The following is a 69291-nucleotide window of genomic DNA, read 5'->3' as shown; positions in this document are numbered from 1 at the left end:
GTTGGATTGTTTACATGTGTTGAAGGATCTGGGAATGTTGCCATTGGTGTTAGAAATGATGGGTTGGAGTTGGTCTGTTCTATTTGTTTTAACATTCCTACTATGTCTAAAAAAGTTCTCGTTTCAGCTTTGAAAACATTTGCATTGTTAATTCTTGGTATGTGCTTTTTGTTTGTACATGATGGCATTTAAAAGGATGGAAGTGAAAGTTTAGAAGTATTAAATATTGGGTTTGCTGTTGTTGCTGCAACAGCAACTGGCAATGAGGTTTGTATAAATTTTACATAGAATTTTTTTTTTTGTTAATTTGGGTCAACTTATCTAACCCATAATCCAATCATTATATCAAATCGACAATCAAGTTAGGTTTAAAAACTACGGCATAAATATTAGAGAGCTCATAAGTCAAAGGATTCTACGTGATTGAATTTTGGGTTTGTTGGACCCACTAATAAGAAAATTATTTTATGATATTAGAAAGTAATGTTTTTTTATATAATATTAGAACTAAAATGAACAAAGGGATAATTTCATACAAGATCTTATATTAGATTAAAATAAAAGTATTCATGTCATCTTAAATATATTATTATAAGAATAGAAAAAAATAAAAATATTAATCAATTATAAAAAAAAAAAACCCCTTTTTTCTCACCAATCTTTCATAATATCTATTAAGAGTTTTTTTAATTAGTCCTCTTATTTTAAAAACAAATTATTTATTCATCTTTGTATATCTTATGATCTTTTCTATTCTATTTGACAATTTTGTGTAATTATTTTATTAACTTAAATTTCTTCTTTATCTTTGGAATATAGCTACCCCATTTTATTTTTTTAATTTGTTGGAGTTAAGAAAAGAAAAGAAAATAAAATCTGAAACTAACTAGAAAATTATTAAAATAATAAAAACAATATCTTCTGGGTCTCATTCGAGAATCTTTCATACCTCGGTTGGTTATAATCAGCTGACCTTTTTATTGAACTGATTTTATAGAATAATTTGTAAATATTTAAGCTCAATCCCAATAATATAATCTAAATTTAAGAGTATTTTTGTGAGAATGTATATTTGATGTGTCAGAGTTTTTTTTTATGGATCTTACTGATAAAGGAATTTTTAGCATGTATATTTTCCTCTATTCATGCTTGATTTTGAAATATTTTGGATGTGTTGCACAAGATAATTAGAATTTTGGATCTCTTTTTCAATTATTGACCTCGTGGGAAATTAATGTGTTTTTAGATACTAGGTTATTGAGCAAGCAGAACGCGGTAGTAAAACTGAACATTGATTTATTATGTGCTCCAAAAAAAGCTATACAACTTAGTTCCAGATATTCGTCACCATTTTCAAATAGCTGAGATGAAGGTCTACAAAACATATGAAGGACATATAACTCAATTTTGCTATTTCGAAGCCCAAAAAACGAGTTGAAAAACAAGGATTAAATCAGACCCGAACTTCCTGCACTCCAAATACTGTCTCGGTTTATGGCTCTTATCTCAAGTCTCAAAGGTCCAAAAATTGCAAGATCTTTGAATTCGCACGTTTCCTACCTCAATTCTGGCCCGCAATGTCTGGGTAGGAAGGAATTCAATTAAGAAAAGTAAATTATCTTCATTCCAGCGGGGGTAGAAAGACCACAATATAAAAGAAAAAAAGGGGGGTCCGCAAGAGAGAAGAGGCATACATAGAGAAACCCTAAAATAGACTAAAAAAAGGAGGAGAGGTGGCACAAAAGAGGGACAAAAAACAAAGGCAAAAACATAGAAGATTCGGAGGACACCTATCTATTCCACTGTAATGCTCTACTTTTGAGTGATGTTCATCGTATCAAGTTTGTTTCTTTTTAATTTAACTATGGAGTAGACTTTTATTCTGGGATTTTTTTATGTAACCTTACTATGAATATGTGAACAATTTTTTCAATTGAATTATTACATTAAGTTGTTGCGTATTTCATTTTAATTATTACATTAAGTTGTTGTGTATTTCATTTTATGTGTATGATTTAGAATTCAATTTGAAATTGAAAAATGCTAATTGTCTTTTGCTATTGTTTGAAATACCTTAAGAAATCTATAGGATAGAGATATCCTAGGAACTTTTGTAATCACCATCGGTTTTACGGTATTTAATAAATTTCAACAAGTTTAGAACTTTTGTAGAGTATATGAAATTTGTTTGTCGAAATAATTCATTGATACTCGAGAGAGATTAATGTTTAAATTAGAAAAACCTGATCATCAGCATTAGAAGTAATTAGTTCAATTGAGAAAGTTCACATATGAATAGTTACGGTAAGTCATAAATTCTAGGACCAGTACAATTGAATTCATTAATATTTAATCAATTGGTTATTTGTTTTTAATCATTAATTTTTGTTTCATAAACTATCTCATTCAATTCCTCGAATAGATCATAATTTAAAAGACTTTGGTAATTAGTAGTAATTTTTACAAATCTTCGTGGGACGATATTCTACTCATCACTTTATTACTTATAACGACTCATGCACTTGCAAAATTAAATAAATTAGTAGTGTTGTTTAAATAAATTTGGACATTTTATTATGTTAAGGTTTTTCAAAAATTCATACAAGTTGTGTTGTTTCTAACAACACAATCTGTATATATTTTTTTAAAAAAGATTATGCTACTAAGAACAAAATAATCTATCTAGCAGTGCTATTTTCTTTTTATTTTTTTTAGAACTGCGATACCTTTTTTTTTTTTTTTTATGCGTGCTATTTTGAAAAATTACTCTAAAAAGAGGTTCACAAGAATTTGGCCAGCTCTGCTAGTGACCTTCACTCAATTTGGATAGCATTTTATGAAATTGTTTGGTAAACTTACAGCTCATTTAATACTAATACGAGATAATACGCCACTAATTCCAGTTCTTTTATCATGCTGCTCTCTTTATTACCTTCCTCGTATGGAATGACAAACTAGACTCTGCATTTTATACGCCACTAATTCCAGTTCTTTTATCAGTTGATCAATTATCCAAAGGCGATATTGGTTAATTGAGCAGTTAGGTCTGCATTTACTAGTTGACATTTAGAGTTGCCTTACACTCTATAAATAACTGCTTTACTGTTAAAATAATGCATATATGTTAGGTTTAAAATTTGGATTATCAGGCTCCAAGAGCTGGTGACATGCACGCATAAATATTAGAGAGCTCAGAAGTCAAAGAATTCTCCGGGATTAAGCTCAGGTGGCAACCGCACCAAAAGATTATATTTGATATTATATTTTGAAAACATTTTTTATTATGATCACCCACCTCTAGAAGTTTTTTCTTTTAAAAACATGTTATACTAGCATAAGATAGTGTGCATTGTGTTTTGAAAACGTTTTTGATGATGATCACCCACCTCTGGAAGTTTTTTCCTTTGAATACATGGTATGCTAAAGCAACAGGTGAGCTTCTGTGCATTCATAGACAATGAAAGGATAGCATTTTGAGTAACACAACAATTAAAATTCAGGTCATAAGCTTTTATCAATCTACGTGACTGTAAAATATCCAAGGGAGTTGAAAGATGGCTTGAAGCTGTCTTTGCCAGACGCACGTATTGCAAAGCTAAACAGGAAGGGGGGAAAATTCGATGCCAGACCTTACATTCGGGGCGGGTTCCAGTCTTTCTTTCTGGAATAGTGCTTGCGACATCACTTGGTGTCTGAACATGACCTTTTGCCATGTTTTTAGAAGCGTCATCATGTTTTTTTTTTTTATACTTTGGCATGTGATAGTTGGATAGTCGCAGCTAATTGTTTTTTTCCTTCATTTCTCTCTCTTTGACAAATAAAATGTACAATTATTATTTTTATTTTTTGCTTTTTCAATTTTAGTTATCATTCTTTTGATTTATTATTTCATTATTATTTTTTTTATAAAAGTTTTGTTTGTTTTCAATTACAATTTCTTATATATTTTTTTTTATTTTGGTTTTTATTCTCTTGTTAAAATTTTATTGGTTATCAATTTCAACCTTCAATTAAAGTTATTTGTTTTTACTTTTTCAATTTTCAGTCCTTATTTTTTTTTCTTATTTCATTTTTATTATTTCTATAAAAGCTTTGTTTATTTTCAATTTAGTTCGTCAATTAAAATTTCTCATATATATATTTTCATTTTGGTCCTTTTCTTTTGATTATTTATTTATTTCCTTGGTCTTTTTGTTAAAGTTTTATTGGCTTTCAATTTCATCTTTCAATCAAAATTTATGTTGTTTTATTTTTTTAAAATTTGACCCTCATTCTTTTTATTTGTTTTTTCTTTTGTTAAAGATATTTTTCAATACAACTTAACCCTCCAATTAAAAATTTTTGTTTGCCCTCAAATTATTTTTTTTATTTTCACCCTCATTCTTTTAATTAAAAAATTTTTCTCGGATCCTTTTGTGTAATTGATTTTTTTTTCTAGTTTCCTCTTTAATTATTTGATTTGTTGGGAATTCAGCTTCAAAAAATTTTTTTATAGCACTTCCGATCTAATGACTCAAGTCATAAGTTTGAAAAAGTTAATATTGTTCGAGATCTTCTTCTTCTTTTTTGCTCATTTTCTTTTACGATTTTATCATTCTACATTAGATTTTTTTGTAATATTGGTTTTGTGATTATGTTCTATTTCTTTTTTATGAGTTTATCCTAATATCATGACATAAGTCATGGGTTATGCATCCCTTATTTGGATAGAATTTTTTTTAAATTGTTTTGTTTATGTTTGATATTTGAAGATATTATTCTAATTCATCTATATTTTTTTATTTTATACAAATAAACTGTATTTTTAAAAAATAGAAAATATTTATTTTTAAATAATATTTCTTATATGTTCGCCCCTAGTGTAATATTTTTTTAGGGTATAGGTTTATTTAATCAATTTGATTTGTATTTCTATTTTTATTATCTTTTATTGTTTTAAATAAACAAGTTCAATAAACATAATCGAGTAAATATCTCATTTTGTATAATTGAATATCTCGTTGACTATTTGAATTGCATTTTGCACCCTCTCGACCACAAAAGACAATAATGGGTTCTCGGTCCATTCTCCTGAAGTGCGAAGGCAATCGGTAGTGCAACATTGCAGGTTGTCTGGAGAGTAATGAATATTTTTTAAAGTATTTTTGTTTTAAAATATATTAAAATAATATTTTTTTTATTTTAAAAAATTATTTTTTTATGATAGTATATTATTATAATTAAAAAATTTTATTTTTTTTTAAATATTTTTGTAATTCTAAAAAGAGCCTAATTTGGCGTTTGGCAAATGTTTTCTTAGCTAAGTGGCTAGTACACGTTCCTAAGGTTTGCCACCAAGCTTCCAACCTGGATTTGTTCATTCTTTTGGAAAACTTTATTTTGATCTTTTATCACTACAAGATTTCACAGCTTTACCGATAAAAATATTCCGTCGGTATGTGATTATGAGTTCATCGGTAATTTATTTACCAACATCTTCACCGACAGAATACGTCTGTTGGCTTTCCTTTCGTCGGTAATGCCACATTTTGTCACTATATTGGTCAGCAACACAAAAAAAAATATTTGCCGATAGTTTTACAGACGGAATTTGCGTGTCAAAAAAAAGTTTCTCACTTGAAATATACCGACGGATTTATCTTGTCGTTGATAGTGTGACTACTGGCAGATATATACCGTCAGTAAATTTGTCGGTGAGTGTGTGAAATACCGACCGAAGATATCCGTCTATAAATTCATCGGTGAATGTGGTAGCTATTGTCAAATGCCACCAAATTCATTCCATCTGTAAAACCCTTTGTGATTATTTTTAAATTTTTTTAAAAAAAATTATTTAGAATACATAATATAAAATTATATAAATTAATGGTAATAAAAATCAATTATGCAAATAAAATTTCTATTAAACATCAAAAACAAAAAACAAAAAAATAAAGTTAAATAATATTCATTACAAACTGAATGTGTTTCAAAAAAATATTAAATAAACTATTAAAGGAAAATAATATTTATTACAAATTAATATAAAGGTGGAGCTGGAGGAGGAGGATGGTGGTTATATGGCCAAAAAAGATGAGGCACACATGTTCCACTTGTAGTTGTGCATACTCCACTGATAGGTGGTCGTTTTTTTTTCCGGTGAGCTGAGTCGTGTATTGCTGCAAGGCCACAAACTTCTTAGATTGGGTGCTCGATACTGATTGGGAGCTCCCAACGATTGAAACACTACGGGTCGCCTGCAAGTTCTCAGTTGTAGTGTTGGAGAGCCCGTAAACCCGATTTTTATCGGGTCCACCAGACAATCCAACCTCCATCCACAAATCTGGATCGAATTTCAAATGGGTCAAAGGATCGTCCCCATATCTCTCTCTCAACCGATTATATAGGTCTCCTGAAAAAAAAAATCATCATAATCAATTCAATAAACATAATAACTTACAAAATAAAATGGTTGAACAAACATACCATAAAATGTTGAGTGATTAGTACTTAAAAGTGTATTTTTATCAAGGTTTTATATAATCATTTTGCACTTGAAATATCAATAACTCCGTAACTAAAGCATGTTTTATAATAACATATCTAATAATATAAAATACCTTTAATTTATGGTAAATGTTCATCTTAAATGCAGGCCTATCATATAAATAAAAGGATTGATTAATGATTTTTAAGTATTGAAATTGAAAGGACAAATAGAGGGTCAAACTTATAAAAGAGATGTTGGTGCAGTCCAAATTAGAACACTGTTCGGTAATTGGGTCATATCTCGAGTTCTATATGTCCAAATGACCTCAATGTTTTGGATATATTCGGTAAGACATAGGACTACAACTTTCATGTGGAATTCAAGATTTAAAAAGGTCGTTTTCAAGTCCAAATTATAGCAACAATGAAGAAGTCTGAATCTGTCATGCAGCCCAGACACTGTTTAGTGTTCAGCCCATATCTTGAGTTGTAGAAGTCCAAATGGCCTTAACTTTTTCTTCTGGAAAGATAAGACAATTTCCTATAACTTTCATGGTACAAGTGGTTATAGTTCTGATGCTAGCAATGACGTTTTATTCAAACAAAAAGATAAGGATTTTTACCAAGTCAAGAGTTGGCCACCCACTCAATAATTAATCATTAAATCAACAATTCCAAATTTTGACCTATAAAAAGAGGCATTTGCCATGCATTTAGGCATCTTGGTTGTTCAAATCAAGATCATGCTCTTTATTTATCTCTTTATATTTTTTTTTAAATTCTTAAGTTTTGCTTCCATTAATACCTTGTTTATCCTTTTCATTTCCTTTCCTTTACTTAGTTAACTTGTATCTTATTTATGTTCTTATTTTGTTTATTCATGTTTCTCTTCTTCATTATGTTTAGCTAAGTTTATTATGTCAAGGTGAAAAAGTTACACTAATGGTGTAAGAATAAGTATGGTGTAAACTCAATATGGACCTTAATGTTTAATATTAACATGTCTTATCTTTTTATTTTACTAATTCTTAATACCTTGCTTGTTAAATGGTTAATCTAGATTTGTGTTGTATAACACTTGGTACAACAAATGCTTGGCACTCACATAGCCCAACCGTATGGTATTACCTACACCTATGCTATAAAAGGAACTTGATTTGTTGTTAACATAAGTTAGCATCATGAATTCCTGACAATATTTAAAAGTTTGGTGTTACTTAAATAAGATAATTAATATGATCATGTTAATAATTTATAATGAGCTATTAATGACATATCATCCGATTGGAACCTCCTTTGTGTGTGGTTTCCAGTTGAGTAATAAAAGTTTATACTATACTTGTTTGAAATACCATTAGTGGATCCTCTAACCTTGACACTTGTTTTTATCATTATTTAATTATCACATTGATCTTCCATCTCAAAATTCTCATCAACTTCTTCCTCTTCTTCTTTTTTATTATTAGTACTACTACTACTATTATTATTTTACCATTACTATTAGTATTATTATTACTATTACTATTATTGTTATTATTGTTGTTGTATTATTGTTATTTATAATTTATAAAATTAACCTCCTTGTGATTCAACTCCGATCTTGCTGGGTTATTTATTACTTCGACACTCTTGCACTTAGGAGAAGACATCAATCTTTTAGTCGTGTCAAGTTTTTGGAGCGGTTGCCGGGGGAGGTAAATTCTTAGACAAATTATAGTATTTATTTTATTCTCTTTTCACTTTTCTTGTATCTAACTTTGTTTCTTTTGATTTCTTCTACCTTTTATTCTCTTTCTACACGTGCATGAGTGTTTGGTCACATACATTAAGTGGTAGACTTTGTAGGGTATCCTTATCATTTTCAGAAAATATGGTCAAAGAAGATAACCAGTCACTTCATAATGAGAATAATGAGAATAACCGAGTTAGAACACTTAGAAACCACATGAATCATACAAGAACAAGTGCACCCTCATACATAGTTTTCTCTCCTGATGCTTTTCATTTTAATTTTAAGCCAGACATTATTCAACTTTTACCTTCTTTTTATGGATTAAATCTTGAAAATCCATACTTGCATTTGAGAGAATTTAAAGAAGTTTGTAACACCTATAATGACTCAAATTGTAGCATGAATACAATTAGATTAAAGCTTTTTTCTTTTTCAATAAAACATGGCTATAAAATCTTAGGTCAGGATCCATTCATGTTTAGGATGAAATGCAACAACAAATTTTAAAGAAATTTTTTCCATCTCACAGAACCAACTATTTCAAAAGACAAATCACCACTTTCACTCAAAAACCAGGTGAAACATTTTACCAATGTTGGGATAGGTATCGAGACTTGCTTAATACTTACCCTCATCATGGTTTTGAAACATGGAGATTGGTTTCATAATTTTATGAAGGGTTAACACCTAAAGATAGGCAAATTGTTGAATTGATGTGCAATGGAACTTTTGAAGATAAAGACCTTAATAAAGCAATGGAGTACCTAGACTTGCTAGCTGAAAATGTGCAAAATTAGAACACTACAAGCACTTATGAGGCACCAAGTAAAATCCAACCTCATACATCTAATGGAGGTATGTATAACCTTAGGGAAGATCATGACCTCCAAGCCAAGTTTGTATTATTAGCTAGAAAAGTCAAGGCACTAGAATTGAAAAAGAGTGATCAATTAAAATCTGTTCAAGACATTGTGTGTCAAATCTGTGAAACAAATGAACATGCAACCAATGACTATCCAACTTTACCTTCTTTCAAGGAATACCTCCATGAATAAGCCCATATTTTAAATAGTTTCCGAAAGCCTAATCATAACCCATACTCGCAAACATACAACTCTGGTTGGAGAAACCACCCAAATTTAAGTTAGAAGAGTGATAATAATAATGCACAAACTTCACATCCACCATTTCAAACACACCATAATTTTCAAAATTCTCATAGATATGCACCTCCTTATGCTCTACCTCCTAAAAGAAATCTTGAGGAAACATTGCATGCATTCATTGAAAAGCAAGGGCAATCAACACTCAACTTGCTCAAGGCATGACAAATTTTAAAAATACTCTTACAAAGTTAACATCTGCTCTTAGTTTCTAAGAGAAAGGTAAGTTTCGATCTCAACCACAGCAAAATCTAAAGGGACAATACAATGCAGATGCAAGTAGTTTTAGAAGCCAACACATGGATCAAGTCAAATCAGTCATCACTCTTTGTAATGGTAAGGTTATTGAAAACCCCACTCTTAAACCTTGTGAGAAAGATGATGAGTCAATCTCTGAAGGTAAGGAAGGGGTTGAATTTGAACATTGTAAAGAAAAGACTGATTCTCCGCCAACACTTTCATTTCCTTATGCCATGACCAAACAAAGAAAAGTTAATCACAATTCTGAAATCTTTGAAACTTTCAAACAGGTAAGGATCAATATACCTTTGTTGGATGATATTAAACAGGTACCTTTTTATGCTAAATTTTTTAAAGATCTATGCATTATGAAGAGAAAATTGAATGTGAAAAAGAAAGCATTTTTAGCCGGACAAGTAAGTGTTATTCTTCAGAACAATAATGCTTTGAAATATAAAGACCCTGGTTGTCCTACAATTTCTTGCTTTATTGAAGAACATAAAATTGAAAGAGCTTTACTTGATCTTGGAGCTAGTGTGAATTTACTTCCATATTAAGTTTTTAAAAGTCTCAATCTAGGTGAGTTAAAACCAACTTTTGTAACTCTTTTACTTGCTGGTAGATCTATAAAAGTGCCTAAAGGAATAGTTGAGGATATGTTAGTATAAGTTGATAAATTCATTTACCCTGTAAATTTTATTGTCTTGGATACACAGCCTGTTGAAGCATGTAATTCAATTCCTGTTATTTTGAACATCCATTTCTTGTAACATCTAATGCATTGATTAATTGTAGGAATGAACTGATGAAGCTGTCATTTGGAAACATGACATTGGAGATGAATATTTTCAATATTTGCAAGCAACCTGGAGATGATAATAATTTACAGGAAGTGGATTTTATTGAAAAATTAGTTCATGATCAATTTCAAACCACTTCCAGTGAAATTGAGATTGATGAACCTAACGAGTTGCAAATGGTCTATTTTCAAGAAAAAGCAAAGGCATGTAATTGGAGACCATATATTGAAGAATTATCACCATGATCAATTAAGTCCATACCTTCAAGTGTTCAACCACCAAAACCTGATTTGAAACCATTATCATTCAATCTTAAATACTCATTTTTTAGAGAAAATGAAACTTTTTCGGTAATAATCTCTTCCAAACTTAATGCACATCAATAAGGTAAGTTATTACAAACTCTAAAAATACACAAAAATGCATTAGGATGGACCATAGCTGACATAAAAGGAATTAGTCCTTTGATTTGCACATACAGGATTTATTTGGAGGAAAATGCTAACCCCTCTAGAGAAATGCAACGAAGACTTAATCCTAATATGAAAGAAATAGTGAAAATAAAGTCATTAAACTTCTAGATAATGGAATCATTTATCCTATTTCTGACAAAAAATGGGTAAGTCCTACCCAAGTTGTACCTAAAAAGTCTAAAGTCACTATGATAACAAATGGGAAAAATGAGTTAATTCCAACTCGGACTATTATTGGTTGGCGCATGTGCATTGATTATAGGAAACTTAATTCAATGACTAGAAAAGATTGTTTTCCTTTACCTTTCATGGATCAAATCCTAGAAAGAGTTGCAGGTCATTAATTTTATTGTTTTCTATATGGCTATTTAGGTTACAACCAAATTGAAATTGCATTGAAAGATGAAGAGAAGACTACATTCACATGTCTATTTAATACTTTTGGATTATGTAATGCATCAGCCACATTTCAAAGATGCATGCTTAGCATATTCAGTGATATGGTTTAACGTTTCCTTGAGATTTTTATGGATGATTTTTCTGTTTTTGGTGATTCATTTGATGATTGTTTAACTAACTTGGAAAAAGTTTTAAACAGGTGTGAAGAGAAGAATCTTGTACTGAATTGGGAAAAATGTCACTTTATAGTAACAAATGGCATTGTACTTGGTCACATTGTTTCATCGAAAGGAATTGATGTTGACAAATCTAAAATCGAGTTAATTGCCAACTTACCACCACCAAAATCTGTTAAAGATGTTAGATCATTCTTAGGACATGCTGGTTTTACAAAAGGTTCATCAAAGATTTTAGTGTAATATCTAAACCATTGTATAACCTTCTAACAAAGGAAAATATTTTTTAATGGACTGAACAATATGAAAAAACCTTTATTAAACTTTAAAGCTTGCTTACTTCTGCTCCTGTCATTCAACCTCCTAATTGGTCACTACCTTTTAAAATAATGTGTGACGCTAGTGATTATGTCGTGGGTACTGTCTTGGGACAAAAAAAAGATAAGAAACCTTATGTGATTTACTATGCAAGTAAAACTTTAAATAGTGCTCAAATGAATTACACTACCACTGAAAAGGAATTACTTGCAGTAGTATTTGCATGTGACAAGTTCAAATCTTATCTTGTTGGCTCACTTGTTGTTTTTAGTGATCATGCAGCTTTGAATTATCTTCTTTCAAAAAAGGATTCTAAGGCTAGATTGGTAAGATGAATTTTGTTACTTCAAGAATTTAATATCACAATCAAAGACAAAAAAGGCACCAAAAATATTTTCGCAAATCATTTGTCAAAATTGACAATCAATTCGAGATCTAACATCACACTAGTCAATGCCTACTTTCCTAATGAATCTTTATTTTTTGTCTCTACAATGCCTTGGTTTGCTAATATTGTTAATTTTCTTGTTTCAGGATAATTGCCAGCTTATTAGAGTACCTAAGACAAAAGAAAGTTCTTGAACGAAGTGAAGAACTTTTATTGGGATGACCCTTATTTATTCAAATATTGTCCTGATCAAATATTTTGAAGATACATTCCTGACAATGAGGTAAGTATTGTCATTCAATTTTGTCATTCTGAGGCAACTGCAAAAATATTACAAAGTGGATTTTACGGGCCTACCATGTTCAAGGACTGACATGCATTTTGCAAGACTTGTGAAAATTGTCAAAAGTTAGGATCTATTTCAAAACATCACATAATGCCTTTAAATCCTATTTTGTCATTGAGATCTTTAACTGTTGGGGTATAGATTTCATAAGTCCATTTCCTCTATCATTTGGTTTCTTGTACATATTAGTTGCGGTAGATTATGTTTCAAAATGGATAGAGGCAATTTTAAGTCGAAACAATAATCACAAAACAATGATAAAGTTTTTGAAAGAAAACATTTTAAGTCGATTTGGAATCCCTCGAGCCATGATAAGTGATGGTGGAACACATTTTTGTAACAAGCCATTTGAGTCTTTAATGAAGAAATATGGAATCACACACAAAATTACCACCCCTTATCACCCTCAGATGAATGGATAGGTAGAACTGGCTAATAGGGAGATTAAACAGATCTTGGAGAAAACAGTGAACTCTAATCGGAAAGACTGGTCTTTAAGACTTAATGATGCACTTTAAGCTTATCGAACTACTTATAAAACATCATTAGGTATGTCACCTTATAGACTAGTCTATGGAAAACCTTGTCACTTGCCTGTGGAACTTGAACATAAAGCTTATTAGGCTATTAAAGCTTTCAATTCAAACCTAGATGATGCTAGTCAGCTACGAAAATTACAAATAAATGAGCTCGAGGAAATAAGAAATTATGCATATGAAAATTCAAGAATTCATAAATCAAGAATCAAAGAGTTTCATTATAAGAAAATACTGAGAAAAACATTCAATGTTGGTCAAAAAGTCTTGCTTTATAATTCTTAACTCCATTTATTTCCTGGAAAACTAAGATCAAGATGGAGCGGTCCTTTTATTATGAAACATGTGTATCCATATGGAGCCTGTGATATCGAGAATCTAAAGAATGTCAATGTTTTCAAGGCAAATGGACATCGTTTGAAAGTTTACTTTGACAATTTTTCAGTTGAACATGACTTTATTGAATTGAGTGATCCTGTATATAAAGATTGATTCTTTTTCTCACATTGTTTTGTGTTTTGTTTTGGTGTAACTTTTGTTTTGCTAGTCTTCCTCTCACCCCAGTTAAATGGTGGATAACGGTACTCCGTGACTTAAGTCGGTTTTTTCAGTTTCCCATAATAACTGATATCTATATATATTTGTAAAATTCTTTGCTTTTTCTCCTTTCTTTGAATCTCTCTTCCAATTCTCATTTGAAAATGGACATCACTCTTGAAAAAATGAAAAAGTATTTTCCCGTTCTGCCTCAGAATGTGATTACAAAAATTTACCATGCTAGATGTGCAAGATTGAGGTTATTAATGAATCATGGAATTCCTGAAGATATGAGCTGGTTGGTTGAAGCAAAGGTCTGATTATCAGGTGAATCCTCTAATTCTTTCATTTCATACATGCTTGGAATAGGTAAAAGTAATTTTGCGAAGAAATGTCGTGCAAAACGACTGAAAATCTGTCACAGATGTGCCAGATGGACTTGTAACGAGGCATGTCGTTCTTTAGGAATGGTATCTATAAACCGTGAAGATAAAATAAAATTCATTAAGGATGGCCTGAGTAAGGGGTCTTTAGATAATCTTCTATTGACTCTTGAGACGCACCCTAGTGGAGATGTGCATCGTGCAATTCATGATTTATGGCCACAATTCCATAAAGAACATGCTCGACTTAGTCTTGAGAATTTGACTAAAAAAGGCCTTGTTTGCCAGTTTTTAAGAAAACTGGATAGGAAGCCTATCCCCGACCCATAAAGGGCATTTAAGCCGTTCTTGGACGTAAAACTAAGGAAAGATGTGAGTCATAATCACAACTACCTGTACATACAAATGCTTTTTTAAAATAAATAAATAAATAAATAGAGAGAGAGTGAGTGAGTGAGTGAGTGAGTGAGACTACAACTAGCCTACATATAAGTGTTATGATTGCATTTTTTAATTTCTCATCTATAAATTCTTCTCTTCCTTCCTTTCATTTCTACTCAACCCATACATTCATCAAATATAAAAGTGTGTAGAAATGGCAAGTTTCTCAAGTCATCACATAAAAAATATTTATGTTTTCGGTGGATCAAGTCCTAGGAAAGAAAAGGAGTTTTTAGAATCAGTAAATCATCTTAGTCAGGTAATAGCTGAGCGAAAGATTCTTTTAGTGTATGGAGGAGGTAGCCTTAGGTTAATAGGGGGAGTGTCAATAGCTATATTTTTATGAGGTAGTCAAGTTTTAGGGGTTGTCCCCAAAGCTTTAGCATAAGGAGACATCATTGGAAAAACAATTGGAGAGGAAGTACAAGTCTCCATAATGTCTGATCAAATGAATACAATGTTTAACCATGTTGACACATTCATTGTCTTACCAGGTGGTTTGGGCACATTGGAAGAGATCTTTCATATTTTCTCTTGAGCCCAACTGCACATTCACCCTAAACACATAGGTTTGTTAATTGTTAATGGTTTTTATGAAAAGTTGTTATCTTTTCTTGATCATGCTATGGAACAAGAATTTCTAACATCTTCGGCACGCCAAATCATAATCTCTGCTGCTACTGCTGAACAATTGATTGACCAACTACAATCTTTTATCCATGTAATTGATTCCTTCATGAATCACATAAATTGGTCAACTAAGGAAAGCCGTAAAAAGATTAGATTGGATTTGAGCTATTTCATAAACTATTTGCAAAATTGTTGTTACTAGGATGGCAGAGTAAAAGGAGTTCTTTAGTTAAAGTGACTCTTGAGACGCATCTTAGTAAACATTCTTAACAAGGTCTATTAGAATACTTATTGAAATATTCAGGTTTACAAGCTCTCGTATTGTTATCACTTGATTATGCTTATATGCTCATTTAACAAGTATTCTTAAATCTTTATTTTCACACACACACTTTAACATATGATTGTGGATTGCACATTGGATTATTACATTATTTAAGTTATTTTATTAAAGGTAACAACTAAAGGAAAGTGATAGTATATAATATTCTTTAAAAACAAAAAAATAATGATAATAAAAACATAAATAAGTTTGGTTTCGTAGCCTCCTTAACCTAAGCAATTAAGTTTGAAAGGGTGTTTTAACACTTAATACCCTAAAGTCAACTAACTTGGGAGCTATTGGCCCAACGCTTGTTACATGGGTTAAGGAGAAAAGCTTAAAGGAATCAAACATTACACTATCTACATATCAGTATCTATAACCCGAGTTATTAAGCTCGTAAGGGTGTATCAACACCTAATGCCCTAAGACCAACTGGTCTGGGAGTCATTAGCCGAAAGCTCGTTACATGGGTTAAAGATGCATTGTGTTTTAAGTTTTATGTATATTTAAAAAAAAAAAAAAAAGATAATGATCTCAACCCAAGGAAGTTAACCTTAAACATTAGAACAAAAATTTGTTTTTCTTTCAAGTAAAGCCCCATAACTATATGTTGATATTTTTAGCACAAAAGAAAGGTTTATTAATATCTTGTTTAAGAGGTATTGAGCAGATATATGAATTTAATGAGAGTTTGTTTATCTGGATAGATTAATGGAAGTTGAATGATGAATGCCTTGCTTTGTGGAAATTGCAAAAAAAAATTCTATTTTAACACTTTTATTACTAGGGACTAGTAATAAGCTGGTTAGGGGGGTGTGATTAGTACTTAAAAGTGCATTTTTATCAAGGTTTTATATCATCATTTTGCACTTGAAGTATCAATAACTCCTTAACTAAAGCATGTTTTATAATAACATATCTAATAATATAAGATACTTTTAATTTATGGTAAATGTTCATCTTAAATACAGGCCTATCACATAAATAAAAGGATTGATTGATGATTTTAAGTATTGAAATTTAAAGGACAAAGAGAGGACCAAACTTATAAAAGAGATGTTGGTGCAATCCAAATTGGAACACTATTCGGTAATTGGGTCATATCTCGAGTTCTAAATATCCAAATGACCTTAATGTTTTGGGTAGATTCGGTAAGATATAAGCCTACAACTTTCATGTGGAGTCCAAGATTTAAAAATGTCATTTTCAAGTCTAAATTATAGTAACAACAAAGAAGTCTGAATCTGTCCTGCAGCCCAGACACTGTCTAGTGTTCAGCCCATATCTCGAGTTCTAGAAGTTCAAATGACCTTAATTTTTTTTTCTAGAAAGATAAGACAATTTCCTATGAAACTTTCATGAGTACAAGTGGTTCCAGTTCTGATGCTAGTAATGACATTTTATTCAAACAAAAAGATAAGGATTTTTACCAAGTCAAGAGTTGGCCACTGATTAGTACTTAAAAGTGCATGTTTATCAAGGTTTTATATCATCATTTTGCACTTGAAGTATCAATAACTCCTTAACTAAAGCATGTTTTATAATAACAAGTTTGATACTATAAGGTACCTTAATTTATGGTAAATGCTCATCTTAAATGCAGGCCTATCACATAAATGAAAAGATTGATCGATGAGTTTAAGTATTGAAAGTGAAAAGACAAAGAGATGGCCAAACTTAGAAAAGAGATGCCGGTGCAGTCCAAACCGGAACACTGTTCGGTAATGGGGTCATATCTCGAGTTCTAGATGTCCAAATAACCTCCAATTTTTAATCCTTACATTAATCTTTCATCTCAAAGTTCTCATTAATTTCTTCATCTTCATCTTCATCTTCTTTTATTATTATTATTATTATTTACATTCTGTTTATATTATATAATATATCTCTTTAATCTTTTCATAAACTCAGTATATAGGCTGGAAACCTGTGACCCGATCTTTTAGATCATTCTCAAGTATAACAACGTCACGTACTGAGTATTATTATTATTATTATTATTGTTGTTGTTGTTGTTGTTGTTGTTGTTGTTGTTGTTATTGTTGTTGTGTTGTTATTTATAATTTATACAATTAACCTCTATGTGGTTCGACCCCGGTCTTGCCGGGTTATTTATTACTTCAACACTCCTGCACTTGGGAGAAGACATCAAGCTTTTGGTCGTGTCAGCCACTCACTCAATGACATGACCAAAAGATTGATGTCTTCTCTCAAGTGCAGGAGTGTCCAAGTAATAAATAACCTGACAAGACTGGGGTCGAACCACAAAGAGGTTAATTGTATAAATTATAAATAACAACAACAACAACAACAACAATAATAATAATAATAATACTTCACCAGAAAGACGCAGGGATGCAACATCTTTTTCAACTCTGCCAACAAAGAAATCTTTTCTATTCTTTCTGTACTTGTGGTTAAGTGGCAAGAAGCGACGGTGACAATAAAAAAAAAAAAAAAAGCTTTACCTCCATTTGCTAGCATAAATGCCTTGTTGTTTTCCATGCAGTATGAACATGATAGTTTCTCATACGTGCTCTAACCAGAAAGCATTCCATAAGCTGGAAAATCATTGATAGTTCACATCAAAGCCGCCCTCATAAGGAAATTTTATTTCCTCGATATATCATAAGTCAGAGCTCCGAAGGATCACAACTACGCCAACTCATCAATCAACGGTCGAAGACAAACATCTATATTCCAACCCGGGCTGCTTGAACAGGGTATGACGGTAGATAAAAACATGAACTCCGGCCTCATACACATTCTTGGTGGCAAGTTATAAACTGTGAGTATGACTAGCCAATAAGAATAAGTAGCAGCAAATTACCCAAATGGGTTGAATCCATCTATACACAACCTAAGATGCACATTCCTTGATTCAGCTAAAAAGTAAGGGTACACACTGTTAAAGAGTTTACACGCTTCTCCATCAAAAGGATGCACCATCACTCCATCAACCGCATCATGTGCTTGATGCCATGTCATGCGCTCAGCAATCCTTAGTGACATGAATAACCTCTGCAGTTTAGATGTGATTGGAAAGTATCTAAGTTTTTTATATGCCACTAGAGTCTTTCACCTGCCAGTTATGGGTTTGTAACAGAAATGCCTGCATGTCATGCACTCGATCATCTCAGCATTTTCAAGGTGGTATAACATGCAGAAGTTAGGGCACGTGTCAATTTTTTGGTATCCTAAACCGAGGGGTTTCATCATGAACTTTGCAGTATAAAAGTTCTCTTTCAATCTCTTCCCTTCAGGTAAAACGCTTCTTGCCCATTCAATAATTTTTTCGTACCCGGCCTCACTCAACCCATAATCTAACTTAATAGTGAACACCTATGCTACGGCCGATAATTTACTGTGGTTTATGCAACCATCCCATAATGGTTTATCAAAATCTTTTAACAAATCAAAAAAACTCGCTACATCTGCATTAGGTTCTTCTTCTATGATTGGACATTGACTGACATTACCTTGATTCATTCTTATTGCATCCATAACCATATTTCTGTAAGGATTAGTGTTGTCATTTGCTGCTTCATGCACGTTGCTAGCACTATAAGGTGACCCAACCACCATTTCTCCCATTCTTATGTTACTAACAAATCCTTCTCCATGTGCATACCAACACTCGTAATTCTCCATAAACCCTTTGTGTAGAAGATGCATCATTACAATAATTGGATGCAGATACTTTTTATTTTGACACTTCCTATATGGACACCTAATACCGCCTCTAGTAAAATTTCTGGGAATAGATGTTGCGAAATTAATAAAACCCTGAACGTCGTTACAATAATCCATCCTCTATGATCCTTCGGGTGAATCTCGATACATCCATGAATGATCATCCATAACTTATATTGAACCTCTATAAAATTATGATGATAACATGTATTAATTAATTTAAGTTAGGTAAATAAACTTGCAAAAATATTGGTTTACCTTGAGATTATCCAACAAACCAATCACAACTTCTCATAAATATTAAATATTCATTATCATTTATCAACGTCCATATAAATTAATATATATAAATTTACAAAAATTACAACTCCGCAATACCATTGATAAAACTTAAAACGAATCCATTAAATAAGCTATTAATTATTTCAAAACAACACATGTAATTCGCTAATTCCATAAAGTTTTAACAATATACAAACAAATGCAATCTTACAAAATCTAAAACAAATCATAACAAATATAAAATTATACATTCATATACTACAACTTCGTTTGAGAAATAACAATAAAACATGTACATCTACTAACAAAATACATATACTAAAAAATTAATAAAATTGACATTTAAATGTTAAAATTTAAAAAGATAGAAAAACTTACAAAAATTGATAAAATTTGTTGGTATATCATAACAAGGATGTTGTGACCACAAAACTTCAAGAAATATAATTTGTTGTGCTGAGATGAGGGAGATTTTTCTTTGGGGGGGAGGGGGGCTAGTTGTTTGCAGATGGGGATAGTTAGGATGAGGAAGAAAAATGAGAAATAAGGGAGGAGAGGGTCAGCAGAGTGGGCATTTATTAACTTTTTCCGACGATTTCACTGATGAAATAATCCTTCGGTGAGTCCGTTGGCTATTCTGATGAAAAATTTGACACGTCATCGTACGAGCTGCCATTTTGAATCCCTTGGTGATTTTATCGGTAAAAATCACCTGCAAAAACCTCCACATCAACGAACAGCCCTCTTTTTTTTTTAATTCTGAACTTTCCGTCTGTAATTCAATTGGTAACTACCAATGGACAAATTTTATTGGTAGTTGCTAACTGAATTACGGATGAAAAAAGTTACATCGGTAAGTTCGATCTCAAATTACCGACATAAATATTCTGTCGATAAATCTGTTGCTCATTTTGTTTTTATTTCTCAAACTAGAAACTTTTTTTTTCTTTCAAGTTCATCATTTTACGCTTTGATTATATGAAATTAAACTCCAAATTAAAACGAGAAAATACAGGGCTCACCCTAAATTCATGATAATTTTTATTTAGGCCCAAAAGTTTATTTTGTTCATTTTTCAATTCCTATGTTAGAGAAATGAGAGGAAAAGTTGTTGAAAAACTGTGAAAAAGAAGAGAAAATGATTGGTTGTCGCGATTCTATCAAAAAAAATTGAATTTGATGTCAACGATATCAATTCAATAAGGAGAGTGTAATGGTGGTGATAGACATAAAGAAAATGTTTTCTTGGTGGAGTGGCTAATACGTGTTCCTAAGATTTGCCACCAAGTCTCGAATCTTGCTTTGTTCATTCTTTTGGCAAACTTTATTTTTATTTTTATCTTTTTTGTTTGTTTCAAGTTTTTTGGGGGTAAACTTTGTTCTATTTTTTTTTCCTACCAATTACATCTTTTTAACTTCCTCTTTTCTTTTTCTTTCTGTTATCATATAATTTTTTAAAAATAAAGTTATTAAATTAGTTGATTTCATGGTATAAATCACGAGTTTTGCTATTTAAGTTGCATAACCAATGTTAATTCAATATTCTCATCTCAATATTTTTTTAAAAAATAGATGCCATCTTGAATTATCTATTTTTTAAAGCATTTGATTTATTTGGAGTTGATCTTCATAATATGTTTCTGTTTGGTTTTTGTAGGATTAATTTGTTCTATTTTGTTTTTTAAAGTGTTATCACAATCTCATTATTCAGATCGTGATGTTGCAAATTAACTCAAGTCAATCTAATATGTTACCGTCTCAATATTTATTTTAAAAAAATGGTACCTAGAATAAGGAAACTCCTCCCATTTTTTTTAAAATTCTCAATTATTATTTTTGTTGCTTTTAATTACATTATTTTACACTTTGATTATATGAAATTAAGTTCTGAATTAAAAGGAGGAGAAAATACATAGCTTACCCTAAATTCACAATAATTTTTATTGTGAACCAAAAATATATTTTGTTCATTTTTCAATTTCTATGTTAGAGACATGAGAGAAAGTTGTTGAAAATACATGAGAGAGAAAGAGAAAAAAGCACATAATATTATCTGGAGATTGATTCCATTATGAGCATTGCAATAATAGTAATATTTATTTCCGATAACAGGAAAGGATGAGGAAATTATATCGAGTGTCGAAGATGGATAATCAATCTATAATTAATTTTACATCAGATTACATTACAGAAGCATTAGCTCCTGGAAGATGCTCATGGCAGTAACTGGCAAATCCAAAATCAAATTAATGCCCTTTTTTTCTTTTCCATCTGGTAGGAAAACACCTGAATCTTTAGGCAAGTTTGCGCCACCAAACTGTGCAGGCTCTCCCCATCCAAAGTCTGCACACTCAATTGGAAGTCTAGTCCATGAAGTAACTATAAAATGGGAGGGTAAACGAAAGTCCTTTGCTCTCTTCACTTCAAAGTAATCAATCCATGACCTGACAAACTCCTCATTCACCATTTTTATCCCATTCTGCACTTCTTCCACAGCAAAAGATAGCGGGTTTTTAATCAATTCTCCTGCCCGGCCAAGGCAACTGCATATGGCAATTCCGTTGCCAAAGTATCCTTTGGGAAGTGGTGGATTAAGCTTGGATCGAACGTTGACTATTAACAGAAGTTGAGTTGTTTGATCAGGATTCATCTGCAGTGCCTTGCAGCGAGCACGCCACACAAAAGCTGTGAGCGCTGTGAAGTTTGAGCAGCTTTTTACGGTTCCGTCCTCCATTGCCATGTTCTTCAGTATTGCAAGCTTGTTGGAATCAAACAGGAAGCATTTAGTCAGAATCTGCTCTCCTTGAAATGGATCTGTTATGTTTGACAAGTTATTGGTTTCTGCAGGAGCGTACTGGCCGAAAGGAAAATCAATTTTAGGAGGTTGTCTAGACCTCAAAATTGATCTATCAAGAACTGGTTTGGTGGTTAACGGCATCCCTCTGGCTGTTTCAGCCCATGATTTGATAAATTCCATTGCTGATATCCCATCAACCATGCAGTGGCTAATTGACAATCCCAAAGCAAAACCTCCACACTTGAACCTTGTAACCTGTAAAGGAAAACTTGGCAAGTATTTAACTAGTACATTAATTTAGACAGACAAAACGTGAAAAAAAGAACAAAAAAATGCACCTGTGCAGTCATTAAAGGCATTTCCAGTATGTTCTCAGTGCCTGGGGATCTATAGAGAAGCTTCCCTATTGTTTCAGAATGATCTTCAGTAATTACTTGAACGTCAACTTGATCCATGTTACAATTTGCTCTTGCTTCCACAAACAACACCCCTTCATTGGTACACTCCACATTATACTTCCCATCAGATCCTAATCTTAATCTCCCTGCGAGAGGGTAATAATGCACCAGAATATTGGCCATAGATTGTTTAAATATGTCACTGAGGGTGTCACGACCGCCTCCCCCTTTCTTTGCCTTGTACAAGTACACTGTATGCACGAAATTAGTGATCACTTGATCAAGATTGGATAAGAAAAAAAACCCATTATGAGTCCTTGTTTCAGGTTCTATTAGAATGGGTTTTGACTTCTTAATTGAAAGCTGGTCACCTCCATGTTTTCCCGTTCCTTCCATGGAAACACAAGCACAACCTGCAAGACATTTTATATGAAATTTAACCATAAATAATTGAAGAGACAAGAAATAATGGAGATAGAATGTATCATAAAAATGCTAAATACCACCTTTACACACAACTATGGTTATGATTCTTCTTTTTCTATTTTCTGATAGTTGATGTGTCTTTATTACCTTGCATGTATGGAATGACAAACTACACTCTGCATTTTATACGCCACTAATTCCAGTTCTTTCATCAGTTGATCAATTACTCAAAGTCGATATTTATTAATTGAGTAGTTAGGTTTGCATTTACTAGTTGACATTTAGAGTTGCCTTACACTCTATAAATTATTGTTTTACTGTTAAAATAAATGTGTATAGGTTATGTTTAAAATTTGGATTATCAGACCCTCAAGGGTTGATGACATGCATGCATTAATATTAGAGAGCTTGGGAGTCAAAAGGATTACATACAGTGTTTCTTCTTTTGTTTTTGAAAGTATTTTTAAAAAAAAATAGATTTTTTTTTTTAAATTGATATATTTTTTATGTTTTTAGATAATTTTAATATGTTAATGTCAAAAATAATTTTTAAAAAAATAAAAAATATTATTTTTTATGTGTTTTGAAATAAAAAGTACTTATAAAAGCTCAGGTGGCAACTTATAAATATGACTGTTAAAATTTTAATTGATGCGGCAATTTATAATTGTGATATCTATTTAAATTCAGAATTAGTTGATCGAGCGGATTAGAAAATAAAATTACAAAATTATCAAAATTGCCAAAACTAGGCCTCGAAATGAGATTTTTAAAATCTAAAAATACAATAGTCAGGGTAGAGATTGTTATTATGAAAAAAAAACGACCTTAAAAAACTTTTGTAAAATTTTGAATGAAACACAACAGTCTAATAAAAAAAAAATCATGATCTTTTTAAGCTATCATTTATGGTCCGTCATGACTAAACCTATCTCACTAGTTTATAAATATATTTGTTATACCATTTATATAATCTGTATGGGGTATATACCCATTTAGTTATTACAGATTCACGCTTGATTGTTTATAATCACCTATGAAAGCTAATGTGTAAACAATAAGTTTTTAAAATTTTTATTTAGAGTAATTTTCAGTTTAAAAATTAAACAAAAATATATATTTTTAATTATAAAAACATATATAGAAAAAAAAATTCATAAAAATATTATTTTGTGTAAATTGATCGAGGAGATAAATAACTCTATCCAACCATTCCAGGTTGACAACCATCCCCCTTCAAAAGTATAACTTGTACTCCCAGGAATAATAATTATCCTATCACTTTTAAAAATAACATTTAATAAAAATCAAGAAACATAATAAGATAAAAATATATTATTTTTCTAATATAATTTTTAAATAATATTATTCTACCAACCACATCTTTTAATTTACCTATTAATTTTTTTAAAAATCCTATAGGGAGGGGGGCATTTCTTGTCGTTCCCTTCCCTTGTGAAAGGTCCGTGGGCAAATCTCAACCCTAGTTAGCAGGTCCCCTTTATGTCCTATAAATTCTGGCAGATTAGGAACCTAGACTAGCCTGGTGGCTGGTAGTACTACTCTCATAAAAGGTTACGTCCGCTGTACTTAGCCTGCAAAAAGAAAAGAAAAAAAAGTATTTTTCATAATTGATTTTAAATTAAATCCATGAGTTATAAATATTCCATCGAGATTGCTGATAAGACATGAGCATGCCATCCCCTTCAGTCCCTTCCCATTCCAGTCAAAAAGAGCGTTAACTCCACTCGCTTTTTAGAGAGCCTAGCTGCACGCTCTCCGTTAGTTTCTTGATTTTGTAAAAGGCAAAATTAAATAAATTAACTATATAACTCCACTTTGATTTTCTTTTCTTTTTTTCAAGTCTTTTTAATCTTGTTATTTTCACCTAAAAAAAAAAAGAGCCCTGTTGAGGAAAACAAGTCAATATCATTAAAGTGTTTTTTAACTCAGCTGTTACGGGCTGGGAAGAAAACATTTTACCATAAAACAAATGATTTTTACAAAAAATTTGGAACAAATATAATTATCATTGAGCACAACATGTTGGATAAAGTGATTAGCATCACATTAGCATATGCTCATGCGTTGCTGTGGTGTATTTTTTCAAAATATATTTTTATTTAATTATATAGAAGTTAAAACAAATACTCATAAGAAAGATTATAATTAGGATTTTAAACAAAAATTAGTTAAAACTTTGTTTTCTTGTTCATATAATTTTTCTGTTTTGATAATAACATGTTTTTTTTTATTATTTGTAGTGTGGTTTATTGCATAAAAACAAATAGTAATTAAAAAAAATCTCCATAGAAATACTAATGACTTGAATTGAAAAGAGAAAAAAATATTTTTTAACAAAAAACTTTTTTTTTTCTTATTGATATATATTTTTTTGTTTTGTTTTGACAAAAACATGTTCTTTATTAAAAAAAATTAAATAAAAACTTATTATGATAGTGAAAATGTCTCACTAAGAAAATAAAATAATAAATTAATTATTTTTTACACACTTATATAAATAAATATGAGAAAATTATACAAGAAAAACAACAAAATAGATACTTCATTATTATTGAATCCTAACGTGAAATTTTTGATAAACATTTGCATGCTAATTTATATATATATATTAAAGCAAAAGACTATTTGATAAATAAGTTAGGCACATTTGGGCCCATGAGGATTGGCCCACGTGTTTGGCTCAAAATAATAATAAAAAAAAAACCCTAGACTGCACGGGTTTAGAATGCTAAACTAACATTCATGGCTTTATTTTAAAAAAAAAATAGACAACAAGTCATTAACATCGAGAGAACACATTGTCCACTTGAACATATAATATATTATTTTTTGGTATAGAATACAGCTTTTTTTGGCGGCTAAAAAGTTAGAATCAAAGTTTCTTGACCCCAAATAACAAATCTCTAACTTTGTTTTCACCTATAAACACCCAAAACAAATCTTATGGCCTTATTAAGTTTATTTTAATCTTGTAAAGGTCCTCCAATTAGTCTAAAAAACCCAAAATTAAATTGAATAAAAAAAAATTCCTAACCGACATTTTTCTTTCCCCTTTTTGTTTTGCAATGACATCCTTTCTCCTATCTCAGAACTTAAAATTTGAAAAATGAAAAAACTTTTTATGACTAAAATTTGAAATCTCAAAACTATAAAGATCAAATAAGGTGTAAATTGAAACTTTATAAACTAAATTGAAATTTCTTATGCCTTTTGAGTAATAGGCTTTGTTTATTTATTTATTTTATTTATTTTGATCCTAGTTTTCTTAATTTGACAAGTCATTCATTATCAGAGAACACATTGACCACTTGAACAGACAATACATCATTGTTTTGTATATATTACAGCCTTTTTGGTGGCTGAATGATTGAGATCAAAGTTTCTTGACCCCAAATTACAAATCTTTAACTTTATTTTCATCAATAAACACCTAAAACAAATCATATGGACCTTATTAAGTTTATTTTAAACTTGTAAAGGTCCTCCAATTAGTCTAAAACACCCAAAATTAAATGAATAAAAAAAAATTCCTAACCGACCTTTTTCTCTACCCTCTTATTTTGTAATGACATCCTTTCTCCTGTCTCAAAAGTTGAGGATTGAAACATGAAAAAAAATATTATGACTAAAATGTAAAATCTCAAAATATAAGGATCAAATAAGACGTAAATTGAAACTTTATAAACTAAATTGAAATTTCTTATGCCTTTTGAGCAATGGGCTTTTTATTTAGTTGTTTGTTTACTTTGATCCTAGTTTTTTTACTTTGATTTTTAACTATAGCCTAAAATTTTATTTCATAACATCAAAATTTAATTTAACATCTAACTATTCATTAATACTTTGCTTATATAAGAACATGTAAACTGAAAGAATTTTAACATATAAGATCATGTTAATATGACTTGGAATGATGAAATTGCAAAGAAACAAATTTAAATGATTAAAATAAAAAACATACACTATAAAAATGAATAGTGCAATCCACAATGTTTTGAGTTTGAGTAAATAGTGGATTCCACTTTTAATAATGACCAATTCTTTTATTTTTGTTCGTATAAAGTTTTAAAATAGATATACCAATGAGCTTTCCTTTTAGAATTTTCTCATTTTAATATGAATAGCTAGAAAAAAAAATCAAAACTTATGTTGTTGTGTCGATCCATAAGTTAACCAACCAAATTTGTGATATAGGTTTAGACCATATCAATTTTTAGATAAGATCTTATTCCAATAAAATTTGAAAGGTATGAAAAAATTATTATAGCAATTCATATAAAAAAGACCATTTTTTATTTAAAAAAAAATCAAATAACTAATAAAAATACCCTTTTAAAAAGAAATGTAAGGTTTCATACTTTTATGAATGAAATATAAGTGTGTTAAGAGTATTCTCCTACTTTAGTTGTTCAACAAATTGAATCGACTTACCAAATAACAATAATTTTTGTGTCGTCATCCTACATTTCTTGTTCATGAATTGTTATTTGTTGGATGGGGGTTTTCAGGTTCCAATAGAGTTGATACTTTGGTTCAAGGTAGTTTATATGTCACACTTCAAAACATGATTTCTTTGCTTTTCAGGAGTTGTATCGTTTGCGTGTACACATGATCATAGGTTTTGCATCACTAATGGTCAAGGGTGTTTTAGTATTTTAACTATGACTTTTTTATACAACCATATTGATGGAGGAACAACTTAGTAATTTTAAAAATATACTATTATTTTTAAAAAAATTGATGACATGTGTACTACACATGTTAGCGCATGGGCTGCTCCCATGCCATTTGAGCGACGTGTGGGGAAGCTTTAAGTGGCCAAATAATGGCTTCTAATGTGGTGTTAGAATTGTCTCGAAGTTCCCTCCATCCTCAAGCATTGTATGTGTCAAATTGATCTTTGGTTTGGACTTGTTGGCCTTTTTTTCCTTTTTTTTTTCTATTTCCTCCTTAATTTTTTAAACTAACCTTGTAAAATTTCAAATTAGTCTTCCAATTTGTTTTTTCTTTAGATCTAGTCCTTTTCTTTTTGTGATTTTATCCTCCTTCAGTTTGTTTTTTCCGATTAGATTTTATTCTCATTCTTTTAATTGTTATTTTTTTTACTCTAGCAAATTTTTTAAATAATTTATTTTCCAGTTTCATCTTTCAACATTAAATTGGTTGAGAATTGAGCTTCTTGATTGAAGCCAAGTGTAACATCCCGACTTTTCAAGCCTAAAACAACAATAATTTTTTTTTTGTGCTTTACACACATTGTGTCGGTAATCGGTGAACATGTTCCCTTCACATCATCAATATACAATCCATAAATCAACAACAATCAACATTTCATTTAAAAGTGAATCTTACATAAACTCATAATATTATGTTTGCATGGTTAGAAGTTCGCATTTAAAATATACATGCATAGACATGAGTTTATATTATATCCTACGAATAGTCATCACGAATTTAATCTAAAAGGATCTAATAATAGTTATATATTTAGTACATTGATTCATATAAAATACATCATGATTTAGAATGCAACTACATGATTCCTTGCAAAAGTAGGTTCCATGTATTGGGTTTCCTAGGTACCTTGTTGGTGTAACAACCCTACTGCAATGCAAAACATTTACAAGAATGCAATTACTTAATAATAATAATAATAATAATAATAAGAAAATGGTCTGGCAGTTTAATAAAGTATTAACATTATCTCATGTTTGAAGCGTGACATTATAGTTCCTTCATGTTCTTGGTATATACAACTTGCAGTACATATAGAAGCACCAATTCTTACAATAATCCATAATCTTAAATCCGGCCATCCTCTTAAGGGATCATTTATCGAGGTTAACCATTCACTTACCCCCGCCATTCCCTTCGAATGCCATTAGCCAAAATTAATCAATCGTTTGTCCCGATAGTCCATTCAATTGTCATTAGCCAAAGCTAATTATTCATTTGTCTCGGTCATCCCTTCGGATGCCATTAGTCCAAGCTAATCATTTGTTTGTCCTAGTCATCCCTTTGGATGCCATTAGCCCAAGCTAATCAATTGTTTGTCCTGGTCATCCCTTCGGATGCAATTAGCCAAAGCTAATCATTTGTTTGTCCTGGTCATCCTTTCGGATGCCATTAGCCAAAACTATTCATTCGTTCATCCCAGTTAGCCTTTCGGATGCTATTAGCCGAAGCCAATCAATTGTTTGTCCCGATCATCCCTTCGGATGCATTTAGCCAAAACTAATCGTTCATTCGTCCCGATCATCCTTTCGGATGCTATTAGCCGAAGCTAATTAATTGTTTGTCCCAGTCATCCCTTTAGATGCAATTAGCCAAATATAATCATTCATTTATCTCGGTCATCCTTTCGGATGCCATTAGCCGAAGCTAATCAATTGTTAACATTTACACATTTGACAATCTGATATCTGAATTAACACAATATAGTAATATTCATGATAAAGTATTTTCATTATTCAAAATTATTTAAAAGGAAGGTGAAAGTCACCTACCTGCAGTAGAAGCTCTACTCGTGCTTCCCTGTTGTTGCTGTTGCACTACACCAATGGTCCCTCCTCAAACTTGTAGACCTATTGTGCGAGAAGCACAACTTCTATACCGAATGTTTGTTTTTTTATCTCCACCATTCAGAATCTAGACTGAATCAGGAAGAACAACATATCCAAATTATAGCCTAATCCAACGGTGGCCGAAGGAGAAAATAGACAGCGAAGAAGACTGTCCAGAAGTGTATTTTCCTAGATATTTTCCTCCCTCGATATCTCTCAAACAGGGACTGATATAGAAAATCCATCCGGCAAAAATGTACACGACATTAATGAGAACAACATATCCGAATATTGTTATGATCCAACGATGGAAGGTGGAGTTATAGCTGTAAGATGTTTTGCCATCAATATATCTTCTCTGCAACCTCTCTCTAAACTCTCTCTTACTCTTGTCAGTCCCTCCAAAAGAGAAGTAGAATGATATTTATGGTTCTAACATCTGGTTAATGGCACATTTATCCCCATCCATTTTTATCATTTGTACATAAACTCCCAACCTTCAGTTATTTGAATAGTAACCTCTCCTAATCTTACGTATTTATTTTGTCGTCACAAATATTTTTCTTTTCAATAATTTAGTTCTATTTCACCTTTCATTTCATTAATTTCACTATTTTTATCTTGATTTGGGTTTCTTTAATTTAATTTAACCCATTTTGCTATTGGTTAAATTTCTCATCTCTTAATAACCCAGAAACATTATAAATGGGGGTTTACACTAGGTTTAGAATTTTATACATTGCAAATTTAGAAGATTAACCTAGGTCTAGAAAATTTGCTTGGTTATTTATTTTTATTTTAAAAAAATACTCAAGTTTTTTCAGTTTTATCCTTCAATTTTTTATTTAATATAAAATTGAGTTCCGTTATTTTTTTATTTTCTTCTTATTGGATTTCTTACTGATTTTGAAAATGACTCGAGTTGTTTTGAGTGGGGTTGTCTTAGGTCTTTTTATCTGTTGTTTTTAGTTACATTTATGTTTTTTAAAATATAAATGTTTTAATTAAATTAAATAAATATAAGCATGAGATACTTATTTATAATATTTCTTATCTCATGTTTTTTTTTTTTATCATTTGACATTTATTTAATTGGACATTGGGGTTTGTTAATATTTTTTATTTGCTTCCCATGGTATTTTTTATTGATTTTGAAAATGATATGGGTTATCTTTGGTCTTTTTTATTTGTCATTCTTTGTTATATTGTTTTTTAAAATGATAATTTATTTTTAATTAAATTAAATTGGTTTATTAAATATAAGCATAAGATGTTTGTTCCATGATATTTTGTTTGGTTTAATTAAATATAAGCAAGGAAACAGAGCATAAGATTTCAGTATTAACCCATTAGCCACCTAAAGAGTTTGTCATGACTTGAACATTTTTTCTTAATGTAAAAAAAACACATTAAATGTAGTTCTCGGCATAGCACTAGCCCAATAGCTAGTTTATATTATAAGAAATATTAAATGGTGGAAAGGGTTTATTATGAAAAATGCATTATGTATCCTCTCATAAGATATTTTGGACTAATTATTCACACTACTTCTTTTTCATCCTTTTTTTTTTTTAATTTATCCCTCATCAGATCAAATTATAAGCCAATTTTAACTAATTTGTTAGGGGAATATGAAATTAAAAAATATAGAATTAAAGTGAAAAACAAATAGAGAAAATGGGTGGCTTTTACAAACTTTAAGGTGAAATACCTATTTTACCTTTTAAAAAACAAGAAAAATTTTAAAGGGGCAATTATATCTTTTTGTTTTTATAATGCATACTGAAAATGACATTTATCCACTTAAATTCAAAAACTTTTAAGTCTTACATTATAAGGTTTTGCCAACTTTTTTCATTTTTAATGAATAATACAATGACTTCAATGTCATTTAAAGTGGATTTTCTATAGCTTCCAATTAAGGGTATTTTTTTTTTATTTGCACTCAATTCGTGTGGGTGGTCCATGTGCTCTTGAAGCGGTATGTGTAAGGCCTTCCAATGACAAACACTATCTTTCACGACATTGCCTCCAAGAAGAAGCAACTTGTGTGGGCAAAAGATGTCTGGTTTGGCACTAACGACCTTTTTTTTTATCCTTCTCTCTCTCATCCTTGATTTCATGCATGCACCTTTAAAGTCTCAAAAAAGCCCTTCAATTTTTAACCCTTTTGGATTTGGCTAATGTTCTTTTGATTACTACTTGTTTTATTTGAAATAATTTATAAAATTAGAATTTCTTTTCAATTCAACCCCCTTTAATTTTTAATCTTTCAAATTTAGTCCCCATTTTTTTTTATTGATATTTGTTTTGTCAAGATAATTTTTAAAATTGATTTTTTTAACAATTTGATCCTTATTTTTTATTGCTATTTTTTCATCTTTCTTAGTTTTCTTTTCTTATCAAATTTGATCCTTATTTTTTTATTGCTATTTTCTTCACCTTGGAAGTTTTTTTTTTTCTTAGTTTCATTCAAATTAAATTGATTCTGAATTGAGCTTCTTGATTGAGCATAGGTCTAAAATTTTATGATTAGCGAGTTTTAGAGATTAACCCAGGTTTATGAGGTTCACCTAGGTTGTCTTGATTTTTTAAAATTGATTTTATTTTTTGATATTATCCTTCAACATTCAATTAGTTTAAAATTATTATGTTTTTTTCAATTTAGTCATTCAACATCGAGTTGTTTTGTAGTTGACCTTCATCGTCTTATTCAATTCACTTTCGTTAATGGCTTTTTCATTTACCTTTTACTAGCATAAATAATCATTTAATTAAATTAGTTTGGAATTGAGCTGTAGCATCTTCAACTTTTTAATTTCACTTTATCGGTTTATTTTATCCATTATGATTAGAATGTAAAATCAATGATTTCTTTATTTTATATATATCTTAACATGATATTTTAACCGTACAAAATTTGTGGCAAAGTTTCCTATAATATTTAGTGTTTCCAGGTGTCGACACCTTTATTTTTCATAATTTTTCACAACTCAAACATTCAATCCAATTATTCTGGACTACTTTCATATTCAACATTCATTATAGCACTTCTTTTCCTTCACAATATAAAATATTAAAAAAATTATAAGAGAAGTACTAAAAAGAAAACTAATGCTTTCCTTTTAAATAAAAATACTAATTATAAAATAATATTACTAATTGGTTATAAAAACTAAAATATTACATGCTTCCAAATTCAAAATTCAAATGCACATCAAAGAGCATTTTCAAAATTATAATATATGGAAAGTTTACAAAAGTCCATATTATAACCTTAGTAGCTACTAAACACAAAAGCAATCTACTACTCATCACAAACATGAGAAGATCCTAAAATCAAGATTTAATTATTTAATGAGAAAGCATTATTTAATGACCATTATAATAAGAAGAAATTATATCTCCTTAATTATTATTCTTATTATTTTTCATTTTCTTTCGAGTACTAACATATTATAAAGATAAATTCTTTATCTAATTAGATACTTTAATGTTATCCTGTTTACACAAAGTTTCTATTTGCCATTGTTTTCATTTAAACTTTAAATAACATTTCATCATGATAATCAAGACTTTTTAATGCCTCTAACACCATCCAGGTATTAGTCGATTTTATTTGATCCGATCATCGAATTCTTTGATACCTCTAGTACCATCCAAGATATTAGTTTCAGTCTTGGTCGTCAGATGCACGAACGCTTCTAATACCACTCAAGGTACTAATACATTTCAATCCCGGACATTAGATTCATTAACACCCCTCAATTTCAATCCATCATTCTTAACATAGACATATACAACACTTCTAGAATTTAACATTGACCAACATGTAAAATTGCAATATGAAAAAAAATATAAGTATGAGATTAACTCCTACCTAGCACATGTGCTCATGCTATCACTCCTAACTAGTTCTTTGCTAAACAACTTTTCTTGTACCATTATGGTTACAATTGTTATTAGAAATGTAATCATCAACTATACCCAAATTCTATTCTCATTCAAACACTAATAAGAAAAATGTTTTAGGATTCCACATTAGGATTATTATTTAACAATAATTTCAAACAACATTAGAAATTTATAGGATATTGGCCGGATTATTCTACTCGACCCCCAAGCATTGTTTGGTATTTTAATTATATCTAGAGTTATAAAACTTTGTTTTAGGCATGGTTGGTCTTTTTGAAAAGGTAAAATGTAAGGCTACAACTTCTATGAAGGAAGCAATATCCAGTTCTGCCATATACCCACCTGAAATCACCCTTAACAATAGCAATTTAACCTTCCTTCCAATAGTTGTTCATAATAAGAGTTTTATAACTTCAAATTTTGCAAGGTCAATTTCCTTTGAAAGTTAACACTCATCCAATAAAACAAAGTTTAACAAGTTATGGTCCTCCCTTTTAATTTCTACTCTTAATCAAAACCTTATGGTCAAGGAAAATGGCTCTAAATTTTTTTTTTAGGGATTTTACTAATTATTAAATTTTCTAATACAACACACATCATTCTAAATACAATTCCCTTAATAACTTCATCAAGCAAATTCATTTTCCAATTTCTTTCCCTCCGTCCAAAGCCTAGTAAGTGATGGGGACAAGTTTGTTTTCAATTTTTTTCCAAATTAGATCATAACCCATTCAATATTCACATATATAAGCATTAATAAAATACTACATTAAGCATTAATTCAATCATTCATTCAAATTCATATTTCATATTGTATTCTTTAATAAAACTTGTACTTTTCACATGACATACATGTAATTAAAGCTTGATTTAAAGCTTCTCACCTTTTAATCACAAGAATTTAAAAAAAAGAAAGTGTTAGAAACAAGTATTTCTTTCCCTTCTAATTTCTCCTCTCAAACCCGCCACGTTCCATGCCAAATTACCCTAAGTTTTTTTTTTATTTTTCTAAGCCTAATATCCTCTTAATCTCTTCCTACCCCTTAATTTCTAGTGTAAATGTATGAATTTAGATAGATTATTGAAGGAATTTAAAAAAAAAACATTTCCTCTCTCCTTTTCTATTAAGTTGGCCACTCTTGGCTTCATTTAGAAGCTAATAGTGCTCATATACTCATTCTTTAGCCCTTAAAGACAACATTACCTCTCCTTTTAATAGTTTAGTGTTTTTTGTTTAACCAGGTATTTTGTCTCGTCAACCTAACAATTTTAAATTCAATATAAGTTTTTTTATCCATATTACTGTTAACATGACAATCCCCCAGTTTAATTTTACCCATTTTATTTTTGAATCGAAATTTTTAGTATTTATGAATCTTGAAAAATCTTAATCAGGGTTTATATGAACTTTTTGATTAAGCCCACGTCTAAGATTTCACGAGTTGTGAGTTTTAGATATTAACCCATGTTTAGGAAGTTCACCAAGGTTGTCTTTTTTTTTAATTGATTTTTATTTTTATTTTATCCGTCAACATTAAATTGGTTTATTTTTTTTCAATTCTGTCATTCAACATTGAATTATTTTATAATTGAGTTTTAGAATTGTATTCAATTCGCTTTCGTTAACAACATTTCCTTTTACCTTGTAATAGCATGGATAATAATTTAATAAAATAAAATATTTATTCTAAAAAAACAGAGTTATTATTAAGTATATGATCTGTATTATAATGTCAAATATTTTAGGCTTATAAAATATCAATTTAATTAGTTAGATATGCAAACATTCCCTTTCATAATTGAGAATTTTTTATGTCAAAATGTGTGTTAAAAATCTTATAAATTAATCTTTTTGCTGAAAAAATATATATTAATCCAACATACAACAAAAGAATGGACTATATAAGGAGTTGAGGAAGCCATGACCATCACTTGCCATTCAAATCGCCCAATCCCTGCTTGAAATGACTTAGTATTCCCATTAGCCGAAACGAAATGTATAAGTTTTTTTTTTTTTATCCAAAATGAACAGTAAAAACCAAAACTACGTCGTTTTTAAAAATAAAATTTAGTGAATTTTTTCATGCTAAGGTTCACAGACTCTTCAATTTATTTACATTAGTTTTGCCTCTAAGAATAAATAAATACACAATTTGCAATAAGGCCCCTAACTCCTCGAGGGGGACTAGAAGAGGAAATTTGAAGAGAGAAGTGGAGGGAGAGAGAACAACAAAACCTTCCATTTTCGAAGGTAATTATGATCAAATGGGATACCATCTCGAAGAATAGGGTTAACCAATGGCTATACCAATGTCCTTGATTGTTGGCGAAGGGAGAGACTTGAATTGGATCTGAAAATGATGTTAGAAATTAAATTAATTTAATTTTTAAGAGATTTAAGGCATATTAATATGTCTTTTTAAGTTGAAAATTATGAAGGGTGTGTGGGGGTTATATTAAAGTATTTTTGAATAAAATTATTGTAAAATAGGGGCTCGCCTCCTATTAAATTTGAAGCATGTTTGGAAGTGAGGTTACAATTGCAGTTGTTTTTTAAAGTGTTTTTCGTGCTAAAATGCATCAAAATAATATTTTTTTTTATTTTTTAAAAAATTTATTTTTGGAGAATCAACGCAATCAAAATTATCCAAAACATAAAAAAAATTAATTTTTTACAAAAAAAATTAATTTTTTTTTTTGGGAATTCGCTTTTGCATCGCTTTCCTAAACATTTTTGTATTATAAATAGTTTTGTGATTGTTTTTAAATTTGTGATTGTGTTTTTTTTTTTATATAAAAAAAATTAATTAGAGATTTTTTACTTGTAAGAGAGCTTTTAGGAAGATTTTAATATGAAATTAATAGTGCATGTTAATTAACAAAAATACTTTTAAAATTATAACTAGAAAAAATAAAGTTTTAACATCACTCATCCATCGTATTATCAAATAGATTCCATCTTATTATCAAAAATAGACCTTAGGCCTATATTTGCTTTTATGATTGGAAGTATTTTTTGAAACATTTGATTTTTTTTTAAAATTAATTTTTTTATGTTTATAAATTGATTTTAATATGTTGATATTAAAAATAATATATATATATATTATATTATATATATTTTTAATATATTTTAAATAAAAAATACTATAAAATATCATAAAACTACGAGGTATTAAAGTAACTCTTGTGATTCTAGTGGGAGCATTTGGAAACGTAGGGCAACCTGTTTTGTTTTAAAAAAATCAATTTTTTTAAAAATATTTTTTTTATGTTTTGATGTGATGATCTTAAAAATAATTTTAAAAAATAATAAAAAAATATTATTTTAATATATTTAAAAATAAAAAATATTTTAAAAAGTTACTATAACACCAATTTCAAAACAAGTTTACAACTAGTAACCATCGCATCCACGGCCAAAAGGTGACACACAAATTGAGGTGGTGGTGAAAATTGTTACACAAAAAGGTCGCTATAATTAGGGGTGTTCACGGTTCGATTCGATTCGGTTTAATGACTCAAAAAACCAATCGAACTGATTACCAGTATTTTTGTATAAAATTAATCGAACCTGACCGGAAATCAGTTCAAACCGAACCAATCCGGTTCAGTTAAATCTGGTTTTTTAAGGAAAAAACCAGGAAAGCTAATCCCATGGGTTTTTTTTTTAATTTTTTTGAAAATTGGTTTCCTTACATTAAATTAAGCTTTAAATTTTTTAAAGTAAACTGATGTTAAGCTAAATTGTAAATTTAATATGAATATAAAACCAAAACCACAACATCTCCATCCTCCACATCACATATTGTCAATGAGATTGGGCCCCTGGAAGGCTGGTATGCTATTACTTTACGATTCATTCCCCTCTATCACCACCTTCTTGTATATTTATGGCGTCCGCTTGCAAGAAGCAATCATAACAAGGACCTAAGCAAACTGATGCAGCGACGACTCCCTAAAGAGAAACACAGAGAAGACCAAAGGATAGCACAGAGACGAAGAATAAGAGTGTAGACAAAAATTCAACATTTCAGTTATTTAGAATACATACTCAAAACCAACGCATAAAACTTACATCAATCAACAAAACAAACTAGAAAAAACAGATAAAAGTAAAAATCAAACCCGATCTAATCAATTATCTCTCAAGATCAAAGGAAATCATAAAAAGAGCAAAGGAACGAGAGAGAGAAAAGTAGAAACAATATATACGTGTCATCGATACCCTAGAGACTAATTACTTTGATCTAGCGAGGTTTGATTTTCTAAATTTTTTGTAAGGATATAAAGAGAGAGATCCAGTTCTGGTGTGAGCTGTGGGTATTTACTTATTGATCAGCTAGAGAAGAGAACAAATGCAATGGGCAATAGGCAAAGAGAATGGAAAAATTTGAAGGGGAAAGGGCTAAGAAGGCTGGTCTGGTGTGAGTGGCAGCTTCAGAAGAAAATTGTAATGTCATTTAGGTTTAGGTTTACTGTGCTATTTATACTAGGTGGTGGTTTACTCGTTTCTAACTTTATTTTTATGGGTGGCCGGTTCGGTTCACCGGTTTTGGTGGTAAAACCGAAACCGAACCGAACCGAACCAAAAAGATTTCTGGTTTTAGTAATCGGTTTAATCGGCTTTTCATCTCGGTTCGGTTTTTTTGGTTAATTTTTCATCGGTTTTCTTGGTTTTTCAGTTATCGGTTTTTTTTGAACACCCCTAGTATAATATATACAAGTTACAAACATCTTTTTTGAAAAAAAAAAGGAAAAAGGGAAAAAAAAAATCATTTCTATTCTATATATTTATTGCCATCTCTTTTTTAAAGGACTGATTTATATTTTATTTTTCATTCCTTTCAAATAAAGTTATTATCAATACTATTCTGAAAGTTATTTTTAATTTTCAATTGGTACAGAGAATTTCAATTCACACTTAAAATAACATATATATAACGAAATAGTGGTGTGTATATATATATATAACATCACAACCTTTTTCTATTTTAGCTGCAATTATAATATGCTTGGGGTTGTGTCTAATTAATGTGTTATAATTCACTATTCAAATAAATTTAAATACTTATATTATTATTATTGTTTTTAAAATTTAATTCAGTTCAAAACTCGATTTATTTAAAATAAAAATCGAGTCAGGTTTAAAATAAAATTAAATCTAATTACTTGAACGAATTTTGATAACTCGAGCAAAACTCCATAATCCAAATTTTAAAGAATGGTTTTAAAACTTCGCTTGTTAATTTTTAAACTATTATTACTGCTCTATATCCACGCCATTATTTTCCCAGCATTCTCCCAGGTGCGGTCGATGTTGCATTGTCTCATATTTGATAGATCATGCAAAATTTTTTAAAAAGATCTAAGTACTTTAATGACAGAAAAATAAGCTTCAATTTGAAGAGCGAGGGCAGGGTGGAGCTGCTCCTCGAGGTCAAGCCTTGTTCGAATTTGGGATAATCCTTTTAGCGGCAGTTTGGTTTCCTTTTAGAGAAGTAATGACTCCTGGCTCCTGTCTCTCTCTCTCTCCCTCTCCTGTTTCTCTCTCTGTCTCCGTCTCCCTCTCCTCTCTCCCTCTCCCTCCTCTCTCTCTCGCTGTCTCCCTCCCTCTCTCTCTTCTTCTCTCTCTCTGTGCACTGTGCTGTTTTAGTTGGATGAGCCCATGGTTGTGCTCGCAAGTACCTTGAAGTGACGAGGCTCGCGTTCGAAGGGCTCCATCGGCTAGCCTGGCCACCACACAGGCAAATCATTACTGCAATTCACTGCCCGAGTTGCCTTTTCATAGATTCTATAGAACAAATTGTACATAGCTAATAATCATCATAAATCATATGCTGTGGCCACTGGGGCACAGACATGAGGGACAGCAAGTTCACGCTTGATTTTCTAGTTTTTATCAACGGTTTTGGAGAAAAACTCGACCTTTTTTATCATCACAAATCATATGCTTTGGATTTGGTCATTTCTTCATGCTACCTCAAGTGCTTTTTGTTGTGTCCTGCACCCTCGAAGTACCCAGCTTGTGCCTCGTTTAACAGGCAGTGGAATTACATGTCCATCTATATATGAGCACTGCAATAAAGATGGTTTCTTTAAATATTATTTTGTAACAAGTGTTTTCCTCCTTTAAACTTGGGAAAAACCTTTCAATTTCTATTATATTAAAAAATAAAAAATATTATTTTCCAGACATTTCTCCCCGAAGATATTATTTTCAGTTCAGTTTTTATAAAAAAAATAATAACCAAACCAAAACTAATTCAAACCGACCGGTTTCGATTCGATTCGGTTTTTTAAAATAAAAACCGATTCAAACTGATCTGGCTCGATTTTTCAGTTTATTTGCTCACCTCTAATTTCTGCTTGCAAAACCAAATATCACAATCTAATTCCCAATTTATTTATTTTTCTTTGTATAATCAACGTAATTCATTTCTTAAAAATATTTTAATAAAAAGGCACTTTCCAAATACTCCCCAAATCCATGTGAATCTATCTCTTATCACTATCAATGCTCATATGATAAAGCATTATTAAATGTTTTTTACCTGTTTTTTCTACAATTTTAATAAGCTTTAATTAAAAAATAACAACACCAAGTAAATAAATAAAAAGGCTCATAGCATTCGATCCCAGTCAAGGGTCATGCAGGCTCGGTAGCTGGTAATTGGCCGGGAAAGACTGATGATGATTTTTTTGGCCTTTAGTGTCCGCATAACCACGGGCAGGAAAAACTTTAAGAATTTTCTAATTTGAATTCTATATATTTTTTAAAGATGGCCTCGTCATTGTTATCCGTTTCCCAGCTAAGAAAAAAACATTTTTTTATTCTCCATTCACCTTCTCTGCTTTGACTTACTGCCATCATTTTTATACATTTTTAACCAAAAGCATGGAATATGGATAAATATTTTATCATTGATTTACCGAAAGAAAATATGATGAAGGATTTCTACCAATAATTTCGGACGAAAGCATGATATGATAAAAAATTATATTAGCATTTCCATAAACATTGCTGACATATCAAATGGCAGAAAAGAAATTATTTTGTTTGAGAGTGTGATTGTAGTTGATTTTTAAAGTGTTTTTCACTCAGAAATTTATTTAAAATATATTAATTTAAAGTTAAAAAAAATAAAAAAAATTTAAATTTTTTTTAGAAATACTTTTAAAATGTAAAAACAAATAGGGTAGGCAGATAAAGCCTTCTTTCTTTCTCTTTTTCTAAAACTAGACTGGGAAAATCTCTATATATTACAAGTATGAAGTAAAGAAAAAATAAAAAAAAAAATCAAATTATTTTAAAAATATTTTTGAAATATAAATATAAACAGGTAGGCAGATCAAGCCTTTTTTCCTTTTTTTTTTTTTTTTTTTTTTTTCTAAAACTAGACTCTGAAAATCTCTATATGTTACAAGTATGATATACTCAAGCCATTCATTCATTATTATTATTAACTATTTTTAAAATTGTTGGATTTATCTCGTTAAATTTTTATCTTGTCAGGTTTTCTTTTAATAAAAAAAAATGGTTTTTTTTATGACTTTGGTCATTACTTTCTTTGTTTCCTTTTCACTCTTCTCTGTACTGTATATTTCATGTGTGTGTGTGTGTGTGTGTGTATATATATATATATATATTTTTTTTTTTTTTAAATGTTGATTTTCTAAAGAACATTAAGAATGGTAACGTGGTAAGATTTCTCGGCGAAACTGTAGATGCAGGGAGCTCCCAGTGAGCTTATAGTGAGGGCAGTTTCAGGTGAGTGAAGCAAGGATGATGGGAGGTGCCCCCGCAGAAACAAGATTTTACCAAGCTACCTCTGTATTTCCCGTTAGTGTTCATGTACTATATTTGAAAATTCTTGACTATAAAAAGAAGAAAAACTAAAGCAAGCTCATCGATAAAGTTATCACTTGGAAATGGACAAGAGAGTACAAAAGAAAGTTGGTCCGAAGAGTGGTACGTGTACAAAAGCACCTGAGCACACCTTGGCTAAATACAAAAACCAGCAGTTTCTCACATGAACCTGAAACTGAACCTAACTATATCTCCCCGCCGTCTTTGCAGGGCTGGGAAACCTCCAAGAACACCCCAGCCTCTCGAGAAAAGAAAGAAAGGCTACAGAATTCGTGTCAAATTGACCACAATATCAAAAGGAAAATCTATCCACAACATGTACTGTAAAGACGTGTATAAACTACACGTATAACGTATCAATATACGCGTATATACATGGAAAGACTCTAAATCGCAAATATATAGAGAGAGAGGGTGGTTGAGGAGTCTCCCTTGGGACCCTCACAGTGCGTCTTTATCTAGACCTTTTTGTCCTTGTTTCTTTGTAGCCCATATTTTCCTTTTTTTCATAGCTTCACTCCTTATATATTGTTTATTAATTAATGTCTTCGTCCTCCTCCTCATCATCATCTAGCAGTGGCAATGGCAATGGCAATGGCAGCGGCAGCGGTGGTGGTAATTACGGTGCAAGAAGAGCCGGTGAGTACGAAGGGCCATCAAGGTCTCGTCCAAGAGCCATTAACGAGGTTTGGCCTGAGCCTTTTCTGGAAGCTCTTGCTGCCCAAGTCGCCATTGATGCTTCTCGCCTCGTCGGCCGGCTGGTCGCGGCTCAGGCACTTGCCAATGTATTCCAGGTAAATGTATTCTCTTGAGACTCACGATGGTTTTAATCTTACTCTGTGTATGCATAAGAAGTGGAGGCCATCTTGTCTGTGGCATCAGTGGGTTTGTCTTGTTGAGATTTGGTGGCTGTTTTGAGAGGTAATTATGCTAATCAGTTAGCAGCCGCGTAGGCTGAGAGGTAGGCGCCATAGAGTAGAGTCACTTATCACCATCCGGTGGATATGGTACCAAAAATGGACAAAAACTTGGTCTAGTCAAAGCACTGTTTGGAATCTGTCAGGGAGCTAAAATGATGCTATGAACTCCGTTGGTTTTGTATACAAAAATAGATTCTGAGACTTCTGTTTTTATTTCAATGGAAACTGAAGAAATGCTGACACAGTGTAACAGCAGCTTGGGCTGGATGCATACAAGCATCCAAGGAGAAACCATACCTTTGGAAGGAACTGCTTTTTAATGGGTCCATTTCTAACTAAATTTATGCCCCTTTTTGATGTAGCAGTTTCATCTTGGCAATTTTTAGTTGCTTCATCTTTTGAATATTCCTAAAGAAAATATCCATTTTTGGACCCCGTTTCATATCTTTCGGAAAAGACTCTTTTGGTTTTGAATATCTCTTTCCCTTTCCTGGCATGATTTTATTTTAGCTCTATAATCCCTTGCCTTTTTGACCCAACTTTCTTACCTTGCTAAAAGATCCATTGAGATACTTTTCTAGTGCTAAAATGTGGATAGAGACGTTTGAAACCTACTTTTAACCCGGCTAATGCTTTTAGACTCGTGCCCAGATTGAATTTTTCAGGAGCAACATTTTCTTTTTGCTGTGGAAACAACCAATCCCCGCTTGGTTTTTAGGTAAAGCCAAATTTGGGGGATTGACTTGTTTATGACAGTGAATCGAACATTCTAGGGTTTTGTTCAAACTGAATTTCTCAATCAAACAAAACCAAAATCTGGGTGGTTTTATACGAGGAGCAGCAGTCTCCATTAATAGCAAAGAGCTTTGAGAAAGTTCTCATCATTACATGGTCCAATGTAGCTCGGGGGTGGGATGATTTAGATGGATAGGAGCTATGAAGTCATTGTTTTACTATTTTTGTATCAAACACTTTAGGCTTCTGTCTTGGCAATTAAGAAGGATATCTCACAAATTGACCGGTCTTGTGGGATCAGTCAATAGTCAGCATGTGCAATGCCAAAAGTACATGGAGCCCCATGCTGGTGCCTGGTTTCATAAATTGATGTCACTTCAGAGATAGGGTCTTCTCTTCGCTCAAGCCAGAGGCAGTCGGTGACTCAACTTTTATTCCTTGTTATATTCTGTGTTTTCACTACCTCCATTTTCATTTCTATCACTTCTTCTTCCCTATTTTTCATTCCTCTAGTTTCAGCACAGTAAATTTCGTATCTCTTAGTTGAATTCTGAACCTCTCATGAAAAACACTTGTTCAATGGCTTTAGCTTTGTGTAACTTTCAAGTCCTGGAGACCTTGAGGGATTGTTCCAGTGAGTTCATAAAACCAAATCTCTTGTATTTGATCCAAACTCAAACGGGCTTGTAAAGCTTGTACCTTGGAAAGATTCTAATGAATAGATCTACTATCATAACTGCCAATAACTTGGCAGTAAGAATGGTCAAAGAATTAATTAATTATTATCAAAACTGGTAGGAGTAAATTATTTAAATCTTAAAAAAATAAGGGAGGAAGTTAGAATTCATTGATCGAAAGGGGGGGACGAGCATCGATATGATGTAGGGAATGTGGGAAGTAGAAGTTAGGGAGACAATCGAAGAAAAAGGTAGTCGGAGAAGATATGGATTCGCTTCTTTTAACGAGACAGGCCTTTGGCCAACTCTTTCTTGGTAATGAAAGAGAGAGAGAGAGAGAGAGAGAGAGAGAGAGATGGGAGAGCACGCTTCGAGTTATAATCCTTTTTAACAGTAAATCTAACTTCACATGTGTGTGTGCGCGAGTGTCTTTTGGCATGCGGTGGCCTTTCTTCTTCTTATTTTGAATTAGGCCTCGAAACCTCCCATGCTTGATTCATTTCTGTGTAGCATTTGTGGTGGTGTAAGCTCTCTGCTGGCGCCTGTCCTTCAGTGTTCTCAGAAAAGTAATTTCCCTCCCTGCTCAACCAAAACTAATGGTTCTTTGACCCGAAGATTTTGTCTCTCCCTGCCCGATTTCATTTAGATTTCGCCATTGTACTTTGCTGTACCTTATCCTGTATGGCATGGAGGATGAATGAATAAGAGTAATTATAATAAAAAGTTAAAGTTTACAATAACAATAAAGAGAGAGAGAGGGGTCGCTTTCTCCTGATAGTAGTAGGATACTGTTGATGTGGTTTACCACAGCATGTCTAGGCTAGAAGACAAGTCTGTTCTGCTTTGAAAAGAAACACACTTTATATGAGAGCTCTGACTGGTTCTGACGCATGGAACCCATTAAAATAACGTGTCTTTCTCTTTTCTCTAACACCCTCTACTACTGCTCTCTAGTCCCTAGTCTCTCTTGCCTGCTCTTTCCTGTCTGGCATCGTCATGTATGAATTGGGCACCAGCTTCAAGCCTTCTCTCAATTAAAAGCTTCATGCGCATGCTTTCGAGTGCCTCGCCATACTGACGTTTTCCCACGCTCTATGTGATCAGCATTTGTAGATGACACTGACACGTTTTGCTGGATCGGGTCTTGGAGTTGTTTAATCATTTAAAATACCGGCCTCTTTAGCTTGGTAGGTGGTCTTTGTTTTTTCACAATATTATTATTGTTAAGATGACCCATGCATTGTTATATATATATATATATATATATATATTATGAAACCCATTTAAATTATGGTTTTTTAAGACATTAATTATTAATCAATTTTGTGAGGTCAAGTCTTTCATCATCACCTTGTTTTTGTTGCATCCATGGACCATGGTGATCTTCATATTCTTGCCTTCGCTGGTGCCTGGTCTATTATATAATGGCATCCCGTAGTTATGTAAATTTACTTTTAATGTGGAGTAGTTCAAAAATAAAAATCAATTGGCGTCTCATAGATCTCCATCTATGCACAGTAATTAGTTTTCTTCTACTGTGGTTCCGTATAAACCCTACCCACCAGCTAACGAAGCCTTAAACATGCAACTTGCTCTAGCTAGCTTCGCGTAAGTTCAAATGATGGGATAAAAAAATTATGGCTGAAAGTTTCATTTCATGTATCTTCTGCTAGCTGTTGTTGCATGATGCAATTGCTACGTGTGCATGCATAGCCGTCGTCTCTGTATATATCTTTTTATGCTTTACATGGTGTCCTCTTTGCTTTCAGGTGTGTTCAACGTGGCGAGCAGTCTCGCGTTCGGATCCTCTTTGGCACCGTCTCACTCGCGGTATCTGGGGCCGCACCAACCTCCTCCATGACACTTGGCGAGAGGAGTATATCTACCGCCACCAAACGGCCCAAAACTTCCGATCCGGAAGAGCTGTCCATTTCGCTCTCCACTTTGATACAGCTGATGATGTGGATGACCCCAACGACCCTGATGCTCTAATATGCCGCTGTCTCGCTCTCTCCGATCGCTACCTTGCATGCGGTTTTGCTGACGGCGCTGTCCGCCTCTTCGATCTCACCACGCGCCTCCATGCACGCACTTTCCGCCCTGAACACCGTGACCGCCTGGGCAGGTTCTCTCGTGCGGTCTCGGGCATCTTCATCACGGCCACACGCTTGGTGTTTGCCACGTTAGATGGTGATATCCACGTGGCGGCGCTAAATAGCAATGCCAATCCACGTAGGGCCCGCTTAGGTGAGTTGTTGAACGACGGGGCGTTAGTGGACTTCACGGGCCGTGGGCGATGGTGGGTGGGCCTATACGCTGGGCTTCCGGGCCGAGCCTTTCGTGTCTGGGATGGTAACACCGAAGAACCTCTCTTTGAAGGCGGGTCGTTGACTGACCCAGAAGCTGTGATGGGTTGGCACACGTTGACAGAGGTGACTGAGTTTGTGGGCCGAGTCAGGGTCACGAGTCAGGAATCGGTAGTGGCATGCACGAGTTCGAGACTCGTTATTTTTGATTTGGGGGACCTTGGGGCTGTACTAAGGGAGGAGGACTACACTAACAGGAGAGGCATCTTGGTGGGTTCCTTTGACGTATGCAATGAGGCGTATGTGATTGTAGATGGCAGGGGGAACGCTAGCGTGCGCAGGGCGGACACCTCGGAGGAGATGTGTGGCTTTACCGTGAGGCCTCCAAGGGGGGTGCTTGGGTGCATGAATGGTGGGTACGTGCTAACGTGCGCGGGTGGTGTCATAAGGGTATGGCAGATAGAGCAGCCTGGTCGCCAAGAGTATTTGTATAGCTTCGGGGAGAGGTTAGGAGAGGTAAACGCTCTCGTTGCAGATGAGAGGCACGTGGCAGCAGCATCAAGTGACACGAATATACACCTGTGGGATTTTGGGGCACAGTAGGAGGAGGGCGTGGGGGGGTTGGGGTTAGGGTTAGGGTTAGGGGACCTGACCTAGAAAGGGAAATAGACCTAAGCTGAGATGGAGGGATGGTGACAAGAGGGGGATGTAGGCTCGGTAGGGTTTAGATTTTAGTTTTAGCACGAGGAACCTGATATCTTTGACTTGTATGAAAGTAGCATGTGATTTTTGATATGGAGAGAGAGAGAGGGAGGGAGAGGTGGGGAGGGGCGTGTCAGCCGCTGTTTTGGGAAATCCTTTTGGGTATGAAAGATGATGTCGAGATCCGGGGGACGAGGAGCCTGTGCCTGCTGCTGCCTGCCTATTTATTGGATTGGCCAAAAGGAGGAGGAAGAGTAAGAGGCTTTCTGGTTTCTGTACATTTTCTCCTTCTCTCTTCTCCGTTGGTTTTTATTCGAGTTGTTCCTTTCCTCCTTGTACTTTCATCGCTTTTTAGCACTTTCATTGGCTTTTTAATTAATTGTGGGGCCGACTTCTAATTAATGGGAACCCCACAAAGCTTTTATGGCGCAGGGAAGACTTGTAGTTGACGTCCTACGTTGCTACCTGCCTGCTCTTTGTAGGTGTCATTATAGTGCTTGTTTTTTCAAGAAAACACATTTCAAAAAATTTGACTTCTTTCTTATGACTTTGATTAATATAAAAAATTAATATTTTAAAAATAAAAACATTATTATTTCATTGTATTTCAAAAACGTTTTCATTGCGATGAAGGCCCTTGCCCTGAACATCATGTGTCTGTCCTCTCTTCCCTGTTATTGCTCAGGGCTCTCCCTCCCTCATTTGTGTACCTTCCTAGGGTTGCTTAACAATGCCATACCATTCTAAATGGCTTGAAAGAATCTGACACTATCCAAGAAATAGCACTTGTGTTCTTTACATAAAACCCTAGATCGGTGGCGCCCTGTACTCCTACGAAATCAACTCCAATGTTCTTTTGTTTCTTTTATCTGAAAATGAGGAACCCGGATCCTCAAAGAGCGTGGTTAATTCACATCAAGGTGATACTAAAATATTATGCAGAGGCAGACATTTGGTTTCACCCTGCTGGCTGGTTTTTTCAGAGTAATCATGCAAGAACCTAAATAAACTGAAAATCACCAGGTATTCTACTGTTTTCAAGGGTACTGGGATTAATACTCAAGACCACCATTGTGTATCTTCTTCCATTGATCAGCCAATACTAATTACACTGCAAAAGATCACTACACTATTTAATGATAGAATGCCTTGTCAAAATGCGTTCTTACATGAGAGTAATACAATCTATTGGAATGACGCTGCTTCTCTTTCACAAACAATGTAAGTAGATCATCAAAAATGGAGATGTCATACCTAGAGTCATGCTTGAGCAATCCCCTTTTTCACCAACATATCATATACTCTATCCACTTTGCTTGATTCCACCTTGAACAGGCTATGAGCATCGGTTTTGTTGGTAACAGTACCCTTTGTTATCTCTGTTGACATTATGTGCAGCATGTTGAGATAATGTGCAGGTAGTATTCTCAACTCACAACAAAGACGCTTATCCTGCATGTAATAATAATACATCACAATTTACTCAAGCGAATCTGATGCTCGGTAAACAAATAAAAGCATGCATGAACACACAATCACATCAGGCAATGATGCACAGGTTGCATTATCTCCCAAAATCAATTTCAAACATAGCAAACATGAGATCCAATTGAAAGCATGAACAAATTCAATAACATAAATGTTAATAAGTTGAACAACATTCTTACAGATTCAGAGAGCAAATCAGCCCCTAGGAATCCAGCAATATCCCACTCATCGAGGGTGCTTGAAATTGCTTGTTTTGCAATCATTGAAGATGAGTCGTTGCCACCAGGATGAAAAACAGTGGAACACTTGACAGCTCCACGAGGGCTGCTGTCAAGATGATTTGGCTTTGGCAACAGTTTACCTGCTGGGCCTGCTTGCATACTTTCCTTCGCTCTTTGGGCACTTTCTTCAGCTTCCTTCTTTCTCTTCTGCTCAATAAATCCTTGGGCCTCACCAGCTGTTTGACAGCCAGCAGCTCGAGCTTCCTGCATAATTTGTTTTTGTCATATGCAGCAGAGATCACAGCTTGCATTTGGAATTGATACAAAGTGTGCCTAAGAATGCTTCCATACAAGTTTTACAAATATTAAGCAGCAGGAGCTGGAAGTTGACAAATCTTTCAGCTCATGGAACAGATAGCTGGAACAGAACTGCTTGCTCGCAAATTCTAAGCAGCACAATGTCAATTAAAAAATTTTGGCATTACATGTTTCATTACTTTGAGTTGATGAAAATCAGTTTTGTAATTGATCATATGAAGAAACAATTGTAGATTCTCCATTTGTCCCATGAGAAATTGTGATTGACAGTAAACTACCCCAGCAATATCATTTTATTACAGCATGGGTGGTCACTATTGTAGTGGTAGCACAACAACTGGAAACTTTAAGAGCCAATTAACAGAATAAAAGATGCAGAGGGCAAGTGTGCAGCATGTATCAAACCTGAAGATCTTGTATTCTTTTCATAATCTGATGATCTTCAATAACAGTCTTCATCAATTCTTCATGCTCTTCTTTTGTGTGGAACCTCATGAAGACCTTGTAACGCTGATATATTTCCTTCTCTTCAGGTGAAAGGTTCTTCTCAAATGCATCAGGGTAAAACAAATTTCTTTCCAAAATAAAATCTTTCCTCCGTTTCCTCTCATCAAGCCTGCCAACAAGTCCCCAATGAATTTGAAAACTAGCTAAAAATGAAAAAGATCCCCAAAATAAAGGGAAAAAATAAATTTTGGTTGGATATCAAACTCAATATGTCCTAACACCTACATTTTCTTAGGAGCTCCCAATTTAGAGAAGCGAGAACCCAAGGTTAGTGCAGAAAAAATCTCGAAAGCCTAAAGTTCGTGGCATCATAATGTCAGCTGGCTGATCTTCTCCCAAAGGATTAATCATGGAACAGAGCAAAACCATCATTAAGTTGTGGGATAGGCAGCCGAAATGGCAAACTTTTGTTTTACCAACTGTCCTTTAATTCTAAAAGGAATTGGCCTTTAGAAGCAGCCTTCATTACGTTGTCTCTCACATCAAAAGTGCATGTTACTACAACTTCAACTGTACCTTTTTGAGTAAATGCGCAGAACTTGCAGTTTCATGTCAAGCTCAGCATCAGTGTCAGTATCTTTGAATTCCATATCTGCCAGTAGTTGCTCTGCATCATTATCATATTCAATCTCAAATTCCTGCCTCTTGAAATTATAGCCACTTAACTCTGTCATTGAAGGTCCTTCCTCTCCGCAAATTCTAGGTTTTTTCTCTCGAATGCTCCTGTCAGACAGAGGTTCTGCCAAAAATAATCATTATGCACTCATGAAAGAGATAAGAAAAGAAGCCAGCTCATAAAGCTACACACATTAGCGTAATTGTCCTATAACAATACAAACAGTTTGATGCATATCAATCATAAAAACTATAGGGTTACAAATTCTGACTCATGTACACTAAACTAGTTCCAGAAATAACTTTTAAAGAGCATTGCATGAATGTTCGCCAGAACTTCACATTACATCCATTTGTGTGGGGTACTGTTATTATGTGTAAAATGTAATTACACCTATTTTGTTTCTGGAATTTGAGTGAAGACACCCATGGCCAAGATCAATTACAAACATCATGATTCTACATATACCAGTAAAATAAAAGGCACCAATGTCATGAAATTTTTTCTAGTGAAGTTTGCAGTAAACAAACAATGAGCACGGAAATCACACCTTCCACTTTAATCTTGTCCTTAACCTGGGCCTCGTTAGTTGCTTTCTTAACTGCATCTGAGAATGTGTTGCCACTGCTTGAACCCTTATGAGAGCTGACTTCTGATGTAAGCAATAAGGTAAGAATTTCAATCAGAAAATGTTCTCCATAAAGTAATCTTCAAGAGAGAAATAAACAAAAAATAAACATTTGCCAGTCGAATGCTGTACCTGCATTTACTATAGATGACGAATGGCTGGCTAAATCTTCTTTCTTTGATGCCTCACTTCTGATCAAGCAGTTCGAGGAATTAGCAATCAGGATTAGAGTTCAACTGAATTCATGTATAATGGTGAAGATAGCCATACTTAATTTTCGCAGAGAAGGGAGACTCTTGGTTCAGTGTAAGCTCCTCAAAAGCAGACAACTCTGGGAATAAACATAAGAATCTGTTTAGCTAGCTTATTTTACATAGAAATCAGTATATGAGCCCAGTAAATAGGGATGCCAACAGGTGGACATAAGGGAGCGTGCACATGAACATGACTAGCGATGCAGAAGAAGAATGAAATATATATTTTAGATTAATTTAATAAAATTATTCGAAAGACGTACTACAAAAGCAATTAACATGTTCTGGGTTTTGCTTCAACTGAATTCATCAAAAGATAAGTAACTGATGAATTGAACAAACTTAAATCAGCAACCTATGATTTTAATTGAGAATTGGTGTTAAACTATAAAAATACCAACCACCCAATCCACATGTGACACAATTGCAAAGTACTTAAATCAATTTCAAGCTAACCTTTCTTCATTTCAACATTTCCTCTGGCCATTGCAAGGAGCTCCTCTCTGGTTTTTCCCATAACATGAGACATGTCCTAGGTAAAATAAACCACAGGGTGTTGGTACCATTTTAGCTATTTGGGATGCATACATGTACATATATACAAGCAAATACAAGTCTTACTGGGAGAGGAAAGCATGGGGAGTCCATGTATACAGCATTATAGTGATCAATGCATTGAGATTTGCTCTTGGTTCCAACATGTTCTGAAACTTCAGTCCAGTTCCCAAATCCATACATTTCAATGCCCTAAAAGTAAGGACAAAATACACCATCTAACCATCATAATAATAACACTCAGAATTCCAGATTCACAAGAGAAACCAGCATTTTACAGAAATATTAAATGGGTTTTAAGTAATATCGAGGAACACATAGTTTGACTTATTAAAGCAAATACCTCTAGAAGTAATATCTCTTCATCTGTATTCCAGTCTGGATGAAAGAGCGGAAAAGACAGATTGTCCTGTTAGAGAGAAATAATGGAAATACAAATACTGATTTAGGTACAATCATCGTTTCATTAATAATTCTCAAAACCAACCATCTTGTAGTGGTCCAGCGAACACAGAAATAGTGAATGAAGCCCACCATGGATGAAAGAAAAAATAAAGATGCCAAACATATAATGATATTCAAACACAAGTTTAAACTACACACTAGAAGGCAAATATTCCAGCACACAATGCAGTGGTTAGGATTGTATTGTATGTGCATCAAAATATCAATTTCAATGAGAAAAATCCTTAAGAGCAATGCTTGACTAAAATACGACCACGGTTAAGAAAGAGCAAGGTAAGACATAAAAAGTGATTAACTAGTTAACCATCTGAATTCTAATATGTTGAAAAGCTGAGAAGAGAAACATATAACAACTGGACAAGAAAACTTTACCATAACCCTGTAGGGATGATTGCCTTTATGAGGAGTCACTTCGGCTCCAACAGAAAAACACTCAATGCATAGGTCGAAATCAGGACACATTGCACACTTAATGCGAACCATTCCAGAGATATCTTTATGACAGTAATTGCAGTGGTATAGAGCCAGTTTCCCTTGACTCGTTTCTTGATATACTGCATTGTAGGTAGTTACAAATTATGTACTGATTTGCATACAAATTTCAAAGGACGATTAAAATATTATACCTGCTGGAAATGCAGTCTCTATACTCCCTACATTGGAAGTCGTCTTTTTCCTTTTTGAAGATCTACTAAAAAAAATAAATTAAAAATAAGTGCAAACCTGCAAGAAGCTAAAATAATTGAAATTCCAAAAAAAAAAACCAATTCAATAAAAGAAACAATTCACTTGTTAGTTATATATATTTGAACCAGAAGCTTCACATGACTGTAGACTCAAGTTGAAATTAGAAATTTTAGGGTAAAGAAATTTCCTCAGCAACCAAGCAATACACGATAAATAAATATTAAAAATTTCTGCACAAGCTAAGTGTGAAAGTTATACCTATTGTTTGGATCATCAGAGGCGGCGGCGGCAGTGGAGGTTCCGGAAGAAGGAGGGCGACCGCGCGAACGACCCATGGTAACAGTTAGTTGCAGTCTGGGAAACCCAGGCGTTGGAGAGGGAGGGTTTTTTATTTTTTAATTTATTTTTTAGGAATTTTAAGTGAAGAAGATGATGGTGCCACGTCAGAAACATTTGATCCAACGGTTAAAAAGTTTTTTAAGGGTTAGAGCTAAAGGCCATCTCGCTGTGTCACTGACTCACCGCGGCACGCACTTCCCTTTATTATTTTGTTTAATTTTTGGGAATTCTTTTATTTAACCCCCAATGTATCATTTCATTATTAATTAAGTTTTAAATCTTTTAGTCTTATGCAATTTGCTCCAAAAGTAACCTTTTAGTCTTATAAATTTTATTTATCACTAACAATACATAGATGGAGGGATAACATTGCTTAACTTTTATTACATAGGGAATAAAACTGACAGCATCAAAAGCTTAGGACTAAATTAGTAAGGGTTTTTTCCTCTGAAAACAAAAGAGCCCCCCCCCCCCCCCCCCCGCAGAACAAAAAGCGCAGCAGCAGGGACTACGTAGCATTCATGTTCTAAAAGTTGGAGGCTAAAGACCTCCTCTCAGTCACTCTTTTCTTTCAGTTCTAAGCAAAAAGGTTGTTTGTTTTTGTTTCCCAGGTTTTTGTTTCTCACTCGCTGTTTTCCTTGGTTGTCACTGTTCATGTTAAATTCTTTCCATGTTTGCAACCTGTTTGTGAAATTGCCTGTGTCGGTGTTTCGCCCCCCCCAACTATTACTAAAGTTACTTCAGTCGTTCAGAGAATACCGAGACTCAAAATTTGAAAAAACTATCAATTTCGTTTTCTTTTGATTCTTATAGGGTGAATTATATGTGATTGTAACCACTGTTTTTCTGGGTTCTGTTTTTTATTTGAAGAAATGGTAGGCCTTTCTCTTGGTGAAAAGCATTTCATACAGGGTGGTATTGATCAAAACCTCCGCTCTGACGGCCGGAAAAGAGATGCTTACCGACCTATTTCTATTGAAACTGGGGTTATCCCTCAGGTATAACTCATTCTCCTATCAAACCTGATTTGTTTTTATTGTAAATCAAATCAAATTACGGTATTGTTTTTCTTTTTAATGTTTCATGAATTTTGCACAGGCAAATGGCTCCGCACGAATCAGGATAGGTGCAACAGAGGTTATTGCCAGTGTGAAGGTATTTTATAGCCTGCATGACCATACTTCTTCCTTCTATGTGATTTCTTGATGATATGGACTTGTTCTTATGATTTGCAATATAAATTTTTGTGGTAGCTTTTTTCTGATTCGTTGCTTATTTATTTAAATGCAGGCTGAACTTGGAAGACCAAATGCATTGCAACCTGATAAAGGAAAAGTTGCTATATTTGTTGATTGTAGTCCAGTTGCAGAACCAATGTTCGAGGTTGTATACTTTTATATCCTGCCCTTCCCTTTTCTATTGTCTCTGCCCTGTTAATAGAGCCTTGTTTGTAGCAAGTCATTCATAAGACATTTGTCCCAACCAATCTAGTTAAAATGGCCATAGCTCCAGAGTGGAGTTGCTACTCTATAAATTTTCTTTGCACATATGGCCACGCTTCTCAATATACTGTGCAACATAATTTCTTGGCCATTAACATTCATTAAATGTTTATCCTTATCTTAGTTTAAAACTTGCAGGTCTCATTGATCCATTGTTTGAATCTGTATGAACTTTAAATCAGTGTTTTGCTATTTGCTGTATTCCCTCGTTCTTTAACTGAATGTTTTCCATTACATAATGAAGAGCTCATTTGAAATTTTCCAAGCTGTTTTCACCAGTATAATTCTCTTTCTTCTCAAGTTAAACCTGTCATCACATCTTACTCAGGGAAGAGGGGGCGAGGAACTGTCCACAGAACTCTCAGTTGCTCTTCAGTGTTGTCTCTTGGGTGGTAAAAGTGGAGCAGGTTTGTATTCTCAGTAGTGCATGACAAGTTCCACAAATCTGTTGTGTCATGTGTGCTCTCTCATTTGGCATTTCACCCTGCATCCTCTAATAATGCATTATTTTTATGGGTTCTTGCTATTTAAATTGATTATGAAGTGGTTGAATTTGTCTCAGGGGCTGGAATTGATCTATCATCTTTAATAGTCGCAGAAGGAAAAATTTGTTGGGATCTTTACATTGATGGGCTTGTCATCAGTTCAGATGGAAATCTTCTTGATGCTCTAGGTGCTGCCATCAAGGTACTCTACTAGTTATTTATATGTTTGATAGTGGTCTCATTCATTATTCCATATCCAATCAAACCATATGGATTGATGTGATGGCTGTTGGTAACATATGGTAAAAACATGATGACTGGATTGGTTGAATACGGAGTCACACTTTTCTCCCAGACTTCTCTCAGCTCTAGTATTGTCTCTTTCGAAGTTGATAGAATGTCAAAACTCACCAAGTTTGGGCTTGTCTGATAAAAACATGAGTTTTATAACAGTCTTTGCACCTTGCTATTGTCTCTGCGACAACTCACAACCACTTGCTATTCTAAAGTTGCCTTTGTTTCGAGAGTAGTTGATTTTTGTAGTTGAAACTGATAACTAATATACATGCTGCTATCTCCAAAGGCTGCCTTAAGCAATACAGGCATCCCAAGAGTCCAAGTTGCAGCCGGTGCATCAGGAGATGAGCAACCAGAGGTTGACATAAGTGATGAAGAATTTTTGCAATTTGACACTTCTGGGGTCCCTGTAATAGTTACTCTAACAAAGGTGATCCAATTAAACTGTTTCTCTTCACAATTTTGACAACCTTAAAGAGTTCTATGTAACCATGAATTTCTAATCCTCAATCTTAGGTGGGGAGGCACTACATTGTAGACGCCACTTCAGAAGAAGAGTCCCAGATGAGCTCTGCTGTCTCTGTTTCTATCAGTAGGAAAGGGCACATTTGTGGGCTTTCCAAACGTGGAAGTGCAGGTCTTGATCCGAGTGTTATTTCTGACATGATTTCCGTGGCTCGTCACATAAGTGAGCAGCTAATTAATAAATTGGACTCTGAAATATCTGCCGCTGAAGCTGATGAAGATGAAATGTGACCTCTACACAACCCTGGTATCATTGACTCAAGTAAGCTCTAATAGGACTGTTGATTGAATACTCTGGAATCTCTTAGCTTCACTTTAGAGATAAATGTAATCGAAAAATTGTTGTACATTTATCTGAACATGTCAACGACATTTTTGAAAGTAGCAACGTGATTAATTTGTCAAGTATTGGAATTTTTATTTTTATTTTTTATCACTCAATACCCGCATCCTCATTTTTTAAGGGAAAGGCGATCCAACTTTTTGGGGGTTGTGATAAGTAATTTACTCTTGGGAATGAAGCTTTGCCATCTGATATGATCATAGTACTATTTTGTGATGAGGCCTAATCATAGAAATGGTCGCCTATGATTACCATTCTCCACTTTGGAGACCCAATTAGTTGAATTAAGAAAAACCCTAATTCTCTATGAAATTGTGATTTATTTTATAACAGTAAAATTGAAGACACTCGTTGTATTCGATTTTAGATTAGCTTGACATTTTGCATTTTATTTATATACAAAGAATCTCGAACAACCCTAGGGTCTTAGATTGACCGCTAAGCATGTCTCCTTATAATGGATTAGTAGCATCCTTCTCATCGGTCCTGATTCTCTCGTTGCTAAAATAAGAATAATATTAATAAAATACTGCAAACAGAGTAATGGATGCTTCTTTTTTTCGCTTTCAGTTTGATATTTTGTTTTTAAAAATGATTTTGAATTCACATATAGTTACAGGCACTTTGCCTCATCACAAAAGTGTACTCAAATTTGTATATTATTGTCCTTTCCCCTCCTTGTCCTCTCTTACCTTCGCTGTCTTTCTATCTCACAAGACAAAGTCCAATTAAAGGAAAGAAAGAAAATGTAACTTGAAACATGGCCATGAGGAGAGCATCTTCAATTTCTCATACGCTCCTACAGCTCAAGTGTTCCTTCCCTGCACTCTCTACTTTTGCTATCCAGATCTTCTTATTCATGCTTGTAAAGTACTGGAAGAAATGCAAAACCTCAAAGCTCCCTCTTATAGGGAACTTGCACCAGTTGAATGGTGGTCCGTTACCTCATCAGAGCACCACAGAATTATCAAAGAAGTATGGACCTGCCTGTGCAACTCCAAGGTGGTGAAAAGTTTGCCGTCGCCTGAAGCAGCAGAAGAGGTTTTTAAAGACAAAAGAACTCAATTTTGCTCAAAGACATGCAGTTCTGGCAGTTGAACTAGTTTCATACGATGATGCTACTAGCCTTAAATTCTCTGCCATTGATTAATGAAGCTATACGGGTTTCTGGGGGCTTTAACCTGTCTGATCTGTACCCATCATCCCTTAAATTCCTTCGTTAATTGACAAGATTCTTAATGAGTTTGTGCATGGCCATAAGGTGGAAAGGAAATCCACTAGCTCAGATGACGAATCGGTCGAGGAAGATCTGCTTGACGTGCTTCTAGAGCTTCAGGATGATTCCAATCAGCTTGACAAGCTGTGATTCTTATTTAGTTTCATGCATCTTGCTTATCCTTGTCATGAAAAAAAATACAAAATTAACTTCTAAAAGACAATAAGTAATTTATCGATCAAACCAATTTTAATCGAAAAACCGTCACGATATTATTCTGTAAATATGATCTAGAATTAGTTTCAACAAGTCTCGGGACGTTTTCAAATGAGAGACGGGGGGATCTAGCTTTCAACTTCTCCAATGTAAATTACACTGTTTGTTGCAACAGTATAATGACACGGAATAGTATAATGATGCTTCTGCTCTTCTGAAAAAACACTAACACTTGGAATTAGGATGAAATTGTCTTTTCTAGAAAATCCATTAGGCATAATTTGATTAATAGGGGATAAACACATTTTTTTGTAGCATAACTAAATGATTTTATGCACAACATATTTTTTTATCCTGATTTTATATTACGGATAATAAGTTAATTAAGTTAATCCGAATTAATTTGATTTTTTTTTAATATTAATTTTTTTAATTTCATCATTTAACATTAATTAATCTTGAATTTTATTAAAAAAAAATTATTTTTTTAATAAGTTATCTTGATATTATATATATAAGATCATTATTTTTTCCGAGCAAACACAACTTATAATTGTTTAGACAATATTTTTACATTAAAAAAAAAAAATTAACCCGGTTCATAACACAGAGCGGGATGTATTCCCTATATCAAACTTCTAAATTCCAAAAGAGAACGAGACCTGTACTGTAGAAAACACGCAAAAGAAGATGACATGGTTCTTAACGAAGTCATCAATGAGCATAGAATAAGAAAAGAAACAGGCAGGGGGGTCATTCATCAAGCAAGGAAGATCTAGTGGAAGTGCTTTTAAACCTAGAAGAGTCTAGTAACCTTGACTTCCAGATCGCAGCCACCATTAAAAGTGTCCTAACAGAAGGGTTTTTTACTCTTGCAGTATTCTTGCTTAAATTTTTGTTTCTTTTTATAGCATTCTTTTAGACCTATATTCCCTAAAACCAGTGGCATGAACATACATCTAGCACCTGGCCATGGTATAAATCATCACTGACCATCAATAGCATATACAGATGTGGTTGCCACATCATATTCCCTTGGAAGTAATGCTAAACTCTTCCTAAATATTATTGATAAACATGAATAAACACTATAAAACACACTGCATAAAAAACTCAACTCTTTAGAAACAATGTGTACTGTACATCACAAATTCTCAATAATCTGTAACAAATTCAAGCACCTAAATTGTAAGAAAAGAGCATTTTGAGGAGGGAATACAAGGCACCAAAAGACTCGTATGGTTGGCAGGCCAAAGAGTACAGTGACTTCTGAAAAATTCAGATTACAGCATCTTCTGATATAGATCCAACCTTAAATATATAAAATGAAGCTCAAGGAAAGATTGGACCATAAATTACGGTGATAGCACTCAATGTGTTGCTGATTCCATAAAATACACATGCAAAAAGATTCTGAGCATGTTTGCAATTTAGTCCATGGAACTAAAATTCAGTTCAGCCCATTCCAGTGCATGTTTGCTGCAGGGAGTGATACCACAGTAACAACCATAGAATGGGCAATGCCAGAGTTGCTGAGTGGCCCTGGAGGATTGGATAGGGCACAAACTGAGGTGTGACAAGTCTTCGAAGGAGAAAACTAGAAGAGTCGAACACTTGGAAACCAAATTATCAGAGATCAGTTGTCAAAAAAACCTCTTCAGGTTACACCCTCCAGTCCCCTTACTTCCACGAGAGGTAACAGAAAACCAATGGGGATATGATACCAGGGAGAAACAGAACGATTATAATGTGTGGGCAATAAGTAGAGATTCACAACAAGGCATTGATGCAAATTCCTTTCAACCAGAGGCTCCTCAGTTGTTCCATCAGTTAGAAGGGACCAACTTTAAATATCTTCTATCGAAGCAGGAAAGAAGATATGTCCAGAAATATTTTCCATTCCAAATATTGAACTTCCACTTGGTCAGCTCTATATCAGTTCGGCTGGAAACTGGCAAATGGGGAAAGAGTAGAACAGTTTGATGTGACATGGATCCTTAGACAGTTATTTGGAGCAGCACTAAATTCTGCTTCATTTCCACCCCTTGCATTCTTTACCTCACAGATTAATTGTAAATAGGATCAAATCTGGTTGTAAGGACTTTTAAGTTACTATCCAACACTGTCAAAGTTAATTTCAACCATTAGAAAATTATGGCTACAATTCAGGCTCAGGGTTGTTTCTAAAATAAGAAGTTGCTTCTCTGGTTTCCTTTTGTATTTCAATTTCCTTGGGGCTCTAGTCAACATCTCATAAAGTGATCTATCTTTGGAGAAGCTACTGTAATTTCTATTTACGATTTTATCTTGAATAAATTTTCACCCTGCCTGACTGGAAAATGACGGAGATTTTCTTTCCTTCACTAGAATGAAAACAATCAGTTCAATTTAACTATATTGAGTTTAACTTTTAAGGATGATAGAAGGAAGTGGAAAGAAACAACAGCAGATGTTATGAACTGGGTTCCACACACTAAACAGTTTTCGCTAAGAAAGATGGAACTCCTATATTAACATAAAAAATAATTTATCAAATCGAGGACCAACGAAGCCAAAACTAAGAAAAGATTTGGCATAATCCAAAACCGGAAAGATGGTTCCATAAAATGGAAGATATTTTTAGCATATGATAAAAGAAACAGAAGCATGAGCAAGAATATTTCTTAAACACATGAAGGCATCAACTATGCCCAAGAGTAAAACCATGCACAACTTGTGGTTAGAAATAAACATGAATATGAAAGTACCTTACAGATGTTTGACAGGAAAATCCTTTAGTCTTTCGCTCACTAAGTAAGAGATGTACTTCCAAATGCCAAACTTGCTTTACCTATAAAATATACAGTCGAAGTACGAGCGTTAACAGCATTATCCAAAGGTTCTGTTCTCTTTCTCTGCCATAGAATTGAAAGGTTCAGCTCTGTCAAAACCTTCTGGAATTAGACGTCTTGCTTCCATCTCATGGCATAACTTCATTGCCAAATTTTCTTTTCCACACTGGCAAAGCCCATCATAAATTTCTAGTAAGGTATTTGAATCAGAAGCCATAGACCTCGCAAACATATCCATCAGGACATTGAATGCTCCTTCAAAATCCTCATTCTTGACAAAGGCAGATGTCAACATCTTGAAAGTTTGCTCATTTGGATGACAACCACTCCTTACCATGCTTTTGTACAGCTGAAAAGCACGGTCAGAGTTCTTTCTTGCACACTGTCCACTAATGAGAGCAGAAAAGGTCGAAGCATTGGGGACTAAATTCTCTTTATCAAGTTCTTTAACAAGAAATGCAGCTTTCTTAGTCTTACCCTCTTTGCATAGCCCCAAAATCAAAGCATTATAAGTCAATATGTCAGCCTTAACTCCATTTCTCATCATTTCTTCATAAACCTTACCAGCCATATTGCTATTACCCACTTGACCATATCCATTTATCAAAGTATTGTATGTCACAGTATTAGGAGTGACATTCATAACTTTCATCTCACTAAAAAATCTATTTGCTTCATGCAGTTTCCCTTCCTTGCAAAACCCATGAATCAAAGAGTTAAAAGTAACCACATTCGGTTCCAAACCATTCTTCCCCATCAAGTTCTTAAACTTGGTAGCTATGCTCAAAAGACCCTTATTGCAATGCCCTGCAATCAGAGTATTGTAAGACACAACATTAGGAGTAATTCCCACACTCTCCATCTCCCTAAGCACTTCAACGGCCTTTTCAAGTTTCCCAGACTTGCAAAGGGCGGACAAAACCAGGTTGAAAGTGTATGAATTCGGCGATATCCTACACCGACGCATTTCTCTATAAAACGTCAAAGCAATATCCACCCTATGAAAATCAAGCAAGGAACTCAAATATGCATTGCAAGACTCAACAGTAGGCAAGAAACCATAATCTTTCATTCGAGAAAAAACATCAGTAGCATTCCTAAACTTGTTCATATGAGCATAAGTCTTAAACAACGAGTCAAAAACCCGCGGCGAAGAATCGCACATTCGATACGAAAAAAGAAGGGTATCAAACAACTTACCAGGCAAATCAATGGAGCGGGAAGCAAGAAGGGTTCTGAGAATGGATTGTGCTGACTTGAACTTGCTCTTTTTGGTAAGAATGTGGAGAATAATGGAATGGGTTTCGAGAGTAAGGGATATGGGGTTTAGAGTTTTGAGAGAATTGAAGAACTCAAGGGAAAGAACATGATCTTTTTGGATCTTTAGAAGAATATGGTTAACTCTAAAGGGAGTAAAATGGGTGGATAATTTGTTGAGCTTATCCCAATCAGAGTGAATAAGGTGACTATGTACAACGTTAACAAAATCAAGGTCTTGTCCTTTGGGTTCCGGGATTGTTCTGTGTGGGATTGGATTGTTCCGATTGAAAGTTGAAAATCGACGGAGATGTAAACAAGTTGTCATGCTTTCAAGGACTTTGGTTTGTCAAGGAAGGAAGAAGGGATAGAGGGCAGTCTCAGCCAGTCGGTCTCGGTGAAGGAGGGAAAAAGGAAGTGAGTGAGCGAGATAGCAGAAGGAAAATCGATTTTTTTTTTAAAAAAAAAAAAAAAACACTGATTTTTGAATAATTATTTTTTATGCGATTACTTTATCTAAATTACGTGTTGGGTTAAAATTATACTTTAAATTACTTTTTCATCAAAAACATTAATTTTTTCAATGCATGGCATTGAATAATTAATACATATTTATAATTAACTATTTATTAAGTTAAAAATCATATAACTCTCTATATACGAAGTTTTATTGCCTTCATATATTTATAATCATGAAAGAACATCACGTAAAAAATCCTAAGACATAAATCAGGATAACGTTCAAATTTATTAAAGCAACATCTTGTACAAGCTTCCTTCTTATGTAGTTATGAAGAGTCATTGATACAACAACAATCTGCACCTATGTCTTATACGAAAATACTAGCATGTTCTGCAAAATTCTTCATCATTTTTTCCACACCCTAGAAGTTCATTTAATTACAAATCAAACTGAGGAATGAACCCAATTAAACAACTCCTTCTAACTTCTTGGCTAGCCTCGACAATGAAATTATGGAAGATGGTATCTTTCACCATTATATGGACCCAAAAATCCATGTTCACTTAAATAACTGGAGTCACCAACAAAATACTTTTCTACATTCACCCAAGACATCTAAAACAAAAAATATTTTGTACAATGCAACCAAAAATTAAATAAATAAAAATTTTGAAAGAAGCCTTGTTGTTCTATCCAAAATACCTTTTGGTGGTTTTGAAAATTTGATATTTGAATTATAGATGGCCTCATGAAAAATTCTTGAGTCATGTGCACTACCTTCTTATCTAACTCAAACAAAAGTAAATTGCATGTTAAAACTATATGTTGCCAAAATGTTTTGCGTTGGTACTCATTTCCTTCCAAAAAATGGTATTTGATTTTCATGAGACACAAGAACACACATGTTCCATCGATTGCTCCTGCACAATTCTAAAAACAATATTTAAAAAACATTAATTGTAAATGAATTACCAAATGGATTATATAATGAAAGTGGAAAGATACATACATTCACTTTTTAATAATCTCATATGCTACCTTAAACTGTGGCATATATATCAAGTTCATAATGATTTCTCGTGGTGTTGTCATAAAATATAGATTAACTAGTTTTATTAGGTCAACTGATAGCAAACACACAACTTTAGAACCTCGTTGAAATCCTATTCACTGTTTCACTGGAATTTTAGAATCTCTCATAGACCTTCCTATTAGAAGCACCCAAAGCTAAAGTACAAAGAAACATGACAACTTTTTTTATAACATTGATCCTCCTTGATGGTTTCAATCCATACTGTGTTTGTAAACCAAAACAAAACTTATAGATGTTGTTGCATCCATTCTAAACATATTCACACAACGTATCCAATGCTCATTTAAAATTTCATTCAACCACTGCATTCATGTGTTGTACAAAATCATGCAAGGTTGTTTATAGATGTAGTTATTGTAATACAATGTAAGTACATCTGTTATGCACAATACTAGTTTACGACGATCAAATTCTCTATGCCAAAATGAATCGTTAGCGGCGTCGGCGTCATCTACATTACTATCATCATCGTCACCATCATTATCTGCACTGCTATCATTAGTAACACCGCTACTATAACTGATATGACTACTACTATTCCTACTAGCGTAGCTATGTGAAACATATTGAACGACGTTGTTCATGACATTTTCATACTCTATTTCAAAAAGGCCATTAAACCAATTTGCATCTATATCTACAATTTTAATTAAATAATTATTAGCAAAGAAAAACATATTAATTGTCTTATTAATATAGATATGTTGCAAGCTTTATGTGCAAACCTCAACAAATCACATTACTTTTATAGAAAATATAATTTTTATTATCCTATTAATCCATTTATTTAAAAAAAATAAACACTTCATACACTAGTCCATTCAATTTCATTAATTTATCATACTTTTTTGTTTATAATAAAAGCCATCTCATCCTAAAATATATTAAACAATTAATATATATCTTATAAGTAATTTGTAATTGATTATATTAATACATATATTATTTATGTTGAAAGTAACAACAATGTCATTAACAAATCAGATCTAACATAAAACATGAATATACAATGAAAGAAAGACAACTTACTACTTTATGAGATGCAGGTCGGTATACTTTAATAAAAATGCCTTAAGAGAGTCCTAACAAATTAGTCATTCCATAAATGTTTTTAAAAGTGATGTGTTCAACTTTATTAAAATGGTGAATTATATAAGGTGGAAAAGAGTGACCCGTGAACTACACAATATAAGAACACTCTACCAAACATTCAAACCTAATTTTTTCTCCTAAAAGTCTTATGGTCAACATGTTATAATGAATAGCAACATAAAGGCATACTTAGGAGTTGTTGAAAAAATAAAGAAAATGTTGGTTATAGAGTACACAATTACAAGTCTTTGTCAGCAACATAACAAACACATGAAACAAATGAAAAAAAACATGGTATGTCCTTTCAAAGACAACAATTAAAAACTAGCAGCAAGCAGCATAAATAAAGCTTCATATCATCAACACCTTAACCATCCAAAGAAAGCAACAACATAAAAAACACCAACATAAACAGTCCAATATCTACAATAAAAGTTATGGGTCAATCTGTTTCTCACAGACATTCAATAAAGACACAAAGCAACCATATTGCAAAAACAAAAGTTCATGCTCTGGACATCAGTTTTATAGATTTTTCTCAAAATAAACAGAATGTTAAATTTGGATATACAATACATTTGAAATTAATACGAAGTTATCTATAATTGAAGTGCCTTTTAAATATTAAGACATACCTCATGATTTGAGGTTTGATCTCCTCTGAAACATTAGTTTTAGCCATTAAAGTTTTCTTTCTATAGTTCTTAACATTGCCCACATTTCTCTCATACTTCTAACCATGAATATTTAGTAGCAAAACAATAAAATTCACTCCAAAAAACAACTTTATATATGGAGTGAAACACTGTTATCACTTCTTTAATGTTGCACCATTTCCTATCTATAAAACCAGATGTGCAGTCACTTCTTGTAGAGAAATTGTCAATCAATTTATCTAAGCACAAAAAAAATTATGCTCCCATCCCAGAACATCTTTTAGTTTTAAACTCTTACCGGAACAATTTTGAGTGGCTTTTCTCTTACCACTACTACCAGGGTTATTAGTACTAATACTAACATTGACACCAACAACCATGTTGTTGACATGTCAACAAAGTTTGGTATGTTATTTTTCTCATAATATTCAATACCCCTCTTCTAGGTTAACATCTTCATTATATGTATTTTTGGTCTCATCACCCACCTCAAAATCACCCGAAATCATTCCTTAAGAAGGTGCCCAAACAAACTTATCGAAAGCCACAACATTTGTAAATATGATATCATATTTACCATAAAAATCTAGCTTGATACCGAAATGCTTGAATTTCTTAACTCCATGTATATCCTATAATTAAAAGAAAACATTACTTAAAATGAATATGAAGGACAATAAAGGAAAAATTAGAGAATTTTAATAAAATTTAGACATTGGTTCAATAACATCATACCTGAATTTTAGATTTTCACCACTCTTCAATGGCATAAATAGTTCCCAGCTTTAAACTCCAACCCACTCCTATTTCGGAAATCAATTTTTTCCATTTTCTCCAATCCCTTTTCATCCCGTCCCTTTTATTTTTCAATTGTGCTTTAATGAATCCATGGCCAATTTACTTTTTAAAGGTAATAGTGACAAATTTCCAACCAGACTTATCAAAATGAGTGTTAGGTCTCATTCCCTTTCCAATTGCCTTTATACAAATGTCATAAAATACATGTAGTATCTCTCTAGTCCAACATGCCTTATCTTGAGATTGAGACTCCTTCATGTTCTAAGCTTAAATAATTTTTTTAATATAGGATTACACAGTAATTTTTATAATGCTATATATTAATAACAACATTGTAGGGTTAACAAATTATAGTTAATGTTGTCTATGAAATTATACATAAGTTTCAATGCTTTATATTTTGAGCATTAACAAAAGGAAATTTATTATTAAGTTTTGTGTTTTATAAGTAGTACTACAATATGTAATATACATTATCATTAGCAAAGTATATTGATGAAAAGAAGGTGATGGCAGGGAAAGGTTGAGGATAGTATTGCATGGCTTTATTTAATGAATTTGCAATTAAATAGTAGTTATAATTCATCATTCTTATACTTCATACAGACATTTATTAATTATTTTAATGGGTCAAATGATTGTTTGTTGTGTTATGTTTGCAACTTCATCATTTATTTTTAAGTTAATAAAATCTCTACATCATAAAAAGACTACATTAACATATTTAAACTATGTATCATAAATAAAAAGACATGAATGCATCATAATTAGAACATCAATTAAAAACTGTAATGTTTAAACTATGCATCCAGTTTGGTTTCTATGTTATAGTATCTAGAACGTGGTTAAAGTACTCATTTTCTGTCCAATTCAGTTTGGTTCCTATGCTTTAGTATCCAAAGCCTGACTAATGTAATTTTTATGGGTAAATGCTTTTGGTTTTTGTCCAATCCTCTTTACATCATTTACCAAATCCTGAACTTTTACATCATTTCATCCATTCATTTATTTTTTTTTAACTTAAAATAATCGCAACCACACTTTAAACCTTTGTTTATTAACTCTATGAAAAATCAAAAGCAGCAAAGTTAGGAATCTCCTAAATAATGCAACTGAGAAAGAAAAAGATTAGAACCACAAGTGCTTATCAGAATTATAAAGAGTAGATCAACGGTTCCTGCAACAATAAATAGGGATACAATTTTAAAAATGAACAAGATCTTGTAAGATTCGATATTTTTAAGAACATGCACAGATGAGAGATTGAAGGCATATCGAAACCAAAATTTACCTAGATTTTTCTGCAAAAAATACAATTGCTTGTATACACAAAGGGGCTTATAGGACTTTAAAAAACAGATCTAGTGGTGGTTTTGTAGATCTTGGTTGTGGATGTTGGTTTGTGGGTTTTGCAATCGTTTATGGCTAACAAAAAAAAAACAGAGAGAAGAACAACGTCTATAAATAGAGTTCTTCTTTAAAAAGGGAAGAGGTCGATGAAGAGATTGAAAGATATGGATACTACGACTAATCGTTTCACTGGTTATCGAGAGAGCATGAAGGAGAAGATAGGATTGGATATTTTGGTAAACAAATAATTGAACGATCTTCTGGCAAATCACTTTTATGCATAGGAATGGGAAAAACAAATAAAACATGCTTTTGATAACCTCCGATTGTAACACAATTTTGATGTGGATCCTACTTTTTAAAACCTGTTATTTAACAAAAGCCAAACACTCATTCACTATGGTCAAACCAAAAACATACTTTCTACCACAAAAAAAAAAAAAAAACAATCTAAGATAAAATGAAAATAATGTGTAATACAAAACAATAATTACAAGTAATTTAATAAGGATTTTATATAAAAATTTGTTTTTATAGATACTTAAACAAAATAATAGAATAATAATTTATTGTCATGCTCTATGATCGAAGCTTCTCAGTTATTAGACCTCTTCATGGTCAAATTGAACATAGATTATAAAGATGGATTAAACTAGCTCGAAAGCCCTAATTATGCCCATGATTTAGACTTCTAAATTAATTCAAAAAATCAAATTATAATAATTTTACTCTTTCAAAAAAGAAAAAAATTGGGTTCCATCGTTCTCAAAGCCCAGATAAAGAAGATCCAAAAGCAAATTATTGGTGAGCAGTTTATATCATCACCAGAGGCTGCCAAAGAGGTTTTGAAGACAAATGAGTTCAAGTTTGCTCAAAGATCTGGATTTTTTCTGCTGAAATTGTGACATATGGTTATTCTAACATAGTGTTTGCCCCATGTAAAAATTACTGGAGGCAACTGAAAAAAATTTGTATCTTAAAGCTGCCCAGCACAAAGACTTCCAGTCATTTAGGTTAATAAGAGAAGAAGCAGCAAGGGAGCTCATGGAGTTCATTTTTTCAAATGAAGGAGTTACTATAAATCTAAGTACCAAGTTATTGTCCATGATAAACAATGTAGTTTCACGTGCAACATGTGGTTTCAAAAGCAATGATCAAGATGAATTCATGTTTGTCATTGCTTGTAGAAATCAAAAGGAAACTCTTTACCTTTCATGATTTGTTCTCATCACTTGGCTTTCTTCGTCACATAACTGGAGAGCTTACATAAGAAGCAAGACAAGCTTCTTGGTCAAATCATCAACGAACACAAGATAAAAGGAAACCCAATAGCATAAAATTGATCACAATGATCTTCTAGATGCGCTTTTAAAGCTTCAAGAGTCCAATTAGCTTGACACGCATCTTAAAACCAACCAAATCAAAGATGTGTCCATGGTACATTCTCTTGGGATGAATAATCAACAAAACACCAACACACACACACACACATATAATGCTTTTTTCAATGCATTAATTTAGGACATGTTTTCTGGTGGGGCTAGGACAAAAGCAACAACTATAGAATAGGCAAGGTCGGAGTTGCTGAAGAGCCCAAGCGTTATAGAGAAGGCATAAGCTAAGTTGCAACAAGCTTTTAAGGGAAAGAGCAAAATATAAGAGGTAGATATTGAAAATCTTGATTACTTGAAAGCAATTATCAAGGAAACCCTGGGTCTCCACCCTGCGAGTCCATTACTTCCGACAGAAGCAAGAGAAAGATGTGAGATTAATGGACATGAAACACCGGTCAAGGCAAAGGTTGTTATTAACACTCAGACACCATAAGTGTTTGCAGAGGTGTCATTTATAGTGACTCTAGTAATTTTCTCATGAGGATCAATCTTTTATGTACTTGGTTTTTGAGTTTGTGAGAGTGAAGCAATTACCTGAGATAATTTTATTAATAGTTGTATACTGTGAAAGTAATCAATTAGTGGTCAGTTTTTTTTTTTTTTTTTGTATTTGATTTGTGTGTGTTTTGTACAACAATACACTCCAGGTTTAAGGCTAATGATGTCATTTACTATAATTATAAAAGGCGAGGAGTTAAGGTTTAATTGTTTATATGAATAATGAATTATATTAATATATATTTTTAAGAATATTGTATAATAATTTTGTATTACAGCAGTTGGCTAAAGCATACGAGGCTAATCTTAAGATGATTTGATTTTTCTAGATACTATATGTTCTTTAAAACAAACACAATCAACTAAAAACATATAATTTTTAGTAGTGTGGTTACGGTTGCTTTTCAAATAATTTTTCATACCAAAATGTATGCTAATGATGTTTTTTTTATTTTTTAAAAATTATTTTTTACATTAACACATCAAAATGATTTCAAAACACTAAAAACATATTAATTTGAAGTTAATAAAAAA

General features: G+C 32.8%; 5 protein-coding genes across 9 annotated transcripts; 2 read left to right on the top strand and 3 right to left on the bottom strand.

The window, feature by feature from the left end:
• Positions 1-21515: 21515 nt before the first annotated feature.
• On the bottom strand, positions 21516-22921 carry LOC118049245 (omega-hydroxypalmitate O-feruloyl transferase). The gene is made up of 2 exons (XM_035059224.1): positions 22466-22921; positions 21516-22382 (listed from the first exon to the last, which is right to left on the bottom strand). The coding sequence occupies exons 1-2, from the start codon at positions 22919-22921 to the stop codon at positions 21516-21518; spliced, it is 1323 nt and encodes a 440-aa protein (XP_034915115.1).
• Positions 22922-41865: 18944 nt separating this feature from the next.
• LOC118047156 (transcriptional regulator STERILE APETALA) lies at positions 41866-46771 on the top strand. Its single transcript, XM_035056382.2, has 2 exons — positions 41866-42117; positions 45425-46771. Exons 1-2 carry the CDS (start codon positions 41866-41868, stop codon positions 46562-46564), a joined length of 1392 nt encoding a protein of 463 aa, XP_034912273.1. The 3' UTR covers positions 46565-46771.
• A 918-nt stretch (positions 46772-47689) lies between these two features.
• LOC118046975 (transcriptional adapter ADA2a) lies at positions 47690-52895 on the bottom strand. 3 transcript variants are annotated; one of them, XM_035056286.2, is made up of 13 exons: positions 52661-52895; positions 52342-52406; positions 52088-52269; positions 51594-51659; positions 51317-51442; positions 51152-51227; positions 50712-50772; positions 50574-50629; positions 50364-50465; positions 49714-49936; positions 49096-49306; positions 48331-48636; positions 47690-48115 (listed from the first exon to the last, which is right to left on the bottom strand). In XM_035056286.2, exons 1-13 carry the CDS (start codon positions 52735-52737, stop codon positions 47924-47926), a joined length of 1743 nt encoding a protein of 580 aa, XP_034912177.1. In that variant the 5' UTR covers positions 52738-52895; the 3' UTR covers positions 47690-47923. The 3 variants fall into 3 exon arrangements, with proteins under 3 accessions (XP_034912177.1, XP_034912022.1, XP_034912098.1); XM_035056131.2 differs by having other exon boundaries at positions 50574-50632; positions 52661-52893; XM_035056207.2 differs by having other exon boundaries at positions 50574-50632; positions 52342-52403; positions 52661-52893.
• Positions 52896-53183: 288 nt separating this feature from the next.
• LOC118047229 (uncharacterized) lies at positions 53184-55955 on the top strand. Of its 2 annotated transcripts, none has more exons than XM_035056497.2 (8): positions 53184-53330; positions 53612-53739; positions 53840-53896; positions 54032-54124; positions 54572-54650; positions 54806-54930; positions 55312-55455; positions 55542-55955. In XM_035056497.2, exons 2-8 carry the CDS (start codon positions 53614-53616, stop codon positions 55779-55781), a joined length of 864 nt encoding a protein of 287 aa, XP_034912388.1. In that variant the 5' UTR covers positions 53184-53330; positions 53612-53613; the 3' UTR covers positions 55782-55955. The 2 variants fall into 2 exon arrangements, with proteins under 2 accessions (XP_034912388.1, XP_034912460.1); XM_035056569.2 differs by having other exon boundaries at positions 53201-53352.
• Positions 55956-58403: 2448 nt separating this feature from the next.
• LOC118047368 (uncharacterized) lies at positions 58404-61857 on the bottom strand. Of its 2 annotated transcripts, none has more exons than XM_035056682.2 (2): positions 60073-61857; positions 58404-59447 (listed from the first exon to the last, which is right to left on the bottom strand). In XM_035056682.2, exon 1 carries the CDS (start codon positions 61739-61741, stop codon positions 60194-60196), a length of 1548 nt encoding a protein of 515 aa, XP_034912573.1. In that variant the 5' UTR covers positions 61742-61857; the 3' UTR covers positions 58404-59447; positions 60073-60193. The 2 variants fall into 2 exon arrangements, with proteins under 2 accessions (XP_034912573.1, XP_034912642.1); XM_035056751.2 differs by having other exon boundaries at positions 58404-60963; positions 61357-61856.
• Positions 61858-69291: the final 7434 nt, after the last annotated feature.

This window comes from Populus alba, chromosome 14, assembly GCF_005239225.2.
Source record: "Populus alba chromosome 14, ASM523922v2, whole genome shotgun sequence".
Lineage (NCBI taxonomy): Eukaryota > Viridiplantae > Streptophyta > Magnoliopsida > Malpighiales > Salicaceae > Populus > Populus alba.
Note: the sequence above shows the minus strand (reverse complement) of the source record. Positions and strands in the feature narration are given on the sequence as shown.

Bases quoted from the DNA above. Each gene is read 5' to 3' on its own strand.
- LOC118049245 (XM_035059224.1), bottom strand. From the start codon at position 22,921: ATGGAAGGAACGGGAAAACATGGAGGTGACCAGCTTTCAATTAAGAAG. The intron at 22,383-22,465 runs GTGCATTTTTTT...TTTCCTTTACAG, and splicing joins TGCCTTTAATGACTGCACAG to GTTACAAGGTTCAAGTGTGG.
- LOC118047156 (XM_035056382.2), top strand. From the start codon at position 41,866: ATGTCTTCGTCCTCCTCCTCATCATCATCTAGCAGTGGCAATGGCAAT. The intron at 42,118-45,424 runs GTAAATGTATTC...CTTTGCTTTCAG, and splicing joins CACTTGCCAATGTATTCCAG to GTGTGTTCAACGTGGCGAGC.
- LOC118046975 (XM_035056131.2), bottom strand. From the start codon at position 52,737: ATGGGTCGTTCGCGCGGTCGCCCTCCTTCTTCCGGAACCTCCACTGCC. The intron at 52,270-52,341 runs GTATAATATTTT...CCTACAATGCAG, and splicing joins AGAGACTGCATTTCCAGCAG to TATATCAAGAAACGAGTCAA. The intron at 50,633-50,711 runs GTATGGCTATCT...CTGCTTGATCAG, and splicing joins CCCTTCTCTGCGAAAATTAA to AAGTGAGGCATCAAAGAAAG.
- LOC118047229 (XM_035056497.2), top strand. From the start codon at position 53,614: ATGGTAGGCCTTTCTCTTGGTGAAAAGCATTTCATACAGGGTGGTATT. The intron at 53,897-54,031 runs GTATTTTATAGC...ATTTAAATGCAG, and splicing joins AGGTTATTGCCAGTGTGAAG to GCTGAACTTGGAAGACCAAA. The intron at 54,125-54,571 runs GTTGTATACTTT...CATCTTACTCAG, and splicing joins TTGCAGAACCAATGTTCGAG to GGAAGAGGGGGCGAGGAACT.
- LOC118047368 (XM_035056682.2), bottom strand. From the start codon at position 61,741: ATGACAACTTGTTTACATCTCCGTCGATTTTCAACTTTCAATCGGAAC.